At 36.6% G+C, this 72,089-nt stretch overlaps 2 protein-coding genes and 1 non-coding gene across 3 annotated transcripts; 1 reads left to right on the top strand and 2 right to left on the bottom strand.

The window, feature by feature from the left end:
• Window positions 1-4,275: 4,275 nt before the first annotated feature.
• Window positions 4,276-8,487, bottom strand: LOC116140149 (pentatricopeptide repeat-containing protein At3g22470, mitochondrial-like). Its single transcript, XM_031425769.1, has 4 exons — window positions 8,308-8,487; window positions 6,904-6,956; window positions 4,732-5,164; window positions 4,276-4,626 (listed from the first exon to the last, which is right to left on the bottom strand). The coding sequence occupies exons 1-4, from the start codon at window positions 8,485-8,487 to the stop codon at window positions 4,276-4,278; spliced, it is 1,017 nt and encodes a 338-aa protein (XP_031281629.1).
• A 21,205-nt stretch (window positions 8,488-29,692) lies between these two features.
• LOC116140150 lies at window positions 29,693-30,256 on the bottom strand. Its single transcript, XM_031425770.1, has one exon. The coding sequence runs from the start codon at window positions 30,254-30,256 to the stop codon at window positions 29,693-29,695; it is 564 nt and encodes a 187-aa protein (XP_031281630.1).
• An 11,465-nt stretch (window positions 30,257-41,721) lies between these two features.
• LOC116140180 lies at window positions 41,722-41,829 on the top strand. The gene has a single exon (XR_004129570.1). It is a non-coding gene; the product is annotated as a small nucleolar RNA R71 (small nucleolar RNA).
• Window positions 41,830-72,089: the final 30,260 nt, after the last annotated feature.

The following is a 72,089-nucleotide window of genomic DNA, read 5'->3' on the forward strand; positions in this document are numbered from 1 at the left end:
GAGGGGGGAGGCGGGGTGTGTGGGTTTGGAAGTTTTTTATATGTTGATGCCATCATGGTGCAATATGATGATGTTACCAGTCCAACCAACCAATTAGACCGGTTTAACAGCCCAGCCGAGACCCGGTCACCGGAACGAATCATTGGCCAGGTCAGGTTTGAGAACCTTGTTCTGTACATACTCCAAAACTCAAGCGTCAACAGAAAGAACAGGATGTTGCAGCAACTCTTCGGCAGTCCATCTGTCTTCAAAATCTTTGATCAAACACTTGCTCAATAAATCCCTGACATTCTCTGACACATTCCTCAAAAGCGAAGGCAATTCCGAAGTGTAACCGATATGCTCAAAAAGTTCCTCCTTAGTCACATAATCCCACCCTGGTTTACCACTCAACATGTCAATAACAACACACCCAAATGACCAGATATCAGCAGGACATGCCAAGATCTTTCCTTCACCTAAATCATCAGGCAGATATGCATTAGATTACATATTTTTTCAGGTTTAGTAGCCTGCTTCTCCCCTCCATCCAAGCTCCTCACACATAGCTGCAAACAGCATAATTCATATTTCCTGAGTTTAACATCTAGGTTGAATAAAGATATGCCAAACACAAGTAACTGTCAATGTGATTAATTTTGCATAATTGAGTCAATATATATAACCCACATATAAATTTTAATAAAATTGCTTTCATCAAACAGTCATCATATTAGACATATTCCAGTATTCACAAAGAGAAAAAATATTAATAAATTATTTGACAATGATAAAGAACAAAAGATTCCAGCTCATAAATCTAACATGACTTGTGGTCTAATAGCGAGATTTTAACCTTCTGTTGGTGATTGATTAGCTTGTTTTTAACCTGTGCATACATTAACATTATATTTTCAAATGGTTAAATCAGAAAATCTAATATAGACTTGAACATTTGCTCTCAAAATTAGGCCTAAGTTAAGGAAAAAAACCTTAGCAAACTTGATATCATAGATAAGAATTGAAGAGTCATCCATGCCAATAGCAATAATGTTAATTGTCCTTTGGATATAAGGCAAGAAAACTTGTTGTAGGATGTAGGGGGCAGCACTTGACCATTAGCTGCACAAAGAAAAACATTAACTCCCTACACAGACAGCAGGAAAATAAGATATACTTTCACAGAAATTATTTAGCAAATTACTATATAATCTACAATTCAGTGAAACCTACAAAAGGAAACAGCCAATTAGTATAGGCAACATGATTACCTTAAATGACTGCATCATGAATAAGGAAACCTGCACACAGTCTGCCGCAGCACCTCCAACAAACCTGCACAAACTGCACAAAATTACACAAGCTAATGGTCAAAGGAGTTGCACATAATTTCATAGTATAACATACATCAATGGAGCTATTGCCCTTCAACTGATGAACATGAGCATGCAACTTCCTGAAATCCATGTTCTTTTGATCCCTGTTGGAGATTATGTGCTGGAGATCACTAAGAAAAGAAAGAGAGCAAAAACGATTGAAGAAAAGTGCCTGAATTTTCTTAAGTTCAAAAGAGTTTACACTTCAACTAATAAAGCAGATTTTTTACACTATTACACCAAACATGCAGACATATAAAAACTTAATTTAATCTGAAGCTACTGACTTAATACCAACTAAACAACAACTCTGTAACACATCCCACATAATCTGGGATACATATCAAGCATTACAAAAAGAGTAAAACTTTGCAGTATTACAAATGGACCCCTGGCAGATTGCCTTTCAGTTTTACCGCCAAAAACATGTTTGAACATCAGTTGAACTGCTGCATTTCCAGCCAAGTATCAACCTTCAACAATCCCCCTACAAGAAAAATTTTCAAGTGTGAGCTCCATACCTTTATGCAATTCACGTGTAAAAATCAACTTAAACAAAGATTGAAAATAAATTACTTACCTGAGTTGCTTCATTAAATCCAAGTGTGAGATTACGATTCGAACTCATACCAATTTCCAACTTTCGCAATTTCTTCTCTTTTACATTATAAGCAATTTGTTCAACCTTTGATTGCTTTCTTTTGAATGGAGGATGACCTTTGCTGCGAACAGCCCGTAGAGTAAGATTACTAATGCTCCCCTCTTTGGAAGTACCATGAACACCTTCACCATTTGTCGTACTATTAGATAACATGTTTAGTCTTTTATCAATCCCCCCAACACTTTGATGCAACATCAATTTGTTCTTCATATCATTTATCATTTGTATCATCATATTACAATCATCGTCATTATTTGATGCCAAATCTACTACTGTAGAGAATGAATTAGACCACTAAATCCTGCTTCTATAAGCGACCGGATTGGACAGCACATATGAAATAACAGGTCATGAGCAAATTCACAAAATAGCCATATATCAATGGTGCAATTGGCAGCCCTACTCTACCGTCAAAAGTTGTTTTTTCAGAAGTAATAAATAATACAGCCCCAGTTATATAAAAAAACAAGTGATAACAATACATGCAATCCAACTTGCGCCCCTCCTTAATATAAAAAATAACACTAAGTCACTAACAATCCAAATATCATATACTGCAGTTTCAGCGTTAACATAAATCATCAGCATTTTTCATCATTGCATACCATTCAAGAGACATACATATAAATAACCAAATAGAATCCAACTGCTTCAAATCAATAACTTAATCACAATTCTGCAGCAAAATTTCTTAACTTTTTGGATGAAAGATCAAACCTGTAAGGCCAGTGGCTACTAATCCAAGGTACTTGGTAACGGGGAATAGATGGATGACAGATTTCTGATCCAAAAGCTTGTCCTGCTATTTATTTAAAAAGAAAAAAAATCAACAATAACCCAAATATAAAAAAAACATCCAAATTCCCAATATAAATAGAGTGAAAAAAAATACAAACTACTGAATGGGACTTTCATCTGTGTGACAACACAGATGGAGTCTTTACAACAGACACCAATGGAAGTGATGGAAGCAGACTTTATAGTCTTGAAAGCATATTCTGCTCAATTGAATGATATAAAGGTCAAAAACTAAAATTAAAATTAAATGAGTAAAATACAAAAATGGAATGGAAGTAAATGTGACAACAAAGACTTACCCACTTGGAAGTAAATGTGGCAGTCGAACCCGCTATACTCTTCACAAGGAACTCAACCGCGCCACTTGCGGACTCAAATGACAACAGAGAGGCGATAGCGAGAAAGGTCGGCTTAGCTACATCGCCGAAATTGGAGTGCGGTGGTGAAACGTGCTTGGAGTGCGATTGAAACCGTTTTCTGTGGTGACTAGGATTTCTGAAATTGGAATTGATTTGGGGCAAATTCTAGGGTTTGCAAATTTGGGGGAAATGAATTTTGTGAGGCTGATTTGAATTTGGGATTCTTCCAATTTTTCTAATCACAATTATTGAAATAATTTTTTTTTTTTTTTTTTTTTTTTTGTTTTCTGGGTGCTGTGATGTGGCAACAAGCTGACATGGCAGATGAGGTGGCATATGCCACGTTGACAGCCATGTCAATCGGGATATGTCAACCTAGATTGGAGTCGGTAAGTGTAGCATTGTTGTTCCAGAATTTCTCATATACAACTTTTGCTTACTGAAATTTGCATCAGAAATAATCCTCAAACCCTTAAAACCTACTTCATGTGCAAATGCTAACATGGCTTGCAATGCTGCCACTACACTATATGCACTTAAAACATAGACAAATCACATATCGTATGTCTAATCAGGGAAGCCATCATTCTCAATCATCCCCATCATCATCCTTATCAAATTCAAACATACGAAAGTGTTTACTGAGCCTTCTTCTTACCGTAACCAAAATAGAGCATTTAGGCAGTTGGATGAACTTTTGCATGATTCTGCTCCGAAAAAAGTTTAATACACACTAAAGTTTTATCGTGTAAACTTCAATTTTGCTTTTCATCCAGAAATTGAGGAAGTTGGTTCAAACATTCACGATAATTGAGGAAGCCTTTATGAGTAACTACATGACTAAGGACATTGTACATTCAGTCGACTTCACATTTCTCTTCGCCATCTTATGAAGGAGTTCAACAACTTTTGTTATCTCATTATTCTTAAGGAAATCAAAGATAAGTGTATTAAATGTGACTACATTTGGAGCACAACCTTTGTCCTCCATATATGACAACAACTCATTTGCCTTTTCTAGTTGTCCATTTTTACACCGCCCATGGATCAAAATGTTATATGTTACAACATTTGGCACTAGGTTTTCATGAAGATAAAATTTCTAAAATAAGTCCCAATCAGTTTCGAATCTCCCTGTTTTACATAATCCATCAATGAGGGAACTCAAACCTTCAATATTAACTGCAAACTTATTATTTATTAGAGTATTAAACATTTCTACCGCTTCCAAAACACATCCATTCTTGCAAAGTCCATCAATGAAAACGCTATATGTCCAAGAATAAAGTAAAACACCATTAAGTCGCATCTCACCAACTAAATTTCGTGCATCTTTTACATTACCTTTAAGAAAAAGGCCAGTTAACAAAGTGTTATACATAATCACATTAGGCCTAATTCCTTCAGAAATCATCTTTCGATAAAGATAAAGAGCTTTATTGACTTCTTTATTCTTGCAATATCAATTGATTAAAGTATTGTAGCAAACAACATTAGGTCTATACGTTTTTCTAGTTATAGAATCAAACAACTCCCTTGCATCACCAATTCTATCTACCAAGCAATAACCATTCATTAAAAGGCTATAAGTATAAATGTTAGGAACCACACCTCTCTGAATCATAAGTTCCAAAAATAATTGTCTAGCCTTCTCAACCAATCCAGCCTTACAAAGACCATCAATTATAGAACTATAAGTAACAATATTTGGCCTACAAATAACACTAGATTTTTCATTCCCCTTAGCAATTTCTTCATGTAACTTAATGGCAACATTTATCTTCCATATTTTACACAATCCATCAATCAAAGTTCCATAAGTAATCACAGTAGGCCTACAACCAACAGCAACAATTTTTTTAAACAATTCAATCGACTCTATAATCTTTCCCTCTACACACAGACCTTTGATCAAAAAATTAAAAGTCACAACATATGGAGTGAAACCATTCTTCAAAATCTCCCCAAAAACGGAAAAACCATTAGAAACCCTTTCAATATTACACAAGCAATTGATCAAAATGGTCAAACATATTAAATCTGGAGACAAACCAGCTGAATTCAACCACTTATAAAGCGAAATCACTTCATAATAATGCTTCTTCTTTGCAAGTGGACTAAACAAAGTAGTGAATGATGAAATTGGAGAAATGGGTTGCGAATTAATCATGTAATAAAAAAAGTTCAATGCTTCATTCAGAGTAATGTTACCTAATCGACAATTTTCATTGAGGAATTTAGCAAGTGAGGATCCTTCGAGGGGTTTTTTGAAAGAATACAAAACTTCATTTTTGGAGCTGTTAACAGATACAGGCCAAGTTTTGTAATCAGTTTTTACTTTTTCGTTGTTGTATATACTTTTTGTTATTCTTTCATTCATTTTTAGCACATGTCTACCAACTGACACAGTATGATAGGTTGGGTTTTTTAATTTGTTACAAGTTTGTTATAGAGTCTCTGTATATATTCTCATTCTTCTCCCCTGTATAGTAGGAAATATACACTGAAATGGAATATTCAACTTTCCTCCATTGTTAAGCTCTCTGAGTTTTTGGTTGCTCTCCTAACATGGTATCAGAGCCTTCGAGAGCATCTTCAATGGAAACCTCTGATTTCGATTCTTCCGATTCTCACTCTAGCCTAGAATCAAAAACCCCATCTCCATACCTTAATCTCCTTGATCCGGCAAACCCCTATCGGCTTGACCATGGTGACAGTCCAACCCTTACCCTTGTTGCCAATCTCCTCACCACCGACAACTATGCCACCTGGTCTCGCTCAATGTGTCGTACACTCCGCGTGAAAAATAAACTGGGTTTTATCACTAGATCCATCACCAAACCATCTAAACCCAACGATCCATTGCTTGAGCTTTGGGAGAGCTGTAACGACATGGTTGTTTCTTGGCTCCAAAACTCTATCAGCTATTCTTTCCAATCCAGCGTTCTCTTTGTTGATAATGCTTGAGAAATCTTGTCAGATCTTCAGGAACAATTTTCGCATCAAAATGGTCTCATATTTACCAACTCAAGAAGGCGTTGGCTACTCTGCTTCAAGAACACAATCCGATAAGCATTTACTATGGTAAGTTAAATGCTATATGGGATGAACCCTTACTGGATTGATATCAAAGAGATTGTGTGCTGCAATTTTTGATGGTTCTCAATGACTTTTACTCCTCCATCCGAGACCAGACTATGATTTTAGATCCTATCCCACCTGTCTCCAAAGTGTTTTCCCTCGTCCAACAGCAAGAAAGACACCATCAAATGACCTCCTCCACTCCATCCCCCGAAACTATGGTCATCTTAATCTAGCAACCCTACACCCCTTCCGAACCCTCACCTAAACCAAACCACCCTCCCAAAAAGGACCGTCCTTATTGCAGCCACTGTAAAATAACTGGTCACACTTTCGATACCTGTTTCAAAGCTGGCAATGCTAAGCCCCGTCTTTCCTCACATTGCAACATGACTGGCCATACTATTGAGAAATGCTACAAACTCAATGGATATCCACCTGGTCACAAATATCATTCCAACCAGCAGCCGTAGCAATCTGGTTTCCTTGCAAATCAAACATCCTTTTCATTTACCAATGACTCTGAAGACAACAATGATGCCAAGTTTGGTTTCACCAAGCAACAATATCAACAACTGATGGCCTTGCTCAGACCTTAGGATTTACCTATTGCGGCTTCCACTGTCCACTCCAGCAACCCACCTCAAACCTCTCTTCACCTAGTATCATCTTCCCAAATGTCTGGTACTTCCACCTCTTTATCTACTCACACAAACTATTCACCACATACATCATCTATTGCTTGGATCCTTGACACAAGCGTTACAGACCATATGGTCTGTAGCACCACATTTTTCACCACTATTACATCTACTGTTTCTTATTTTGTGAAACTACCTAATGGTCATTCTGCCCCTGTCACACACATTGGAACAATTCACTTAACTAATTTCATCATTTTCCATGATGTCCTCTACATGCCATCATTTTCTTTCAACCTATTTCAGCAAACAAACTAACCTTTACTCTTAATTGTTGTTTGCTCTTCTTTTCCACTCACTGTTTTATTCAGGACTTGCATTCATGGATAACGATTGGGAAGGGTGAGCTCAAGCATGGCTTGTACCATTTCAATTGCAAGGAAGTTCTTCCCTCAGCTTTGTCTACTTTTCTCTCGACACACTCATACAACAGCCATACCAAGTTTTCTTGTTTTTCTTCCTTTACAAACTCTATCTCAAATACTGACCTATGGCATTGTCGCCTAGGCCATTTATCATTTCCTAGGTTACAGTTAATTTCAAATCCTCTTGTACACAAGGGAGTTTCATCTATTAATGAAAAGTCTTGCAAAATTTGCCCATTAGCAAAGTTTCATCGTTTATCTTTTCCTAACAGTTCACATTCTTCATCAAGAATCTTTGAGCTCATTCATTGTGACCTATGGGGTCCTTGCTCCACAATTGCACATGATGGCTCAAAGTACTTCTTGACCATTATTGATGACTTTTCTAGAACTACTTGGATTTACTTGCTTGCTGCCAAATCTGAAACCAGACAATGCATTACAACCTTTTACAATCTTGTTAAGACACAATTCCAAATGAAAATTAAAATTCTAAGAAGTGATAATGGTGATGAATTTAACATGCATGAATTTTTTAATCAAAAAGGCATTATCCATCACAAAAGTTGCGTTGCAACCCCTCAACAAAATGGCATTATTGACAGGAAGCACCAACACTTACTAAATGTGGCTCGTGCCCTTCTTTTTCAAGCGGGTCTTCCCTTAACTTACTAGAATGAATCCATCCTTACGGCCATATATATCATCAATAGGCTTCCATCACCACTTCTCAACAACAAAACACCTTATGAACTCCTTTTTAATAAAAAAACCCAAGTATGCTCATATGAGAATATTTGGTTCCCTTTGTTTTGCCGCCACACTTGCTCATAATAGAACAAAATTTGACCCTAGAGGTCATGCATGTGCATTTCTTGGCTACCCTTTTGGAACTAAAGGCTACAAGCTTTTGGATCTCAAAACTAGTACCATTTTCATTTCAAGGGATGTTATTTTTCATGAATTTTTTTTTTCCTTTTCAAACACCTCTCTCTCTCCTTCTTCCACAGCCCCATCTCTCTCTATTTTCTCTCTTCCGTTTGCACCTCCTTCTACTTTTCTAAATCCCATATCTCCTTTTCCTTTATCCCTTGACCCTCCTACTATTTTTGCTAATTGCCCTAATACATCCTCCCCTTCTCCCATTTCTCCACCATCTAATTCCATCATTCCTCTTCCTGCCGCCCCTACACTTCACAGGTCTACTCGAAACAAGACTGCTCCTTAATATCTGAAGGACTTCTATTGTAAACAAGTCAAGCTTGCCTCACCTCACCAATCAGCTTCCACTGCCGCTCCTCAATTAAATGGTAAATATTTTTCTCTCTCTGACTACTTATCTTACAAGCATTTTAATTCCTCCTTTCAAGCATTTTCATCATCCATTTCCATTCAAACCGAGCCCACCTCATATAAACAAGCAATTAAAGATCCTGAGTGGTGCAAAGCTATGGATGCTGAAATTGAAGCTTTGGAAAACAACCATACTTGGACCATCACTGATTTGCCTAAAGGAAAAGAAGCAATCGATTGTAAGTATGTCTATCGCATTAAATTTAAGTCTGATGGTTCTATTGAAAGACTTAAGGCTAGAAGTGTAGCTAAAGGCTGCACCCAACAAGAAGGCATAGATTATACTGAAACTTTCTCACTCGTTGCTAAACTTGTCACTGTTAGATGCCTTCTTAGTGTTGCTGCCATCAAAGAATGGTATTTACATCAATTTGATGTAAATAATGCATTTCTTAATGGTGATTTACATGAAGAAACCCCCAGGTTACACCAAAGGTAAACCAACTCAAGTTTGCAAATTACTTAAAAGCCTTTATGGCCTAAAGCAAGCTTCAAGACAATGGACCTTTAAACTCACCTCTTCTCTTATTACTTTTGGTTTCATCCAATCAAAGTCTGATTATAACTTATTCACTAAGCATGAAGGGGACAATTTTACTGCTTTGCTCATTTATGTTGATGATTTTCTGGTTGCTAGCAGTTCCAATGACTCCATTGCTTCTCAATGGAATTTTTTGAATAGCAAATTCAAGATTAAAGATCTTGATTGTCTCCGTTATTTCTTGGGCTTGGAAATTGCTAGATCTTCCAAAGGTATTAATATATGTCAAAGGAAATATGCCTTAGACATTTTGGCAGATTCGGGTATGCTTGGATGCAAACCCCTTAGACTTCCTATCGATCAACACTTCAAAATTAGCAAATCTGAAGGGACTTCACTTTCTGATCCAAGTATCTTTCGAAGGTTAATTGGTAGGTTATTGTACCTCACAATAACCAGCCCAGATATTTGCTTTGCTATCCAATTATTAAGCCAATTTATGGATCAACCTTCTTCCCCCCATGTAATATCCAAGATGTCAAAGGTATGTTCCTAACTCAAAATAGTCCTTTAGATGTTAATTTTATGTTAAAAAGCATAAAATCTAACTAAGGTAAAATAGTCGATTCTTTTGGAATGGTATAAATCAATTATCCATAGAAAGGCATTAGGGGCGAAGTGGTCATTTTGCCTATGGATAAGCATTGAAAAAGTCAAGGATGAGTAGGCTTCATTGCATTTAATGGCATTAATTAAGTAATAATTATGTCTAGTGTGGAAAACCTCTGATTTCGATTCTTCCGATTCTCACTCTAGCCTAGAATCAAAAACCCCATCTCCATACCTTAATCTCCTTGATCCGCAAACCCCTATCGGCTTGACCATGGTGACAGTCCAACCCTTACCCTTGTTGCCAATTCCTCACCACCGACAACTATGCCACCTGGTCTCATCAATGTGTCGTACACTCCGCGTGAAAAATAAACTGGGTTTATCACTGATCCATCACCAAACCATCTAAACCCAACGATCCATTGCTGAGCTTTGGGAGAGCTGTAACGACATGGTGTTTCTTGGCTCCAAAACTCTCAGCTATTCTTCAACACAGCGTTCTTTGTTGATAATGCTGAGAAATCTTGTCAGATCTTCAGGAACAATTTTCGCATCAAAATGGTCTCATATTACCAACTCAAGAAGGCGTTGGCTACTGCTTCAAGAACACAATCCGATAAGCATTTACTATGGAAGTTAAATGCTATATGGGATGAACCTACTGGATTGATATCAAAGATTGTGTGCTGCAATTTTTTGAGGTCTCAATGACTTTTACTCCTCATCCGAGACGACTATGATTTTAGATCCTATCCCACCTGTCTCCAAAGTGTTTCCCTCGTCCAACAGCAAGAAAGACACCATCAATGACCTCCTCACCCATCCCCGAAACTATGGTCATCTAATCTAGCAACCTACACCCCTTCCGAACCCTCACCTAAACCAAACCCCCCCCCAAAAAGGACCGTCCTATTGCAGCCAGTAAAATAAATGGTCACACTTTCGATACCTGTTTCAAAGCTGGCAATGCTAAGCCGTCTTTTCTCACATTGCAACATGACTGGCCATACATTGAGAAATGCTACAAAATCAATGGATATCCACCTGGTCACAAATATCATTCCAACCAGCAGCCGTAGCAATCTGGTTTCCTTGCAAATCAAACATCCTTTCATTTACCAATGACTCTGAAGACAACAATGATGCCAAGTTTGGTTCACAAGCAACAATATCAACAACTGATGGCCTTGCTCAGACCTTAGGATTTACCTATTGCGGCTTCCACGTCCACTCAGCAACCACTCAAACTCCTTCACCTAGTATATCTTCCCAAATGTCTGGTACTCCACCTCTTTATCTACTCACCCAACTATTCACCACATACATCATCTATTGCTTGGATCCTGACACAAGCGTTACAGACCAATGGTCTGTAGCACCACATTTTCACCACTATTACATCTACTGTTTCTTATTTTGTGAAACTACCTAATGGTCATTCTGCCCTGTCCACACATTGGAACAATTCACTAACTAATTTCATCATTTTCCATGATGTCCTCTACGTGCCATCATTTTCTTTCAACCTATTCAGCAAACAAACTAACCTTTTACTCTTAATGTTGTTTGCTCTCTTTTCCACTCATGTTTATGGACTTGCATTCATGGATAACGATTGAAGGGTGAGCTCAAGCATGGCTTGTACCATTTCAATTGCAAGGAAGTTTCCTCAGCTTTGTTACTTTTCTCTCGACACACTCATACAACAGCCATACCAAGTTTTCTGTTTTCTTCTTTACAAACTCTATTTTTGGAGTGCGATTGAAACCGTTTTCTGTGGTGACTAGGATTTCTAAAATTGGAATTGATTTGGGGCAAATTCAAGGGTTTGCAAATTTGGGGGAAAGGAATTTTGTAAGGTTGATTTGAATTTGGGATTCTTCCAATTTTTCTAATCACAATTATTGAAATAAATTTTTTTTTTTTTTGTTTTCTGGGTGCTGTGATGTGGCAACAAGCTGACAGATGAGGTGGCATCTGCCACGTTGACAACCATGTCAATCGGGATATGTCAGCCTAGATTGGAGTCGGTAAGTGTAGCATTGTTGTTCCAGGATTTCTCATATACAACTTTTGCTTACTGAAATTTGCACCAGAAATAATCCTCAAACCCTTAAGACCTATTTCATGTGCAAATGCTAACGTGGCCTGCAATGCTGCCACTACACTATGTGCACTTAAAACATAGACAAATCACGTATCGTATGTCAAATCAGGGAAGCCATCATTCTCAATCATCCCTATCATCATCCTTATCAAATTCGAACATATGAAAGTGTTTATTGAGCCTTCTTCTTATTGTAACCAAAATAGAGCATTTAGGCAGTTGGATGAACTTTTGCATGATTCTGCTCCGAAAAAAGTTTAATACACCCTAAAGTTTTATCATGTAAACTTCAATTTTGCTTTTCATCCAGAAATTGAGGAAGCTGGTTCAAACATTCACGATAATTTTCAGCCTTCATGAGTAACTACATGACTAAGGACATTGTACATTCAGTCGGCTTCACATTTCTCTTCGCCATCTTATGAAGGAGTTCAACAACTTTTGTTACCTCATTATTCTTAAGGAAATCAAAGATAAGTGTATTAAATGTGATTACATTTGGAGCACAACCTTTGTCCTCCATATATGACAACAACTCATTTGCCTTTTCTAGTTGTCCATTTTTACACAGTCCATGGATCAAAATGTTATATGTTACAACCTTTGGCACTAGGTTTTCATGAAGATAAAATTTCTGAAATAAGTCCCAAGCAGCTTCGAATCTCCCTGTTTTATATAATCCATCAATGAGGGAACTCAAACCTTCAATATTAACTGCAAACTTATTATTTACCTAGAGTATTAAACATTTCTACCGCTTCCAAAACACATCCATTCTTGCAAAGTCCATCAATGAAAACGCTATATGTCCAAGAATCAAGTAAAACACCATTAAGTCGCATCTCACCAACTAAATTTCGTGCATCTTTTACATTAGCTTTAAGAAAAGGGTCAGTTAACAAGGTGTTATACATAATCACGTTAGGCCTAATTCCTTCAGAAATCATCTTTCGATAAAGATAAAGAGTTTTATTGACTTCTTTATTCTTGCAATATCAATTGATTAAAGTATTGTAGCAAACAACATTAGGTCTATACCCTTTTCTAGTTATAGAATCAAACAACTCCCTTGCATCACCAATTCTGTCTACCAAGCAATAACCATTCATTAAAAGGCTATAAGTATAAATGTTAGGAACCACACCTCTCTGAATCATAAGTTCCAAAAATAATTGTCTAGCCTTCTCAACCAATCCAGCCTTACAAAGACCATCAATTATAGAACTATAAGTAACAATATTTGGCCTTCAAATAACACTAGATTTTTCATTCCCCTCAGCAATTTCTTCATGTAACTTAATGGCAACATTTATCTTCCATATTTTACACAATCCATCAATCAAAGTTCCATAAGTAATCACAGTAGGCCTACAACCAACAGCAACAATTTTTTTAAACAATTCAATCGACTCAATAATCTTTCCCTCTACACACAGACCTTTGATCAAAAAATTAAAAGTCACAACATATGGAGTGAAACCATTCTTCAAAATCTCCCCAAAAACGGAAAAACCATTAGAAACCCTTTCAATATTACACAAGCAATTGATCAAAATGGTCAAACATATTAAATCTGGAGACAAACCAGCTGAATTCAACCACTTATAAAGCGAAATCACTTCATAATAATGCTTCTTCTTTGCAAGTGGACTAAACAAAGTAGTGAATGATGAAATTGGAGAAATGGGTTGCGAATTAATCATGTAATAAAAAGGGTTCAATGCTTCATTCAGAGTAATGTTACCTAATCGACAATTTTCTTTGAGGAATTTAGCAACTGAGGATCCTTCGAGGGTTTTTTGAAAGAATACAAAACTTCATTTTTGGAGCTGTTAATAGATACAGGCCAAGTTTTGTAATCAGTTTTTACTTTTTCATTGTTGTATATACTTTTTGTTATTCTTTCATTCATTTTAGCACATGTCTACCAACTGGCACAATATGATAGGTTGGGTTTTTTAATTTGTTACAAGTTTGTTATAGAGTCTGTATATATTCTCATTCTTCTCCCCTATATAGTAGGAAATATACACTAAAATGGAATATTCAACTTTCCTCTATTGTTAAGCTCTCTGAGTTTTTGGTTGCTCTCCTAACATGGTATCAAAGCCTTCGATAGCATCTTCAATGGCAACCTCTGATTTCGATTCTTCTGATTCTCACTCTAGCCTAGAATCAAAAACCCAATCTCCATACCTTAATCTCCTTGATCCGGTGAACCTCTATCGGCTTGACCATGTGACAGTCCAGCCCTTACCCTTGTTGCCAATCTCCTCACCACCGACAACTACGCCACCTGGTCTCACTCAATGTGTCGTGCACCCCGCGCGAAAAATAAACTGGGGTTTATCACTGGATCCATCACAAAACCATCTAAACCCAATGATCCATTGCTTGAGCTTTGGGAGCGCTGTAACGACATGGTCGTTTCTTGGCTCCAAAACTCTATCAGCTATTCTCTCCAATCCAGCGTTCTCTTTGTTGATGATGCTCGAGAAATCTTGTCGGATCTTCAGGAACAATTTTCGCATCAAAATGGTCTCATATTTACCAACTCAAGAAGACGTTGGCTGCTCTGCTTCAAGAACACGATCCGATAAGCATTTACTATGGCAAGTTAAATGCTATATGGGATGAACCCTTACTGGATCTATATCAAAGAGATTGTGTGCTGCAATTTTTTATGGGTCTCAATGACTTTTACTCCTCCACCCGAGACTAGACTATGATTTTAGATCCCATCCCACCTGTCTCCAAAGTGTTTTCCCTCATCCAACAGCAAGAAAAACACCATCAAATGACCTCCTCCACTCCATCCCCCGAAACTATGGTCATGGCAATCTAGCAACCCTACACCCTTTCCGAACCCTCACCTAAACCAAACCATCCTCCCAAAAAGGATCGTCCCTATTGCAGCCAATGTAAAATAATTGGTCACACTTTCGATACCTGTTTCAATGCTGGCAATGCTAAGCCCCCTCTTTGCTCACATTGCAACATGACTGGCCATACCATTGAGAAATGCTACAAACTCAATGGATATCCACCTGGTCACAAATATCATACCAAGCAGCAGCCGTAGCAATCTGGTTTCCTTGCAAATCAGACATCCTTTTCATTTACCAATGACTCTGAAGACAACAATGATGCCAAGTTTGGTTTCACCAAGCAACAATATCAGCAACTGATGGCCTTGCTCAGACCTCAGGATTTACCCATTGCGGCTTCCACTATCCACTCCAGCAACCCACCTCAAACCTCTCTTCACCTAGTATCATCTTCCCAAATGTCTAGTACTTCCACCTCTTTATCTACTTACACACACTATTCACCACATACATCATCTATTGCTTGGATCCTTAACACAGGCGTTACAGATCATATGGTCTGTAGCACCACATTTTTCACCACTATTACATCTACTGTTTCTTATTTTGTGAAACTACCTAATGGTCATTATACCCCTGTCACACACATTGGAACAATTCACTTAACTAATTTCATCATTTTGCATGATGCCCTCTACGTGCCATCATTTTCTTTCAACCTTATTCCAGCAAACAAACTAACCTTTGCTCTTAATTGTTGTTTGCTCTTCTTTGCCACTCACTATTTTATTCAGGACTTGCATTCATGGATAACGATTGGAAAGGGTGAGCTCAAGCATGGCTTGTACCATTTCATTTGCAAGGAAGTTCTTCCCTCAGCTTTGTCTACTTTTCTCTCGACACACTCATACAATAGCCATACCAAGTTTTCTTGTTTTTCTTCCTTTACAAACTCTGTCTCAAATACTGACCTATGGCATTGTCGTCTAGGCCATTTATCATTTCCTAGGTTACAGTTAATTTCAAATCCTCTTGTACACAAGGGAGTTTCATCTATTAATGAAAAATCTTACAAAATTTCCCCATTAGCAAAGTTTCATCGTTTATCTTTTCCTAACAGTTCACATTCTTCATCAAGAATCTTTGAGCTCATTCATTGTGACCTATGGGGTCCTTGCTCCACAATTGCACATGATGGCTCAAAGTACTTCTTGACCATTGTTGATGACTTTTCTAGAACTACCTGGATTTACTTGTTTATTGCCAAATCTGAAACCAGACAATGCATTACAGCCTTTTACAATCTTGTTGAGACACAATTCCAAATGAAAATTAAAATTCTGAGAAGTGATAATGGTGATGAATTTAACATGCATGAATTTTTTTAATCAAAAAGGCATTATCCATCACAAAATTTGCATTGCAACCTCTCAACAAAATGGCATTATTGACAGGAAGTACCAACACTTACTAAATGTGGCTCGTGGCCTTCTTTTTCAAGTGGGTCTTCCCTTAACTTACTGGAATGAATCCATCCTTATGGCCACATATATCATCAATAGGCTTCCATCACCACTTCTCAACAACAAAACACCTTATGAACTCCTTTTTAATAAAAAAAAACCCGAGTATGCTCACATGAGAATATTTGGTTCCCTTTGCTTTGCCGCCACACTTGCTCATAATAGAACAAAATTTGACCCTAGAGGTCGTGCATGTGCATTTCTTGGCTACCCTTTTGGAACTAAAGGCTACAAGCTTTTGGATCTCAAAACTAGTACCATTTTCATTTCAAGGGTGTTATTTTTCATGAATTTTTTTTCCTTTTCAAACACCTCTCTCTCTCCTTCTTCCATAGCCCCATCTCTCCCTATTTTCTCTCTTCCGTTTGCACCTCCTTCTACTTTTCTAAATCCCATATCTCCTTCTCCTTCATCCCTTGACCTTCTTGCTATTTTCGCTGATTGCCCTAATACATCCTCCCGTTCTCCCACTTCTCCACCATCTAATTCCATCATTCCTCTTCCTGCTGCCCCTACACTTCACAAGTCTACTCGGAACAGGACTGTTCCTCAATATCTGAAGGACTTCCATCGTAAACAAGTCAAGCTTGCCTTACCTCACCAATCAGCTTCCACTGCCGCTCCTCAATTAAATGGTAAATATTTTTCTCTCTCTGACTACTTATCTTACAAGCATTTTAATTCCTCCTTTCAAGCATTTTCATCATCCATTTCCATTCAAACTGAGCCCACCTTATATAAACAAGCAATTAAAGATCCTGAGTGGTGCAAAGCTATGGATGCTGAAATTGAAGCTTTGGAAAACAACCATACTTAGACCATCACTGATTTCCCTAAAGGAAAAGAAGCAATCGATTGTAAGTATGTCTATCGCATTAAATTTAAGTCTAATGGTTCTGTTGAAAGACTTAAGGCTAGACTTGTAGCTAAAGGCTATACATAACAAGAAGGCATAGATTATACTGAAACTTTCTCACTCGTTGCTAAACTTGTCACTATTAGATGTCTTCTTAGTGTTGCTGCTATCAAAGGATGGTATTTACATCAATTTGATGTAAATAATGCATTTCTTAATGGTGATTTACATAAAGAAACCCCCAAGTTATACCAAAGGTAAACCAACTCAAGTTTGCAAATTACTTAAAAGCCTTTATGGCCTAAAGCAAGCTTCAAGACAATGGAACTTTAAACTCACCTCTTCTCTTATTACTTTTGGCTTCATCCAATCAAAGTCTGATTATAGCTTATTCACCAAGCATGAAGGGGACAATTTTACTGCTTTGCTCATTTATGTTGATGATTTTCTGGTTGCTAGCAATTCCAATGACTCCATTGCTTCTCAACGGAATTTTTTGAATAGCAAATTCAAGATTAAAGATCTTGATTGTCTTCATTATTTCTTGGGCTTGGAAATTGCTAGGTCTTCCAAAGGTATTCATATATGTCAAAGGAAATATGCCTTAGACATTTTGGCAGATTCGGGTATGCTTGGATGCAAACCCCATAGACTTCCTATGGATCAACACTTCAAAATTAGCAAATCTGAAGGGACTGCACTTTCTGATCCAAGTATCTTTCGAAGGTTAATTGGTAGGTTATTGTACCTCACAATAACCTACCCAGATATTTGCTTTGCTGTCCAATTATTAAGCCAATTTATGGATCAACCTTCTTCCCCCCACCTAGCAGCAACCTACCGTATCTTGCAGTATATTAAAATTGCACTTGCTCAAGGTCTTTTGCTACCATCCTCATCTCAGCTTCAATTTATAGCTTTTTGTGATTCGAATTGGGCCTCTTACCTGGATTCCCGCCGGTCTACAACAAGATATTGTGTTTTCTTGGGTTAATCGCTTATTTCTTGGAAGTCTAAGAAGCACACAGTTGTTTCCAGATCATCTGCTGAAGTCGAGTATCGCTCTATGGCCACTACTTGTTCAGAACTTACTTGGCTTCGATACCTTCTCCATGATCTTGACATTTCTCATCCACAGGCCGCCATTCTCTACTGTGACAACCAGACAACCCTTCACATAGCTGCCAATCCGGTATTTCATGAGCGAACCAAGCACATAGAGCTTGATTGTCACTTGATCTGCGACAAAATTCAGGAAGGAAGTCTCACATGCAGCTCATGTTTCTTCTCAAGCACAGCTAGCTGATATATTCACCAAAGCTCTTCCATCCTACATTCTTCATGCACACTTATCCAAGATTGTTCACTTAGCACCCTGAAGGTTAAAAATGTAAATCCACTTTCACGTGCTTTTCAGTTTGAGGTGGTTTTCAACTAAATCCAAAATTATCCAGTTGATCATACAAAATGTAACCTAAACCAACCAATTTATATAAGTATACAATTGGAAGTTTTTTTACTTTTCTTTTTTATAAAATTGTAAGAGTTAAATAAATCTTGCTACTGAAGTTTGGATTTAATTTACAATGATATTAAATCAAATTAACAAAAACATATTTATGCAAATAACTACCTACAAATACATCATAAACGATCCGACTGGTTACAAACAAGAAGCATTTGCAAATAAACATGAACCAATACTAAGAAACAAATGCAAGAGAAAACATCAAGTTCACCTTGCACAAGTTTGTAAGATCTTATGTAACAAATTAAATCAAAGGAANTTTATATAGCACATTTAGAATGAAACGGATCATTCCTTACTGAGCAATTAGCGCTAACCCTTTCATTGTTGATTGCTTTGCAGGTAGATCAGCAGCGAAGGATGCTAGAGACAGTGGGGCTACACGTGAGGGGAGATGATTTATTGTCATCTTCATGTTTCTATCTTGGTGTCAATAATGTAAATGATAAATGTTTATGAAACACCTTTGGAAGCTTCCACCCTGTAAATATGTTTTGATAGTGTAATTTCTGGATAAATTCTTAAAGTTTCTAAACTATAAGTTTGGATCCTGCGTGACATCTTATATGCATGTTTTGGATATTACTATTATTATTCTTACACAGATATATTTTTTTTCTAAATACAACTCATTCTTCAGACATGTGTCCTCAGGATTCTCATTGAAGGATATTCAGAGGATACCTGACTAGAGGGGGGTTTTACACCCCACCTAGTAGCAGCCTACCGTATCTTGCGGTATATTAAAATTGCACCTGCTCAAGGTCTTTTGCTACCATCCTCATCTCAGCTTCAATTTATAGCTTTTTGTGATTCGGATTGGGCCTCTTGCCTAGATTCTCGTCGGTCTACAACAAGATATTGTGTTTTCTTGGGTCAATCGCTTATTTCTTGGAAGTCTAAGAAGTAAACGGTTGTTTCCAGATCATCTGCTGAAGCCAAGTATTGCTCTATGGCCACTACTTGTTCAGAACTTACTTGGCTTCGATACCTTCTCCATGATCTTGACATTTCTCATCCGTAGGCCGCCATTCTCTACTGTGACAACCAGGCAGCCCTTCATATAGCTACCAATCTAGTATTTCATTAGCGAACCAAACACATAGAGCTTGATTGTCACTTGATCTGCGACAAAATTCAGGAAGGAAGTCTCACATGCAGCTCATGTTTCCTCTCAAGCACAGCTAGCTGATATATTCACCAAAGCTCTTCCATCCTACCTTCTTCAAACACACTTATCCAAGATGGGAATAGTAAATTTCTATTCTCCATCTTGCGGGGGGATGTTAACAGATGCAAGCCAAGTTTTGTAATCAGTTTTTACTTTTTCGTTGTTGTATATACTTTTTGTTATTCTTTCGTTCATTTTAGCACACTATCAGCTGACACAATATGATAGGTTGGGTTTGTTAATTTTTACAAGTTTGTTACAGAGTCTCTGTATATATTCTCGTTTCTCCCCTGTATAGTAGGAAATATACACTGAAATGGAATATTCAACTTTCCTCCATTGTTAAGCTCTCTGAGTTTTTGGTTGATGTCCTAACGGGAGCTCGAAGTTCTGAGGTTGTGTAAGTGAGCTAACAAAGATGAAATATTACCTTTCAGAGATGGGTTTTGAAAGATTGAAGACGAACGAAATGGGGATCTCAAAGCCATGTATGAAGAGTGTTTTTGCGGTTCTTTTTTCGAAGTTAGGTCACAGCAAAATGCAAATGCATTAAAGAGGAATGTTTTGATAAATTTCACAAGCAACCTTTAAGGTTTTCAAAATTGCAAACTTGTGTCGAGTGTTGATCTTTCCATTACAAACCACCTTCATGATTTCGAAAATTGTTTACTTAGCACCCTTAAGGTTAAAAATGTAAATCCACTTTCAGGTGTTTTTCGGTTTGAGGTGGTTTTCAACTAAATCCAAAATTATCCAGTTGATCATACAAAATGTAACCTAAACCAACCAAGTTATATAAGTATACAATTGGAATTTTTTTTTACTTTTTTTTTTTTTTTATAAAATTGTAAGAGTTAAATAAATCTTGCTATTGAAGTTTGGATTTAATTTACAAAGATATTAAATCAAATTAACAAAAACATATTTATGCAAATAACTACCTACAAATACATCAGAAAGGATCCGACTGGTTACAAACAAGAAGCATATGCAAATAAACATGAACCAATACTAAGAAACAAATGCAAGAGAAAACATCAAGTTCACCTTGCACAAGTTTGTAAGATCTTATGTAACAAATTAAATCAAAGGAAAAAAATAGTCGCCCGAGGTACATGCAAAGCGCAACCATCAGAAAGCAAGCTGAAAAGAGAAGGCAAGATCTTAGTCACAAGAAATGATAGGAATGTCACAAGGTAAAACTTAGATGTGTCTTTGATCAGAGCAGAACTGAATATTATGAGGTAAAATTGAACATGCCAAAAACAACAAGATACCAAAATACACACACACACACACACACACACACACACACACACACAAAAAAGGGATTACCTAAGCAGGCGGCGACGACGGAGATGAGAATGAAGAATCGATGGGCGGCAGATAGACAGAAGACTGAGAAGAGTCAAAGAGAGACGATAGATGGAGAAGGATTTTAGGAATTAAGGATTTAGGGTAACTTTTTTATTTTTTATTTTTTTAATTTTCATGGGTACCGTACATATACCGAGACCACCCAAAAAAAAAAAGCTAGGTCGGGTACGAGTCAAGAAACTGATCGAAAATCAGACGTACCCTATATTATTTTGACAGGTACGGCTCTAAATTGCCAGGTTTACATGACATACATGTTTTCAGTACTGAAGGTTGGCATGAATCTCAAAAATCAGTATAAATTGGACTTAAATCAAACAACACCTAATTAATTAATTGATACGTTACATTAGTATTATACCTTTTTTTTAAGTCTTCCAAGTTGGTGTACAAATGTCAAACTTGACCAATAACAAACATGATGTTGTGTTCATCCATTACATATTAAATGACAAAATACATAATAATTAATAACAAAACATTTGGTGCAAGTATTTTTTTCTTTGATCTGTCTCCATGTTGATTGAGCTTCACACAATAGCATTAAAATTCATCATCATCATCATAACCATCACCATCATCTACATAAATTTCAATAAAAAATAGAAATCATAAGTTAAAACTTGTAATTTAATTAAAAATAGATATGAAGTTGCTTAAATATTTGAAACCAACCTTCTGAATCATTGGTTGAATCATAAAAAAAAGGGTGATCAGCAACTCGAGCAGGAATAGATCCTTCTCCATATAACATTTGTTCCAACTCCTCATAATTAAGTTCACTGACCTCCTCTTCAACGTCAACTATCCAACCTTCAGTTTTGTTGATACTTTCATAATCAATAGGATCGAAACTTATTTTCTTGTAACACCTCCTAAAATACCATAATGAAATATTGAAAGCATGACAAGTAAAATATCAAGGAAAATAATAGATAATAACAATAAAGTGATGCATAATTGAGTAATTGACAATGTTTTATACCTGTTTTGCAAACACAAGTTATAATGAACAAAAACAAGATCATTCAACCTTTGATGCTCCAATCTATTCCTCTTTTTAGTATGTATGCGCTAAAAAAAAACTCCAATTTCGTTCACATCTAGAAAACCTTGAAGTTTGGCTAAGAATTTTTATTGCAAACTTTTGCAAATTTGGAGTACTATACTCAAATGATCTCCACCATTCATCTAATTGAAAATTAAACATAATAAATAAATTAGACTTAAAAAACAAAAGAACTCATAAATTTTATAACTATTACATACCAGGACGCGAGGTTTTGGCGGTTTCAGGACCAAACCCACGAGAAAAGCTTTCCTCCTAATTTGAATATAATCTACTCTCTTCCATTAACTTGTCTTGTTCAAATTGAACGCACTTGCTCTACTGTCAATAGTATCAAGGAAACCACTCATGACTTCTGGCTTGGTGCAAAAAATGATTCGTCATATTTAAAGGCAGGATTCAAATAATAAGCCACAGCATGGATATCACGGCGCAACGTCCTATCCCAACGTAGCTTAATGATTTATGTATAAGGCTTGTACAATCTCTTTTTATTCTTAAACAACTTCTTAATTGCATTTTTCGCTCTGTACATGCCATCATACACATATCTTATTGCAGGCATTTCATTTGAGTCAACAATCCTCAACAAGCACATCAATGGACTCACAACTTTGGATAACTTACCCATATCAGCCCAAAAATTGTTATCTAGAATTATGTCAATAACATGTTTGCCTTTATTACTTTTTTCATATCGAGAATCAACAAATGACTTATCTGTCACCATGGCTTACAAGTCATGTTTGTGCTCATGAAGGCTTATCATTGCAATGAAAGTTGTAGCAAAACGGGTTGCGCCCGGACGGACAATTTCTTTCCAACCCTGTTCAATTGATAAATAATAGATGTTAGTCAATTATAAAAAATGCATATTATGTTATGACTTGACAAGAACATGAACTAAAGGTATATTACATGTCTTTTCCTCAACCAAGCTATCGAGAATGTATGATTATATACAAACTTTGTCACCTTAGAAGCACGTCTCACAAGATAAACTATGTGATCCATCTCAGCTATGTCTTTTAACACCAAATTCATGCTATGTGATGCACAGGGTGACCAAGTAATACTCGGATATTTCTCAGACAACATTCTTCCAGCAGCTTTATAATTGGATCCATTGTCTGAGACAAAATGGACAATACTATTTGGTCCAATCCATAAAGCTACCTCTTTAAACATCTTCAACAATGTCCCAGCATCCTTCACAACATCTGAAGCATCAAATGATTTCACAAAACAAACTCCCATAGGACAATACACCATAAAATTGATCAATGACCTATGTGAATTATCAGTCCAACCATCAGCCATTAAGGTACATCCAACATTTTCCCAAATCTTTCTGTAACTATCAACAAGAAGCTGCAGTTCCTTCTTTGCATCTCTTAACAAATTGACACACAAACCATGATAATTTGGATGTTTTTACCCAAGCCCAATTGCAGCTATAGCATCCACCAAAGGCTGAAGATAACTTGAATTTACAGCATTAATTGGGATGCAAGCATCGTAAAAAAATCTTGCAAAAGTCATGTCTGCTCTGTTAGTGAACAACCCAGCTACGCAGTGGAAAAACAAAAACATAAACTACATGGATCATTCCTTAGAACCAAGATCCGGGTAAAAAAATCACAGTTTATACAAAATAATCAAATCTGCAGAAAAATCAGTTCAAGGTTTAAGAAACATACGCATGTTGTGAGGCTTCTCCAACTTTGTCAATGAACGTTTTTGCTACCAACCCAAGTGCAGGATCGAACCCACGTAGTCCACAGAAAGACAATCACAAAGAACTAAGGAGGGATTTTCTAGATCCTCCTTAGCCTTAAGATTAAAGAAGAAAATCAAATAGATTTGATTTTAGGCTAAACCAAAATTGGCATGGGAGAGTATTTGTGGCTGCTGTGTTTGTGCCTTTTCAAAGAAAAATGAACTAATGAATAATCTCTTGCATTTTACAAAGAAACATTTTCTTTTATAGTGTTATTTTAATGCCCTATTCCCATATGGAATAGGCTTGGGCTCCAACCCAAACACTCCATGTTGCCAAACACTCCAAATTAGATATTTATATTTATTTCATCATTATTTCAATTAAAATCAATTAATATATATTTAATCTATATATTAACATTTAACAATAATGATGATTTAATTAAATATATGTGAACACATATTTAAACGTAATTTCACTTATTTATTTTTTCTAATAAATTAAATAAAGCCTATGACCTCAGCAAATTTAATTACACTGTGAAATTATCAAAATACCCTTTCGCCTAAAAAGACGAAAACACCCTTCTTTCTTCCTGAGTCTTAAATTATCTTCTTTGTGTGTGACTCATAGGCTCCTCATCATACCGGCAGTGTATAGTATCTCGATTAACACCAATTAATCGTCTCACTAATACATAGACCAAGATTGGCCCCTAGCAAGGCATCATGGCTACCAGATGGATTCGGATTCAGCAAAGTAGCTACCTGTCAACGATATGGTTACCGTACAATTCGATCCTTTCATCATCCGTTATCTCAACGAGACGAAGGCATATAAATAGTGTCAACCTTCTGTTACTCTCGATATTATGTATTCAGTTTCTAGACCAATGACCTGTATTATAATCTGGATAGAGCAACAACTCAATCCCACTGTGGCCACAGTTTTAGTGTCATTGCCATATACTGAATTGTGCCATGAGATAACTTCTCCTGTACCCGGGAGTGATGAATCCTTTGTCAATCCACCATAGTCTTGATACACTCCTTGATGCGGCCAATCACTACCATATTGACAGCTCTAAATAGAACTGCATTAAGCTAGTGTCAAACTACACCAATCGGTGCACAAGGTGCTCTGGTGATCTCAAGTCTAAGGATCACATGCACCACCATTCGTTAGAGGATTTGTTCCATAAACACTGGGGTTACCATCCATATGGAATCCTCTAGTGGGTCTGTCCAGTAAACTTGCTGCGGTGTATTCACCTACAGCAAGCACCCATGTGTTGCACTAAGTTGTCACCAAACAACCTTGACAAGTGAGATCATTCACTACCTTTCGACAGGGTCGTTCAACACTATGATAGCCTTACCGTATTATCTGTGCCCTTACTTCATAATAATACTGGGGCTACGGACGTTTCTAGAATGGCCATCATACGTGCTCATAGGGTTCTCACTATCAAGATTTGAAACACTTGATACCTTTGTCACAGTTCTACCATTCTAAGGACATATATCAATACATATTGCAATAATAATGATTTACGAGATATAGAATAAAATGATTTTTATTGATTAATGATCATTATTACAAAGAGTCAATTCTGCAATAATTGATTGGCTCTAGGGCATCTACTCTAACAATCTCCCACTTGCACTATAGCCAATCATTCATGTATTTAATACCAAATGATCTCAAGTGCCTTTCATGCCTTTGCTGCGACAGAGGCTTTGTCAGTGGATCTGCGAGATTGTCGTCAGTATGCACTTTACTAATCTGCACGTCTTTCCTCTCAACTATCTCTCTGAGGAGATGGAATTATCTGAGTATGTGTCTGGACTTCTGATGAGACCGTGGTTCCCTGGTTTGAGCAATTGCTCCATTGTTGTCACAATAGATGTCTATAGGATCAACAATCGTGGGAACCACACCAAGTTCAGTATTGAACTTCTTAATCAAAACTACCTCTTTGGCCGCATCTGAAAATGCAATATACTTAGCCTCTATTGTAGAATTCATTACAGTGCTTTGCTTGGAGCTCTTCTAGCTCACTGCACCACCATTGAGACAAAATACAAACCCTGATTGTGATCGATAATCATCTTTGTTTGTTTGGAAACTAGCATTACTGTATCCTCTTACAGTGAGCTCATCTTCCACTCCATAAACCAAGAACATATCTTTAGTCCTCTTCAGGTACTTAAGAATTTTCTTGACAGCCATCCAGTGACGCTTACCTGGATCTGATTGATATCTACTTCAAGTGCTCAAAGCACATGAGACGTCAATCTGAGTACATAACATGGCATACTGATGCATGCAAATGCAATACCTAATTTTACCACACTAAATTCTAATGCAAAGTCGTGTAGTAGCAAATAGCAAGTAAGGGTCTTTCCCGCAGAGGATTTGTGAACTCAATTAATTATCTACTTCAAACAGGGTTTGTCACGAATTATAAAAACTCAACAAAAACTATCAAGCTAAAATTAAACAAAGTAAAACAAGGAAACAATCACAAAAGAGATAAATAAGAGAAACTAGACTGAAGGTTTATTCGCCACCACTAGACGTGAATTACATATAATAAAAGCACTCTTTAACTTTCTACCCTCTTAATCACATCAGCTCAGAAAATACCAAACGTTGATAAGTTCTATCTCTCCTTACTGAGTCGTTGGATTAGACACGATCATAACCCGATTCCCTATTTATTAGATAACCTAGGATACGATCTCTAGATTGAAAGTAATAAAAGCATTAAGTTGTGAGAGACCTACTGAATCAAGGCTAAACTCATATGGTCGGTTTAGTTATCTTGAGTGATTACCCCCCATGTATGCAGGCATACACTTTACCACTAGTTATTTAGGTTAATAAAGCGATTCCGTACTAAACAACCTAAATTGGCATTAATAAATTAATCCTAACTATTTAATTGCGCACTTAAACAATTAAGACAATCTATCTAAACCCTATTCACAGAGAAATAATCACATAACCAAGAGGGATCAAAAGATAAATAGATGCAAATTTTATTAATCACAAGACATGTCTAGGGTTTTGAAATCACCCTCAATCACAAAAGAATTAGTTCTTCATGAATAAATATGAGAACATCATTGTATTATTCATAACAAATAATAATAACAAAGAAGAAGAAAAACTTAGTGAAACTTGGTTGGATTAATGAAGTTGATGATGATCTCCTCCAATTCTTCTTCTCCAAGCCTTCTTTAATCTCCCTTTTTCTTCAGTTCTTGAATATTTTTGTTCTCTCTTTTTTTATCTCTAAAAGAATTCCCCTAAAATAATGCTAAAAGACTTCTATTTATATCCCACAAGGGTTAGGGTTTTGTTTTCCTTAATTCTAGTTAGTTTAGGACTCTTAAAACCCTATTTTCCTAGTCAAAAATGGAGGAAAAGTTCCCAGCTGTCGTGACTGTGCCGTGGCACTGTGCTGCAGCACAGTAACTACTGCAAAAAGTGTGCCGCGGCACAGTAGCTACTGGTCTTCTTCCCGCATCATTCCACTATTCTTCAGAGATGGTGATTTTTGAACTCGATAACGATGAAATTTGGAAAAGTGGTAAACATATGAAATGTAGCCCTTTGAATCAGCTTTCCAACAGTCCAAGAATTGTCTTAATCCAAGTTCTACAGCTCAAGATATTCTTAAAATACCAAGGTATGCTCAAGCTGGAGCATAATCTAGGATCTTCTCTTTACTTCAACTTCCATAACTTCTTCAATTCAACTCCAATTCTCGATCCGTTTGTTTCCAGTCATCACAAATTCTCTCACCAACATCATCTCTCATCCGAATATTATTTTTGAGCCTTATTTCCTGAAAACACAACAAAAATACCCGTGATCCCGAAAAGTGCGTTTATGAAACAATTAAGTTAATTCATGCGAATTAATCCTAATTTCCCACAAATGATACCTATAAACCACTAAGTATAAGTGTATTTTCAAGCACTTATCACAACCCCCAACCAGCTTCTTGCTAGTCCCTAGCAAGCTAAGCGATAAAAATATGTCTTCTAGCTTGAAAATTAAAATAAAATAAACATAAATCTAATCTACCCCAAATCACTTCCGTAGATTGTCACGGTTGCATTTAGCGTATGCAACAAGCCTTTAAACCCCTAGGTGGCCCTAGTTGGACGAGTTGTAGTCTCGTGAGGGTTTCCAGCGATGATACCCACAAACATCCATACTAAACCTAACCTAGACTCGAAAATTAAAAACAAACAAACAAAACATTAGTCTCCGGATATACATTCGTCTCAAAAATTGCATACAACACATAACATAAAGAATAGTTAAACATCACCCAAGCCCAAAGGTAACTCAAAAATCAATTTCATTTTCATTATCAACTCTCACACATCAATCATTCCACAAACCCGTTAATCTCAAAACCCGGATGATCACATGCACAAACTTCACAAACAAAGAATTGATCTCAAAATTTTAAAAATATAATATAATGTATAGAATCAAATTCCATAGGCTCACTTTTCAAACTACTCTCCACTAATGTAGAATGATCACACTACCTCGGATCAATAGGTCTTTATTAAGCTTGTTACGTTAGGCTAGGTTATGAGGTTATGAAAGAACGGAAAAGATAAGCAAAAATAAGAGACTCAATCCTATTTCTTTCAAACACTTTCATTCAAGCACCACCATTCTTCTTTACACCCCACTTTTTCCACCCTTTATCAAAAATAATTTCATTGCATCATTTATACTTTGCAATGTTTCTCAATAAATTTCCTTTTTTCTTTCTTTCTTTCTTCTCCATTTTTCTTTTCTTCTTTTTTTCTCTTTTTTCTTTCAAATTTTTTTTTCATTCGGAAGAAAGAAAAGAAAGCTAAAAATGCTACCCCAACTCTTGATTAAAAAACACTCCACAACCCCCAACCTATTCTTTTGAGCACATTTGGAATAAATTGACAATTTTCACAAACCTTCACCCTCACTTATTTAATTGCTCTCACCAATCTTGTACTTAGATTAAGTCTCTTAAAAATTAAAGGGTAGGAATGTGTTTTTGGCTCAAAATAATGGTAGGTTAATGTAGGTTACATGAAAGAAAATCAAGGCTAAATGTGTTTAATAATGGCTCAAAGGGGTAACTAGCGATAATTTAAATAAAGGGTTGGCTTGAAAGGCTCAAACGATCCAAAGATAGCCTAAATCATATCCTAAGTAATGTGCATTCTAGGATTTCGCCTCAAGTAGTTATCAAGTGAGTTCTAGAATTTGTTGAGATCGCAAAAATGTCTATGAAAATTCATACATAACAAACATCACTAAGCCTTAAGACTAACCAACCAAATCATACCACATAGCATGAGAGTCTCAAACTAGATGAAACTAATTATTCAAAATTACCCCTAAACCTAAGCAACATTTAACATCTTCTAAACATCACATGTTATCACAATTATAATCATATCATTGACACATAAATTAATCCGAAAAACTAAAAAAATATTAACCCTAAAAACATGCAAACACACAAATGTAAACACATACTTAGACATACCAAAGAATTAATATTTCTATGTCCCACCCCCAACCTAAACTGGGCAATGTCCTCATCGCTCTATTAATCGGTATTAAACAAAAATCATTAGGAAAAACGAAAACTAACACAACTCAATCGGTTGCCTCCCATGTAGCGCTTTGTTTAACGTCGTTAGCTTGACATTGTTCTTTGCTTAACCATCCATGTTCGTTGGTTCATGGAGAGGTACTTCATCCAAGTGTTCCATGAATGGCTCGTAGTATGGCTTTAGATGATGGCCATTGACCTTGAAGTCTTTCCCTGTATTCGTGCTCTTAATTTCCACTGCACCATTGGGAAAAACATTAGTAATCACAAAAGGATCAACCCAACGGGAACGTAACTTACCAGGAAAAAGTTTAAGACGTGAATAGAATAGAAGAACTTTTTGTCCAGCTTCAAAATGCTTTCGCTGGATCATTCTATCATGGAAGGCCTTTGTTTTGTCTTTGTAAATGAGTGAACTTTCATAAGCTTCATTCTGTATCTCCTCAAGTTCATTCAATTGCAATTTTCGTTGTTCTCCCGCTGCGTCTAGTTTCATATTGCATTGCTTAATTGCCCAATAGGCTCTATGCTCTAATTCAACGGGAAGGTGACATGGTTTACCATAAACCATTCGGAATGGGGACATTCCAATTGGTGTCTTATATGCTGTCCTATACGCCCATAATGCATCGCCAAGCCGCAAGCTCCAATCTTTCCTATTTGGATTCATGATCTTCTCTAAGATGGACTTGATTTCCCAATTAAAGACTTCGGCTTATCCACTCGTTTGTGGGTGGTATGGCATAGAGATCTTGTGGGTGACGTATTTCTTCAAGGTAGCCCAAAATGTACGGTTGCAAAAATGAGTGCCCTGTCACTAATGATGGCTCTAGGTGTTCCAAACCTTGCAAAAATGTTAGATTTTACAAAATCTACAACAACTTTAGAATCATTTGTCCGGTTGGCCTACCCATTTAGACAAATAATCAACAACAAGTAAGATATAAAAGTAACCATAAGAAGACGGAAAGGGTCCCATGAAATCATTACCCCATACATCAAAAATCTCAACAAATAAAATTGGATTTTGGGGCATTTGATTTCTTGGGCCTAAATTACCTGAGCGTTGACATCTATCACATGTTTTGCAAAACCAATATGCGTCTTTAAAGAGTGTAAGCCAATAGAATCCACTCTCAAGAATCTTAAGAGCTGTCTTCTTTGCTCCGAAGTGTCCTCCACATGCATAAGAATGGCAAAAAGTTAAAATTGAATTAAATTCACTTTAGGAAATGCACCTTCTTATGATTTGGTCAAGGCAATATTCCCAAAGATATGGATCATCCCACATGTATTGCTTGGCGATCTTCTTCAGTTTGTCCTTGCTAGCGCACGACATGTTGTGTGGGATTCTCTTAGTCACTATGTAATTTACTATATCTGCATACCATGGTCCCGAGGATGTCATCGCAAGTAATTGTTCATCCAAAAAATCATCTTTCAATGGAAGAGCATCTTCTTGATTTATCAACCTACTTAAATGGTCTGCTATAACATTCTCACTCCCTCTTTTGTCTTTGATTGTTAGGTTAAACTCTTGTAGCAATAGAATCCACCTTATAAGCCTTGGTTTAACCTCCTTCTTCATAAGCAAATACCTAAGAGCTGCATGGTCAGAAAAAACAGTAACTTTAGTGCCAATTAGATAGGAACGAAACTTTTCTAATGCAAAAATAGCCGTAAAAAGTTCTTTCTCTGTTGTGGAGTAGTTAAGTTGAGCATCATTCAATGTTCTTGAAGCATAATAAATGCCATGTGGTAATTTTCCAACTCGTTGTCCTAACACGGCTCCAATGGCATAATCGCTTGCGTCGCACATCAACTCGAATGGAAGACTCCAATTGGGTGGCTGAATAATTGGGGCTGTGGTTAGGAGTTCTTTTAGTTTCTCAAACGCCTTTATACACTTTTCATTAAACTCAAACGCTGCCTCTTTTTGTAACAAACAGCATAAGGGCCTTGCGATCTTGGAGAAATCCTCGATAAATCTCCTATAAAATCCTACATGTCCAAGAAAAGAACATACCTCTCTCACACAAGTGAGAGGTGGTAAGGAACGTACAAGATCTATTTTAGCTTTATCAACATCAATCCCCCTAGATGAGATAATATGCCCTAAAACTATCCCTTGATTTGCCATGAAATGGCATTTTTCCCCATTTAAAACGAGATTAGTTTCTATGCATCTTTTAAGAACTAATGTCAAATTACCCAAACAATTATCAAATGAGTTCCCATAGACACTAAAATCATCCATAAATACCTCTATAATGTTCTCTATGTAATCGGAGAAAATACTTACTATGCACCTTTGAAAGGTGGTGGGTGCATTACAAAGGCCAAATGGCATGCGTCGATAAGCAAAAGTGCCAAAGGGGCATGTAAATGTCGTCTTCTCTTGATCTTCCGGTGCAATCACAATTTGATTATAACCTAAAAATCCATCAAGAAAACAATAGTGAGAATGGCCTACTAAACATTCAAGCATTTGATCGATAAATGGAAGAGGAAAATGATCTTTGCGCTTTGTGGCATTAAGCTTGCGGTAGTCTATGCACACTCGATATCCTGTTTGAATGCGAGTGGGAACTAAGTCATTATCTTCATTCTTTACCATGGTTATTCCGGATTTCTTAGGAACTACTTGGACTAGACTAACCCATTTACTGTTCGAAATTGGGTAGATCACACCAACATCTAACAACTTGATTATTTCCTTCTTCACTACTTCCATCATTGGTGGATTCAACCGTCTTTGTACTTCTCTTGTAGGCTTCGATCCTTCATCTAGTAATATGCGGTGCATGCACATGGAAGGACTTATTCCTTTAATGTCAGCAATCATCCAACCAATTGCCGTTTTGTACTCTCTTAACACACGAACAAGTTTCTCTTCTTGCACCTTTGAAAGGTTGGCCGCTACAATCACGGGCAATGTGTCTCCTTCTCCCACGTATAAATACTTGAGATGACTTGTTAAAGGCTTAAGCTCCAAGGTAGGGGCCTACACAATTGAAGGTAAAAGTTTCTCATTAGATATGGGAAGAGAAATATAGGAGATTTCAGACCTTGGATTTTTCTTTGGAAGCTCATCCAACATTGCTATAGTTTCATTTAGCTCTTCTCGCAACTCTACATCTTCATTGAAACTTTGAGGTTCCTCGGTTGACAACCCATTCCATATTGCCACTTCCAATGGATCTTTACTATAATGCCCGCTTGAGGTACGTAACTCATATTTGCTCATTTTGCCCTTAAAGTTGTTTATGTGCCTTAGTTAAGCGTGTAAGTGTTGAAATTGCTTGACTGCCCTGAAATTGGTGAAGTCTTGTTGAAATTTGTGAAAGCAAGACTTTGCCGCGGCGAATAAGACTCGTCGCCGCGGTGACGTAGGCCCTGGAATTTTTCACCGCGGCGAAGATTCGGTTGAAAATTCTTATGAGTTTCTAGAGAATTCTTCCTTTGGGGCACAACAACCATTCTACCCCTAATTATGAGGAAAAGTGGGGAGTGAAATGCAAGGAAATTATGGAATTAGATCAGAATGCCGATCGATCTCAAATTGTTCGCGAGCTCATTCATTAAAAACACCTAGAACTCAAAACAAGAACAATAAGAATTCAAAATAAACAAAAGTAAACATAATTAAGTAATGAAAATCCCCGGCGACACGGCGCCAAAAATTGATGCTGCAAATGCAACACCTAATTTTACCTCCTAAATTCTAATGCAAAGTCGGTAGTAGCAAAGAGCAAGTAAAGGTCTTTCCCGCAGAGGATTTTGAACTTAATTATTATCTACTTCTAACGGGTTTTCACGAATTATAAAATCTCAACAAATACTAAAATGAACTCAAGCAAACAATGTAAATCAAGCAATTAATGATGATAAGAAATAATAAGAAAAATTGGATTGAAGGTTTATTCGCCACCACTAGACATGAATTACATAAAATAAGCTCTCTTTACTTTCTAGCCTCTTAATCACATCAGCTCAGAAATACCAAATGTTGATAAGTTCTATCTCTCCTTACTGAGTCATTGGATTGGACACGGTCATAACCAATTCCCTATTTATTATAAACCTAGGATCGATCTCTAGATTCAAAGTAATAAAAGCATTAAGTTGCGAGAGACTACTGAATCAAGGCTAAACTCGTATGGTCGTTTAGTTATCTTGAGTGATTACCCCCCATGTATCAGGCATACACTTTACCACTAGTTATTTAGGTTAATAAAGCGATTATACTAAACAACCTAAATTGGCATTAATAGATTAATCGTAATGATTTACTTGGCCACTTAAACATAAGACAATCTATCTAACCTTATTCACGAGAAATAATCACATAACCAAGAGGGATCAAAAGTAAAAGATGCAGATTTTATTGAATTGAAATCACCCTCAATCACAAAAGAATTGTTCTTCATGAATAAATATGAGAACATCATTGTATTATTCATAACAAATATAATAACAAAGAAGAAGAAAAACTTAGTGAAACATGGTTGGATTAATGAAGTTGATGATGATCTCCTCCTAATTCTCTCTCCAAGCCTTCTTTAATCTCCCTTTTTCTTTAGTTCTTCAATAATCTTTGTTCTCTCTTTCTTTCTCTAAAAGAATTCCCCCTTAAATAATGCTAAAAGACTTCTATTATATCCCACAAGGGTGTGGTTTGTTTTCCTTATCTTAGTTAGTTTAGGACTCTTAAAACCCTATTTTCCTAGTCAAAAATGGAGGAAGTTCCCAGCTATCGTGCTATGTTGTGGCACTGTGCTATAGCACAGTAGCTACTAGAAAGTGTTGCCGTGGCACAGTAGCTACAGTCTTCTTCCCACATCATTCCACTGTTCTTCAGAGATGGTGATTTTGGACTCGACACGATAGAATTGGAAAAGTGGTAAACAATGAAATGTAGCCCTTTGATCAGCTTTCCAACGATTTAAGAATAGTCTAATCCAAGCTCCAAATCTCAAGATATTCTCAAAATACCGAGGCTACTCAAGCTGGAACGTAATCTAGAATCTTCTCTTTACTTCAACTTCCATAACTTCTTCAATTCACTCTGATTCTCAATCCGTTTGTTTCCAGTCATCACAATTTCTCTCGTGAACATCATCTCTCATCCGAATATTATTTTGAGCCTTATTCCCTGAAAACCCAAACAAAATACCCGTGATCCTGAAAAGTGCGTTTAGAACAATTAAGTTAATTCATGCAATTAATCCTATTTCCAACAAATGATACCTATAAACCACTAAGAAAAGTGTATTTTCAAGCACTTACATCTCGAATTACAAAATACAATGTGTGATAGTTGAATTCACTCTGATCATGTCTTGTAAAGGATAAGTGGACTAAAGAGATACTGCTTCAAGGAACCTTACAAGATGGCTTATACCAGCTGCAAGTTTCCTTGCCAACTGTTGCCTCCACTCTAACTCTATGCATCCTGCCATGTTTTGCTATCTCCAGCTCTATTCCTAGTAGCAATAGTTTTAATAAAACTTTTGTTTCTCAAGACAAACAATCTGATGTAACTCTTAGTTTGACAAAATTGTGGCATGCTAGATAGGGCATCCACAAGTGAAAACTCTTAAGACTGTGATAATAAAGTTCATGTAACTAGTTCATTTGATATAGCATCTTTGTGATTGTTGCCAATTTGGGAAATTATCTCATACTCTTTTCCAAATTTTGATTCTTGTTGGTGGTGAAAATGCGGATTTATTTGTGAGTTGGGGTGTGAAATTGTAAGGAATTCAAGGTTTAACGTAGTATTTATGATGAGTTTCTTTACTTGTTTGCTATCTTCCAAAAGCATAGGTTTTGTTGTGTTTTCAGGTATTCATGTGCAAAAAGATGGATTATTCATGCAGTGTTGGTGTTCAAACTCCTGGAACCGTCGAGTGCGATAAATCAGGCAAGCAAAAAGAGGGAATTCTGCAACTAAGCTGTAGCACACTTTTCTGAGCCGCGGCATGAAGACACACACAACTCGTATTGCGCCCTAACAAAGAATAATCGCGCCGTAGCACAAAGTCGACGAAATCCAAATTGCGCCGCGATCAATTCATCCACACCGCGACATGATAGGGTTTTTGTCGAAGGAAAAATTGTCTGAGCCGCAGCGTAGTGCAATTAAAATGCACCACAGTGCAAATCGCGATATTTGGAAAAAACCTCGCATTTTCAACCTTGATTCTGGCGACCAATATTTACAATTTTGCCATTTTGCCTAAAAACTATAAATGCAACTTTAGTCTGATTTTCAAGATTATTAGGTTCTCTAAAATACTTTTGCAACTTTGAGGCTTGGGAGAGAGTGATTGATTGTGTAAGCTAAACCCTGATCATCATGAGTGGATCTTACATCCAAATGTGTAAGGTGAGATCAGGTTTGTTTTCTTGTATTTATGAGTAGCTAAACTCTTCTAGTGTATCCAATGTAATCTAATTAGACTACTTTATGTTTATTGTTTAACCGAATGTTTAGTTGATCCATGGTATCTTAGTTTCATTCATTTATGTTTATTGAGTTGATTAATCACTATTATTGCGTGACTGCCTTTGATTTACAGTTGAATGGTTGTTTGAGTCAAGGTTATGCTAGACACCACTAGCTAATCTTGAATATCTCTTGATCTTTGATCATTGTTGATGTCTTATCGTGTGTAGTAGTTGATTGATTGACTATATGAGTTGGGTTAGGCTATACGCCACTAGCTAATCGCATATTGCTCTTATGAACAATTGATTTAGTCTGTACGATGCCCTTGACAGGTGTAAGTTGGTTTGTGTTAGTTTTTGGTACTTTTATGCATAATGGTTTTTGTTATTTAGACTAGGCTATGCGCCACTAGCTAGTTTGGATGATGAAAACACTAGGTGAAGGAACCATTCATGCAAGTGTGGAATTATTAAAATATATATATATTTCCATGGCAGGACCTTTTCCCAAGATCATGATTTCGACATGATAATCAACATAAAATTAAACCAAAACCATACAAGTTTAATATAATACCTTCGTTGGCGGCTCCTTTTTATGGATATCTCCGATTAATCGCTATCAAGCATGTAGGATTGAGTCCGTCAGTATCCACACGAAGGCAGGCTCCGGATCTATTGTGATTCATGCATTTTGGACATGGGAAGTTGTAAAAATGATGAACAAGATGATGGATGCAAGGTAGAAACAAACATGACACATAAGCCCAAAAATTTCAAGGTACGGTTGAGATATTACCTACTCCTTTGCTATTTAACACATGAATATTCTTTCTTGGAGTTTTAGTTCTTCAAATGAACTTGAAGAACCTTAAAATGTGATCCACACAGTCAAGGAAGAGAGAGCCAAGAGAGTGAGAGAGTGATTTTGTTTCAATTGTTCCAATTCAATGAAAATGGTATGACACTTGGTTTATATTCCACAGCATAAAGTGTAATTTTAATTGCCTTGGGAGTCCTCAAACAATTTAAAATTAATCTTCGAAAAGAGCTTTATGTCAAGTCCTTGGTTTTATGGTTATTCATAATTAGCCCAAATTTAATCTCATTAAATTTTCTAACTCTTTAGAATAAAACCAATGCACTTTTGTCCCCATTATTGAATCTGATTCAATAATATTTAATAAATCCTTATTACCTTGGTTAGTGTTAGCCATCCAGGATAATCATTTCTCACTAATACATTAATTTGAATGCAACTGTTTACATCCGAACATCATTAATCGATTAATGATATGTATTACTCTCTCTCCTTAGCTTGGTTTTATGTGTGACCATTTTGGTTCATTGTGATCTAGCCATGGTCCTAATATCGGATTCTAATATGTTTCGTTTATAACTCTTTATAATTGAAACTCCCACTTATTATGGTAGACTTCTAGCAATGTTCTATAACCTCTAACCCACAATGAAGTGTAAATTCCAATGAACTATTCTGATCGTACGTACCGTGTAGTAAAATCCCTCCATTATCTAATCTGATTAAGAATGGTTCATGGTAGTCAAAACCCTTACTTAATCTGTAATCAAATTGTCATCAATAAAATGGAACCATCAACATGAAACTATTTTTCATCTGACATTCACTATACTCTCCAGAGATTTTTCTTTTCCAATGTTATTGACATTCGTCTGGGAACTCAAGATTGGACTATTTTGAGTTAACGGATCCCATCTGACATCACTTGTCCTCATGCATGAATAACGTATGACCAAACCGGCTTATTAACAAGACAGACTAATCTCGTGCTTATACACCATATGAACCATATGCATCCTATGTTGATTCCAACTGTGATGTCTCGGTCTAAGGATCAATGGTACACTAGCACGATCCTATGATGCATCATTGACCACGTCCATGTGATTCATCGTAATCAATCGTATTCGATAAACAGTTCAGTAACCATTTATCCATGCTAATGCATTAGTACATACCTCTATAATCACCCACACTAATACCATCAATGATATTCAATGGAGACATTCAGCATGTCTACTATGCAATGTTATTGCCCAATCAACATTCTTGCGTAGGGAATTCTTCGATGATTTAATCTTCTGAAGATCGTGTCATCTAGACATTTCACATGTAATATTAAATATAATATAAATGAAGCAGTAAATCAACATGTGAAATGAGAACACTTTTTTTTTATTCATAATACATTTACAAAATATAATGTCCTAAAATCGATAACAGATTAGTTCCTAGGGCATACAATAATAGGATCACCCTAAGATTAATTGCTAGACCATTCTTAGAGCTTAAGGAAGGGAGGCAAAATTAAGAGAAAATCCTCTTGGTGGCTAGGGTTTGGGCGTGAGCTATTTGGGAGGGGGAGAAATATTATTTTGATTTTCTCAAAAGAGTTCTCTCTAAAATCTGTTATTAATTAAAATCCATTGTCCTTTATATAGGCAACCCCAAACTAGAATCCTTCAAGGATTTGAATCCTTGTTTTCCATTTGGTTTGGATTGCAATCTCCTTAATTCTAATTTGAATTGGATTGCAATCCTTTATATTAGGGATAAGAATATCTCTAAGATATTCTCCTAAATATGAATTTTAAATAAATATCATTTATTTAATTCCTAATATATATATCATGTTTAATTTTGGATTTTATATATAATTTAAATTAAATAAATTCCTTCATATTAATTAATCTAATTTTGCCAAAATTCCTCCAATATAAATATTGGACATGGCGTCAACCTTAGCAAAATACTAAAGTGCCCTTCTTGCCCAAAATGACGAAAATGTCCTTGGACTCCCAAATTATCGAAATACCCTTTTCGGCCCAAGGACAAGATTGTCCCTCTATTTCCATTCTTCACTTAACTACCTTCTATGTGTATGACCCAAAGCTCTTACTTTGCTGGCAGTGTCCCGATAACTAATTAGGTATCAGCCAATTAGTGTTTTCGTACACCAGTCATGATTCCCTCGTAAGTAAAGATTCAGCGATCAAGCTTTCCTTGTCTAGGGTATGGTTACCATGCAATTCGATATGTTTCATCATCTTATATCTCATCAAGGTTTGAGGTACAGAATAGTTTCTACCCCAAAACTATTTCCTTGACATGTTGTATATTGGTTCTTGAATCTGATGACTATATGAGATTAGATTCGAGCACCAACTCGATTCCACTGTGGCCACGACTTTGCAATCATAGTTCTTTAACCAATATCTCGCCGAGATAAGGTCTCCTGTAACTAGGAGTTATGAATCCTTTGTTGATCCACCATAGCTTATTGTACTTCCCATGTAACCAATCACCGCCGTTCTGTAATCACCAATAGAGACGACATTAGGTTGGTGTCAAATCACATTGATCTTTACCACGGGTGCTCTAGCGATCTCAGTTGAAAGTCACATGTACTACCATCTGTAAGAGGATATGATGCGTTATTACTACAACTTGTAACGCCCCGCTTGAGGTACGTACTTAAATTGCTGTATTACTTAAAAGTTCATTGATTCAGTTTCAATTGAGTTGGTATGTTGTATTAGTTAATGTTTTCTTGGTTTTGGTTGAGATTTGGTGAATTTTTGGAAATCCAATCTTCGCTGGGGCGAAGGAGAATCTTCGCCGCGGCGATGAGTGTTACACCCACGGGTAGGTTCTGCCGTGTTTCGCCGGGGCGACAGAATGTTCTTCGCAGTGGCGAAAAGCCTAACAAAAAGTTTCTTGAGTTTTTGCAAACCTTCGCCGGGGCGAAGCAACTTGAAAGGTTCTGAAATTACCGAACTGCCACTCTGCTTGCTTCTTTGCTTTCTTCTTCGATTCTCGGTGCTCTCCCTTTCAAACAAGCCTCATCGTGCTTTATCCTGCTTCCGAACTCTCTTAACTTCTAAGATCCGCTAACTTCTGAGTCGAAAACTTCCAATTTTGTCCTTATTTGATCAACATGTCCATTTTAACCGGAAACACAAAATGTAAAGAATTAAACAACAATTCAGGTCAAAATGCACCACAAAGTACCTGAAATCCGAATAAAAAGACTTATGAAAACTGTATAATCCACGGATTATCACTTCCCCATCAAACTCCATTGTCAATGTCCCATTATGCACATCTATTTTCGTGTGGGCTGTTTCATGAATGGTCTCCCCAAAAGCAATGGTGTGGTTTTCACAGTTGTTTCATCTTTCATGTCAAGCACGTAGAAATCCACTGGAAAAACAAGCTGGTTTACCTACACCAAAACATCTTCTACAACTCCCTTTGGATAGGCATTAGATCGATCAGCGAGTGTAATAACTACGCCGATCTCTTTAAGAGTACCAAGATTTAAATCAAGATAAATTGAGTAAGGCATGACATTAATAGAAGTACCTAAGTCTAACATTGCTTTCTCAAACCTTGTGTTGCCTATGACGCATGGTATGGTGAAACTACCCGAATCTTTGCACTTTGTTGGAAGTTTCCTTTGCAAAACTGCTGAGACATTTTCTCCCATGCTCACCACCTCGTTTCCCTTAAGCTTTCTCTTGTTGGTGCACAGTTCTTTTAGAAATTTCACATAACGCGACACTTGCTTTATTGCATCCAACAAAGGAATATTGACATGTACTTTTCTAAAAGTGTCCAAAATTTCCTGTTCATGTTCCTCCTTCTTTGATGTGGCAAACCTGCTAGGAAAAGGCAAAGGAGGTTCGTAAGTATTAATAAGAACTTTAGATTGTACGTTAGGTGGATGTTTTGCATTGGAAGAATCGGTTGGCAAATTTTCTGCACTTTTGGGCTGTTTTGTTCCACCTTGAATCAACTCATCTCCAACTTCTTTCTTATCATTTGGCTTCTTGTGAGTCTTCTCAAGTTATCTACCACTTCTCAAAGTAATGCACTAGCATTTTCCCTAGGGTAAACCAAAGGTTAGGACGGAAGCTTTCTGGATCCATGCGCCTCTAATCTTCCAAGAGTAGTAGCCAATTGACTAACTTGGCTTTCCAAATTCTTAATTGACATTTTTGTTTCTTGTTGGAACTTGAGATTCTCTTGCTGAAATTAAAGAGAGCTAGTTGCTAATGAGTTTACCAAGTCTTCCAAAGACTTACCTTGAGGTTGGGAAACATTTTAGGATCTTGCTTGGTACGGTTGTGGAGCTCGTCGGTAAGGGAAACCAAGTGGATTATTAGTGACAGCAGCTTGTTGATTTCCTCCATAGCTAAGATTAGGGTGATCCCTCCATCCTAGATTATAGGTATTGGAAATGGATCATACCTTTGCCTTTGTTGTCCTTGGCATCCTCCCATGGCATTTACTTGTTCTGCATTTGTCTCTTGAAAGGTAGGACACATATCGGTAGGATGTCCCACATTGGAGCAAATTCACATGTCTTCACTTGTCCAATTGCAATTTGTTGCACAAGTGCAATCAAATTATTCAATTGTTGCTCAAGATTATTGGATATCCCAACTTCATTTACCTTCCTTGGTGGTGGATCGGATCGAGTACCAAATTGTTGAGTGTTTGCTGCCATGGTTGCAATTAAGTTCCTTGCTTCTGTAGGAGTTTTATCAACTAACGCTCCTCTACTTGCTGCATCTATCATGCTCCTCTCCATTGGCATCAATCCCTCATAAAAATATTGGAGAAGTAGTTGCTCACTTATTTGATGATGCGGACAGCTAGCACACGATTTCTTAAACCTTTCCCAATATTCATATAAGTTTTCCCCATTGTATTGCCGAATCCCACAAATTTCTTTCCTGATGAGTATGGCTCGAGATGTTGGAAAATACTTCTCTAGGAACAACCTCTTCATCTCATTCCAAGTAGTTATGGTTCCGGATGGTAGGTAATAAAGCCATTCCTTAGCGCTATCTGCTAAAGAAAATGGGAACACCCTTAACTTCACTTGTTCCTCCATTGTTCCATTTGGTTTCATACTCGAGCACACCACATGGAACTCCTTAAGGTGCTTGTTTGGATCCTCTCCCGCTAAACCTTTGAAAATGGGTAGAAGATGAATCATCCCAGATTTAAGCTCAAAAGCTCCCCCTTCCGTATCATTGTATCGAATGCATAAAGGTTGTTGGTCAACGGTTGGTGCAGCTATCTCTTTGAGAGTTAGATTAGCCATCTACTCTTGATCAGAAAAATCAGAAGAATCACTTGTGAGTGGAAGATCGATATGGATTGCTTGATCGAGAGTTTATCTATGCAAAGGTTGTTTCGAATGAGTAATAGGTGGAATTAGATCAGAATGCCGATTCGATCTCAAATTGTATCGCGAGCTCATTCATTAAAAACACCTAGAACTCAAAAACAAAGAACAAATAAGAATTCAAAATAAACAAAAGTAAACAAATAATTAAGTTAATGAAAATCCCCGGCGACACGGCGCCAAAAATTGATGCGTGCAAATGCAACACCTAATTTTACCTCACTAAATTCTAATGCAAAGTCGTGTAGTAGCAAAGAGCAAGTAAAGGTCTTTCCCGCAGAGGATTTTTGAACTTAATTAATTATCTACTTCTAACGGGGTTTGTCACGAATTATAAAATCTCAACAAATACTAAAATGAACTCAAAGCAAACAATGTAAATCAAGCAATTAATGATGATAGAGAAATAAATAAGAGAAATTGGATTGAAGGTTTATTCGCCACCACTAGACATGAATTACATAAAATAAAAGCTCTCTTTAACTTTCTAGCCTCTTAATCACATCAGCTCAGAAAATACCAAATGTTGATAAGTTCTATCTCTCCTTACTGAGTCATTGGATTGGACACGGTCATAACCCAATTCCCTATTTATTAGATAACCTAGGATACGATCTCTAGATTCAAAGTAATAAAAGCATTAAGTTGCGAGAGACCTACTGAATCAAGGCTAAACTCGTATGGTCGGTTTAGTTATCTTGAGTGATTACCCCCCATGTATGCAGGCATACACTTTACCACTAGTTATTTAGGTTAATAAAGCGATTCAATACTAAACAACCTAAATTGGCATTAATAGATTAATCGTAATGATTTACTTGGCCACTTAAACAATTAAGACAATCTATCTAAACCTTATTCACAGAGAAATAATCACATAACCAAGAGGGATCAAAAGATAAAAAGATGCAGATTTTATTAAACACAAGACATGTCTAGGGTTTTGAAATCACCCTCAATCACAAAAGAATTAGATCTTCATGAATAAATATGAGAACATCATTGTATTATTCATAACAAAGAAGAAAAACTTAGTGAAACTTGGTTGGATTAATGAAGTTGATGATGATCTCCTCCAATTCTTCTTCTCCAAGCCTTCTTTAATCTCCCTTTTTCTTTAGTTCTTCAATAATCTTTGTTCTCTCTTTTCTTTATCTCTAAAAGAATTCCCCCTTAAATAATGCTAAAAGACTTCTATTTATATCCCACAAGGGTTAGGGTTTTGTTTTCCTTAATTCTAGTTAGTTTAGGACTCTTAAAACCCTATTTTCCTAGTCAAAAATGGAGGAGAAGTTCCCAGCTATCGTGACTATGTTGTGGCACTGTGCTATAGCACAGTAGCTACTAGAAAAAGTGTTGCCGTGGCACAGTAGCTACAGGTCTTCTTCCCACATCATTCCACTGTTCTTCAGAGATGGTGATTTTTGGACTCGACAACGATAGAATTGGAAAAGTGGTAAACATATGAAATGTAGCCCTTTGAATCAGCTTTCCAACGATTTAAGAATAGTCTTAATCCAAGCTCCAAATCTCAAGATATTCTCAAAATACCGAGGCATACTCAAGCTGGAACGTAATCTAGAATCTTCTCTTTACTTCAACTTCCATAACTTCTTCAATTCAACTCTGATTCTCAATCCGTTTGTTTCCAGTCATCACAAATTCTCTCGTGAACATCATCTCTCATCCGAATATTATTTTTGAGCCTTATTCCCTGAAAACACAACAAAAATACCCGTGATCCTGAAAAGTGCGTTTATGAAACAATTAAGTTAATTCATGCAAATTAATCCTAATTTCCAACAAATGATACCTATAAACCACTAAGAATAAGTGTATTTTCAAGCACTTATCAATCTCGAATTACAAAATACAATGGTGTGATAGTTGAATTTCACTCTGATCATTGTCTTGTAAAGGATAAGTGGACTAAAGAGATACTGCTTCAAGGAACCTTACAAGATGGCTTATACCAGCTGCAAGTTTCCTTGCCAACTGTTGCCTCCAACTCTAACTCTTATGCATCCTGCCATGTTATTGCTATCTCCAGCTCTATTCCTAGTAGCAATAGTTTTAATAAAACTTTTGTTTCTCAAGACAAACAATCTGATGTAACTCTTAGTTTGACAAAATTGTGGCATGCTAGATTAGGGCATCCACAAGTGAAAACTCTTAAGACTGTGATGAATAAAGTTCATGTAACTAGTTCATTTGATAATAGCATCTTTTGTGAGTGTTGCCAATTTGGGAAATTATCTCATATCTCTTTTCCAAAGTTTGATTCTTGTTGAGTGGTGAAAATGCGGATTTATTTTGTGAGTTGGGGGTGAAATTGTAAGGAATTCAAGGTTTAACGTAGTATTTATGATGAGTTTCTTTACTTGTTTTGCTATCTTCCAAAAGCATAGGTTTTGTTGTGTTTTCAGGTATTCATGTGCAAAAAGATGGATTATTCATGCAAGTGTTGGTGTTCAAACATCCTGGAACCGTCGAGTGCGGATAAATCAAGGCAAGCAGAAAAAGAGTGGAATTCTGCAACTAAGCTGTAGCACACTTTTCTGAGCCGCGGCATGAAGACAACACAACTCGTATTGCGCCCTAACAAAGAATAATCGCGCCGTAGCACAAAGTCGACGAAATCCAAATTGCGCCGCGATGCAATTCATCCACACCGCGACATGATAGGGTTTTTGTCGAAGGAAAAATTGTCTGGAGCCGCAGCGTAGTGCAATTAAAATGCACCACAGTGCAAATCGCGATATTTGGAAAAACTCCGCATTTTCAACCTTGATTCTGGCGACCAATATTTACAATTTTGCCATTTTGCCTAAAAACTATATAAATGCAACTTTAGTCTGATTTTCAAGATTATTAGGTTCTCTAAAATACTTTTGCAACTTTTGAGGCTTGGGAGAGAGTGATTGATTGTGTAAAGCTAAACCCTGATCATCATGAGTGGATCTTACATCCAAATGTGTAAGGGTGAGATCAAGGTTTGTTTTCTTGTATTTATGAGTAGCTAAACTCTTTCTAGTGTATCCAATGTAATCTAATTAGACTACTTTATGTTTATTGTTTAACCGAATGTTTAGTTGATCCAATGGTATCTTAGTTTCATTCATTTATGTTTATTGAGTTGATTAATCACTATTATTGCGTGACTGCCTTTGATTTACAGTTGAATGGTTGTATGAGTCAAGGTTATGCTAGACACCACTAGCTAATCTTGAATATCTCTTGATCTTTGATCATTGTTGATGTCTTATCGTGTGTAGTAGTTGATTGATTGACTATATGAGTTGGGGTTAGGCTATACGCCACTAGCTAATCGCATATTGCTCTTATGAACAATTGATTTATGTCTGTACGATGCCCTTGACAGGTGTAAGTTGGTTTGTGTTAGTTTTTGGTACTTTTATGCATAATGGGTTTTTGTTATTTAGACTAGGCTATGCGCCACTAGCTAGTTTGGATGATGAAAACACTAGGTGAAGGAACCATGTCATGGCAAGTGTGGAATTATTAAAAAATATATATATATTTCCATGGCAGGATCCCTTTTACCCAAGATCATGATTTCGACATGATAATCAACATAAAATTAAACCAAAACCATACAAGGTTTAATATAATACCTTCGTTGGCGGCTCCTTTTTATGGATATCTCCGATTAATCGCTATCAAGCAATGTAGGATTGAGTCCGTCAGTATCCACACGAAGGCAGGCTCCGGATCTATTGTGATTCATGCATTTTGGACATGGGAAAGTTGTAAAAATGATGAACAAGATGATGGATGCAAGGTAGAACACAAACATGACACATAAGCCCAAAAAATTTCAAGGTACGGTTGAGATATTACCTACTCCTTTGCTATTTAACACATGAATATTCTTTCTTGGAGTTTTAGTTCTTCAAATGAACTTGAAGAACCTTAAAATGTGATCCACACAAGTCAAGGAAGAGAGAGCCAAGAGAGTGAGAGAGTGATTTTGTTTCAATTGTTCCAATTCAATGAAAATGGTATGACACTTGGTTTATATTCCACAGGCATAAAGTGTAATTTTAAATTGCCTTGGGAAGTCCTCAAACAATTTAAAATTAATCTTCGAAAAGAGCATTTATGTCAAGTCCTTGGTTTTATGGTTAATTCATAATTAGCCCAAATTTTAATCTCATTAAATTTTCTAACTCTTTAGAATAAAACCAATGCACTTTTGTCCCCATTATTGAATCTGATTCAATAATAATATTTAATAAATCCTTATTACCCTTGGTTAGTGTTAGCCATCCATGGATAATCATTTCTCACTAATACATTAATTTGAATGCAACTGTTTACATCCGAACATCATTAATCTGATTAATGATATGTATTACTCTCTCTCCTTGAGCTTGGTTTTATGTGTGACCATTTTGGTTCATTGTGATCTAGCCATGGTCCTAATATCGGATTCTAATATGTTTCGTTATAACTCTTTATAATTGAAACTCCCACTTATTATGGTAGACTTCTAGCAATGTTCTATAACCTCTAAACCACAATGAAGTGTAAATTCCAATGAACCTATTCTGATCGTACGTACCGTGTAGTAAAATCCCTCCATTATCTAATCCTGATTAAGAATGGTTCATGGTATGTCAAAACCCTTAACTTAATCTGTAATCAAATTGTCAATCAATAAAATGGAACTCATCAACATGAAACTATTTTTCATCTGACATTCACTATACTCTGGCCAGAGATTTTTCTTTTCCAATGTTTATTGACATTCGTCTGGGAACTCAAGATTGGACTATTTTGAGTTAACGGATCCCATCTTGACATCACTTGTCCTCATGCATGAATAACGTATGACCAAACCGGCTTATTACACAAGACATGACTAATCTCGTGCTTATACACCATATGAACCATATGCATCCTATGTTGATTCCAACTGTGATGTCTCGGTCTAAGGATCAATGGTACACTAGCACGATCCTATGATGCATCATTGACCACGTCCATGTGATTCATCGTAATCAATCGTATTCGATAAACAGTTCAGTAACCATTTATCCATGCTAATGCATTAGTGACATACCTCTTATAATCACCCACACTAATACCATCACATGATATTCAATGGAGACATTCAGCATGTCTACTATGCAATGTTATTGCCCAATCAACATTACTTGCGTAGGGAATTCTTCGATGATTTAATCTTCTGAAGATCCGTGTCATCTAGACATTTCACATGTAATATTAAATATAATATAAATGAAGCAGTAAATCAACATGTGAAATGAGAACACTTTTTTTTTTATTCATAATACATTTACAAAATATAATGTCCTAAAATCGATAACAAGATTAGTTCCTAGGGCATACAATAATAGGATCACCCTAAGATTAATTGCTAGACCATTCTTAGAGCTTAAGGAAGGGAGGCAAAAATTAAGAGAATAAAATCCTCTTGGTGGCTAGGGTTTGGGCGTGAGCTATTTGGGAGGGGGAGAAATATTAATTTTGATTTTTCTCAAAAGAGTTCTCTCTAAAATCTGTTATTAATTAAAATCCATTGTCCCTTTATATAGGCAACCCCAAACTAGAATCCTTCAAGGATTATGAATCCTTGTTTTCCAATTTGGTTTGGATTGCAATCTCCTTAATTCTAATTTGAATTGGATTGCAATCCTTTATATTAGGGATAAGAATATCTCTTAAGATATTCTCCTAAATATGAATTTTAAATAAATATCATTTATTTAATTCCTATATATATATATCATGTTTAATTTTGGATTTTAATATATTTAATTTAAATTAAATAAATTCCTTCATATTAATTAATCTAATTTTGCCAAAATTCCTCCAATATAAATATTGGACAATGGCGTCAACCTTAGCAAAATTACTAAAGTGCCCTTCTTGCCCAAAATGACGAAAATGTCCTTGGACTCCCAAATTATCGAAATACCCTTTTCGGCCCAAGGACAAGATTGTCCCTCTATTTCCATTCTTCACTTAACTACCTTCTATGTGTATGACCCAAAAGCTCTTTACTTTGCTGGCAGTGTCCCGATAACTAATTAGGTATCAGCCAATTAGTGTTTTCGTACACCAGTCATGATTCCCTCGTAAGTAAAGATTCAGCGATCAAGCTTTCCTTGTCTAGGGTATGGTTACCATGCAATTCGATATGTTTCATCATCTTATATCTCATCAAGGTTTGAGGTACAGAAATAGTTTCTACCCCAAAACTATTTCCTTGACATGTTGTATATTTGGTTCTTGAATCTGATGACTATATGAGATTAGATTCGAGCACCAACTCGATTCCACTGTGGCCACGACTTTGCAATCATAGTTCTTTAACCAAATATCTCGCCGAGATAAGGTCTCCTGTAACTAGGAGTTATGAATCCTTTGTTGATCCACCATAGCTATATTGTACTTCCCAATGTAACCAATCACCGCCGTTCTAGTAATCCCAAATAGAGACGACATTAGGTTGGTGTCAAATCACATTGATCTTTACACGCGGTGCTCTAGCGATCTCAAGTTGAAAGATCACATGTACTACCATCTGTAAGAGGATATGATGCGTTATTACTACAACATTGTAACGCCCCGCTTGAGGTACGTACTTAAGATTTGCTGTATTACTTAAAAGTTCATTGATTCAGTTTCAATTGAGTTGGTATGTTGTATTAGTTAAGTGTTTGTCTTGGTTTTGGTTGAGATTTGGTGAATTTTTGGAAATCCAATCTTCGCTGGGGCGAAGGAGAATCTTCGCCGCGGCGATGAGGTGTTACACCCACGGGTAGGTTCTGCCGTGTTTCGCCGGGGCGACAGAATGTTCTTCGCAGTGGCGAAAAGCCTAACAAAAAGTTTCTTGAGTTTTGTAGAGAATTCTTCCTTTGGGGCATAATGACCATTCTACCCCTAATTAGTAGGAATAGTGGGCAGTAAAATGTAAGGAAATTAAGTAGAGAATGTGTTGGTAATAAGGGTGTATTTGCAAAGAATCAAAGGATATGGATGAAATTTCCAAGGAAGAGCAAGGGCAAAATGGGAAATGATGGATATTATATGAGCTAAAAAGGATTAAGTGTAGAGAAAACCTTCATTTCATCCATTCCACCGCCTCTTCCATTCTCTATTTTCCTCTCAAATTTCCTCCAATCTTCCAAGGATTTCTATGGACTTTTTGAGTAGTTTTTAGTAGATTTTTAATCTCAAGCATCCTAAGGTAAGGATTCTTGCTTTAGATGAGAGTTTTAGTATGTTTTGGTTAAAGTCTTATGTTGTTGTTGTTTAAAGTTGTAGAGAGAAATCAAGCTACCAAAGGAAAGGAAAAGTGTTAGAGAAGTTATTTCCTCACAAGGTAAGTAAATCCAAACTAAATTGAGATTTAAGAATTTATTTGAGTAGAGATTGTGTATGTATATGTATGTATTATGCTTGCTGAGAAATTGAGATGTTATGAATATTTATCTATGTTGATATGAATTTAATTGAGTTATGAGAAGTGTTGTGATTGCATGATGATGAGTTGAGTTTGATTGAAGTTGGAGGGAGTTTGGAGCAAACCCTATGGGAGTGTTTTGCCTTGACAGGAAATTAGAGTATATGAGGTAGTTTTCCTCCCATTTTGGATGATTAAAGAGAAGAGTAGAGTTATAGATAAGTAGAGTTTTGGTATGCACATGAGTTGTTTGAGGAAATGCCTAAGTGAAATCTGCCCTGTCACAGCCGTGACTTTCTAAGTGAATTTTTGACATCTTAGGAATTGAACTGGGTTAAGACCAAAACATCAAAGTTGTATCCCTGTTTTTAAGCTTTAAAACAAGACTAAAATCGTAGAAATACGATGTGTATAATGCAAGTTATGCCCTTTTTAGTGCGACCTATGCAGAATAACTATTTTGATGCAATATTGCATTTGGCATTTCATAAGTACATTAGTGAGCATGAGCTGTCCATACGCATTTTTCTTATGCACTTAAGAAGTAGCTTGAGACATAGTAGAGAATTTGAGTATAAGCTATCTTAAGAGTAAAGAGAAAGAGAGAATGAGCACTAGAGAACGAAGAGAAAAGATAATAGAGTAGGTTGTGCGATGGGGAACCCGTGAGTAAGGGGTAGAGTTTCCCGCATGTACGCCGCATTGAGAGAGCGGCATGAGTATGAGAGAGAGAGAAGTGGTGTAGCCCGTGAGAGTGCATGCAGATGAGGGCTATACCCGAGAGCACCCGAGAGAGAGAGAATATACACTCACATGGACAAGGGTTCCGAATCCATGCATAACCGAGTCCGATCGGCTAGTATGAGTAGAAGTCACGTAGAGTGGGAGCGAGTCCCAGCCGTGCCTCTGGTAAGATGAGGCCGTGACTACTAAAGAGAGTTAGTAGAAAAGAGTTATGAGAAAGAGAAAATAGAGAGGGAAGTATAAATAGAGAGTAAATTAGAATTGTAAGGAAAGAATTAGAGAGAGAGAGTTACGGGGATAGATGAGTAGAGGATTTACTTACTGAGCATTAGTTATGCTCACCCCACTGTTTTCTATGTTTTGCAGGACCTAGGTGAGGATGCAGTCAGAAGGACGTCGGCAAGCGAAGAGATATGGCTACACTGTCCACCTTGTTTTGATGTTTTGTACATGATACAACTTTTTGTATAAAGAATGTATATATTTAATAAAAGAAAAATTTGGGCCCAACTTTTTATACTACTTTATATGTATTTTATTATGTACATGTTTTATGAGTATTTGAGTAGAAAGCGGCTATTACAAACATGCATAAATAGCAAGTGCACTAGTCGCACAAAGTAATAAAGTGATGAGTGAGTATCGTTCCCACGAGGATTGGTTGCTAAGCACTAAGTTTTCTGCTGTTTTCAAGTTGGAGCAATCGAATTTGTTTGGATCAATGGGAGAAAATTAAACTTAAAACTAAAACAAAAATTGCTAAATGCTCAAAGCTAAATTATGAAAGCAAGTTTAAAAACAAGGTTATATCAATTTAAACAAACGGGTAGGGTTTTGACTTCATTCGGACTCTATGGATTAAACCTACAAATTATGCTATTTCCATATTCACATGCATTGATTGTAAATCGAATTCTTTAAATTGTAAAACATACCTTCTCAGGCTATGTTTTCCTACTTTTCCCTATTAAACTTCCACACCCAACAATTTGAAGGTTAATAGTTCTAAGCTCATTAAGCACATGGAATCTTAGATTGATTTCACTTATTCTTAAATCTATCTCTAGCATTCAATACTACAATGGTGATTACCCAAGAAGCTTAACATGACTCATTTCTCGATCTCATCATGTTCATCAAATAAAAACAATAAAATCAGAATAACCACACAAACCATGCAATAGCATATGAAAATAACAAAAATCAATTACTCAATCCATGGAAATCCGAATTACATCAAAACGCTAACCCAAAATGGGTTAGTTCATAGCTAAATCAACATAACAAGCAAGAAAAACAATAAACTCAAGGTTCAACATATTGAAATGAGAGAAAAGACAAGAGATCTCCCCTAATTGAAGAATCCACCAGATTCTATCCCAAATCTTCTCACTTTTCAACCCAAAATTCGTCAAATCTAAACTAAGGAAGATGAAAATAAACTACTCTCTACTAAGAAAAATGACTCTTTCTCAAAATGGCAAAGTTTTGCTTTTATACTTCGCCCAAAAACCTAAGACTTTGCCTAAAAATGAAACTGTGCGTTTTAAAGAAACTGAAATTTGCAAACTTCGCCGCGGCGAAGAAGAAATCTCGCCTCGGCGACGAAGTAAAATTAACTCTTGTGCGTGACTCATTTTGCCACGGTGAAGAACAAATTTCGTCGCGGCAAATCTTCATGAAGAATTCTGAAATTATAGAATTACCCTCCGCTCGCTTCTTTGCTTGAATCTTCGATCTTCGATGCTCTCCCATGGAAACAAGCTTCATAGTGCTTTAATCTGCTTCAGAACTCTCCCAACTTCTGAGATCTGCTTACTTCTGAGTCCAAAAACTCCAATTTGCTCATTATTTGCTCAAAATATCCATTTTGGCCTAAAACATAAAATGTAAAGAATTAAGTAGCAATTCAGGCATAATGAACTAAGAAGTATCTAAAATCCGGCCTAAAAGCCTAAATAAAACAGTATAATCCTCGGATTATCAGGATATATTCCATAGACACTAAGTTACCATCTTGTATGGATTCCTCTGATAGGTCAGTCCAGTGGACTTGCACAAGCAAGCACCCATGCGTTGCACCAGGTTGATGCTCACAACCTCGACATATGAGACCTATCATTATCTTTCGATAGGGTCGTTCAATGTGATGATAGTCTCTCCATATAATCTATGACCTAGGTCAGATTTATACTATGACTACGAACAGTTTAAAAGGGGCTACCATTTGTGTTCATAGGGTTCTCACAATTAAGATTTATGACACTTAATACTCTCGTCACTGGTTTCAACCTTTCTAAAGACATATACTATTTTCTTTACATGCAGTAAATAGATACTATAGTATATTGCTTATAAAGAAGCGTTTGCCTTTTATTCATATAAAATACGAGTTTACAAGAGCTACAATGTTGGCTCTAGTGCACCTACTCGAACACTAGGTTGATCCGGTTGGCCATGGCACGACCTTACCTTGGTAAGTATTGACCCTAAGATTTGGATCGAGAAACATCGATTAGATTAATAACAAAAAGTAGGATAATTATGGTGAAATCGAATACATTAGACCATTATTTGATCATTTGTTTAGATCTCATTTTTATCTTAGTTGTTATTTTAATATTTTTGTTATTCTTACTTGAATTTTAGTTAATTTGGATTTTCTTTATTTGTTGGGTGATTTGATTATCTCACTTGATTTCATTATTTTAGTTGTTTTTGCACATTATTAGGTTAATTAATGGCTTGACTCTTTGTGGGATTGACCCTTACTTGTGCTCTTTACTGCAATAGCGACCTATGCACTTGTAGAGGAATTAAAGTTGTTTTTAACCAAACATTTTTTTGGCATCATTGCTAGGGAGGGGAGTTATTTGATTTCTTTAATATTTTTGTTTTTAGTTTTGTAGTTAAATTTTATTTTATTTTATTGTAGTTGTTTTTATTATTTTCTAGTTGTTTTGTGTATTTTTGCGTTACGATTTTTCTTTGTTTTGAGTTTTTTTTTTTTTTTTTTTTTTTTTTTTTGAATGCACAGTCGCCGATCGTTGGGCAAAGAAGTGCTTCAGATTTATGTCTCATAAGATAGACATAACCATACCTATTAAAACCATCAATAAATGTGATGAAGTACGAATATCCACCTCAGGCTTCAACTATTAGTGGACCGCATACATCACTATAGATGATGCCTAACAGTTCAATAGCCCTTTCACTTTGTCCTATGAAATGAGACTTGGTCATCTTGCCTAAAAGGCATGACTCACATACCTCAAATAACTGAAAGTCAAAGGGGTCTAAAACTCCATCCCTTTGAAGTTTTGCAATGCGAGTCTAATTAACATGACCCAGTCTACAATGCCAGAGGTATGTTTGGTTTCGATTGTTATGTCTAGCTCTCTTGGTTTCAACATTGAGAATATCTTTATTGTTTAAATCAAGAACATATAGCCTGTTATAAAACCTTGCCATTCCAAATAGAATATCATTCAAACTAGAGGACAATAATCCATTAGAAATCTCAAAATGATACCCCATATTATCCAAAGTAGATACTGAAATAATATTTCTAAAAATAGAAGATACGTAACAACAGTTATGTAGTTCCAACAAGCTCGTAGGCAAAGACAAACAGTAAGTTCCTACAGCCAATGCTGCCACATGTGCTCCATTTCCAACTCATAGGTCCACTTCTCCCTTGGCGAGCGCTCTACTCTGCCTTAGTCCCTGCACATCCGTATAAATGTGAGTACCACATCCTGTGTCAATGACCCAAGATGTTAAAAGAGAGAAGTTAATCTCAATCATGAACATACCTAAAGTTGAAGCCTCTGACTTTTTCTTGCTAGCAAGGAAAGCCTTGTAGTGCTTCCTCTAGTGGCCAGGCTTGCCACAATAGAAGCATATTACTTTCCTGCCCTTCCTAACGCCACTCTCAAGCCTAAGAGCACTCTGTCCTTTGGGTTTGGACTTGGCCTTTCCCTTGCCCTTACCCTTACACTTCCTTTTACCAACACCCACCAGTAAAACAAGTTTGGACCTTTTCATGTCTTGCTCTGCAGTCTTCAGCATGTTTAGAAGCTCTGACAGGGATTTCACCATCATGTTCATATTGAATTTCATTATGAATGGCGAAAAAGAATCAGGTAAAGATTGCAGAATTAAATCCACTTGTAATTTTGCATCCAACCCAAACCCCAAAGTCTCAAGCCTCTCCATGTGCTCAATCATTTTGAGCACATGAGGGCCAACTTCGACTCCCTTAGTCATACGACTGCCAAACAGTGCTTTTGACACCTTATACCTCTCATGTCGACTCCTTGAGATGCAGAATAATGGCAGTAGCATCCATATTCTCATGCTGCTTTTGCATCTCAAGTGTCATCGATGCTAACATCAGGCATTAAACGCCATCAGCATCATCAAGGAACTTTTGATAAGTATCATTTACATCCTGAATGGCAGCAGGACCAGGCTCAGCCATATATGGCTTATCAAGGATATACAATTTCTTTTCGGACTTCAATATAATTCGAAGATTACAATACCAGTCCGAGAAATTGGATCCATCCAACCTGTACTCTTTCTCGATTATCGGACGCAGGTTCATAATGCTTATTTTGGTGAATCTACAATTGTAGAAAAGTAAAAGTCATTATAATGTTCATTATTATTTTAATATGGTCTTTTATTAAAACACTCCCACTATTTTCCTCAAGTCAACAGCCCTCACTATTAACTCGAGAAAGCCCGTTGGCTTTCCTAGTGGACTGAAATCCCATCTAGCTCATTTCAAACCTTCACTTTGGCGAACAAGCTAAAATAGGTTGATTAGGTAGGCCAACAAACTTAATCCACACCAGTTGATAGCTCCCACTACCAACCTCAAATGTGAAGCAAGCCAACAAGCCAATCACACAATCCAATGGCCTAGCCAACATCCTCGAGTGTGATTCCCAGTATCAATAGAGTGGACACTATATGTCGTCACGTACACACAACAAGTGTACTTCTCTACTATGCCTATGACATTTTTATCAACCTTCGCTTTGGCGAACAAGCAAAACTGTCCTTTTAAGTCGACCCATCACCATTAAGGAAAACTCCAATGAAATTTAACCTCCGACTAGTAGAAGTGTACCATTCATTTTGACGAACAAGGCTCTGACGAACAGTGGTTTGATTAAACCCATGGTGATGGAAGGCTTACATATGACTTAATATACTTTAATTGAGGGGTTTCATTTTATGTCTCACTGATGCGTGCTTCGACAAACATGCATATATAGCAAGTGCACTAGTCGTAAAAAGTAATATAATGATGAAGTCGAGTATCGTTCCCACGAGGATTGCATGCTAATTACCGGGTTTCCTAATTCTATTACTAATTGAAGAATACAAAAATATTGGAATTGTGGGGGAAAGTAAAGCTAAAATTAAAACACAAAATCAAACAACTAAAATTTAAACTAAACTAATCAACACAAGTTTAAATCAAGGCAAACAAGGTTAGGGTTCAACTTCACTAGGACACTCTAATTTAGCCTACAATTTCTATTACTTCCAAATTCACATGCAAGGATTATAAATCGAATTCCTTAAGTTGTAGAATATACCTTCTCATGCTATATTCTCCTACCTATCCCTATTAAGCTTCCGCACCCAACAAAATGAAGATTAATAGTTCAAAGTCTATTAAGCTAAGTGGAATCCTATAAAAATTTCATAGATCACTAAACCTATCACTAGCGTTTGCTTAATCTACGGTGTTTACCCTAAGAAGCTAACACATGAATCACTTCTTAGTCTCATCATGCTCAACATTCAATTGAACCAAAAACACCCAACATCCAATTGCATTAAGTACAAGAATAAACACATAATCCAAGCAATAGAACTCAAAAACAACACAAATTTACAGACTAAACCATTGTTATCCAAGTGACATCAAAACCCTAACCCAAAAGTGAGTTAGTTCATGCTCAAAATAAAGAAAAACATCACATAGACTGTAAATGTGGAGTTCAACATATTAGAAATTGAAAGAGGAACGAATTCTTCCCTAATTCGGAGACCCAAATTCGTTAAATCTCCTTCTCCTCTTCCCTTTACCTAGAAATGTCGATCTCCCTTTCAAAAATGGGCTAAGCTTTCTTTTTATAGTGCCCACAAACCCTAGGACTTAAGACTAAAACGGGTAAATGCACCGTTTTTGCAAGACAATTTTTTCCAGAATTCACCGCGGCAAACTTGATTTTCGACGCGGCATTGCGACGAAACACAAAAGCACACATTTAACTTGAGATTTTCATGTCGGGACGAAAATTCTTTTCACCATGGCAAAACTCTTTCTTCATTTGGTTGAATTTATAAAACTGCCCTTGCATGCTCCAACACTTCAATCTTCGATTTTCTCTTTCTTTCTCGTTTCGCTGAGCTTCAAGGGTGCTTCCAATCAACCTTCGAACATCTCTAAACTCTGAAAACTCTCGAATTTGAATCGATTGACCTCATTTTTGCTTCGTTTTGATCCAGAAATGTGTTTTAGACCTGAAATATGAAATAAACAAATTAAGTAGCAATTCAAGCCTAAATTCAAAGGGAAGTATCCAAAAATCCTACCAAATAAACAAGAAAAATAGTATAATCCGTGGATTATCAATACCCCCAAACTTAAGGTATGCTCGTCCTCGAGCATCAAAAACAAAAACAACAAAACAAACGTAAGGAAAAACAAACTTAAACCAAAATGACAAAAGAGGAAAACTATGAAATAAAGACAAGTTACCTAGAATTATTTGACAATGCAAGTCTCAAAAATTGTTGAAACAATATTATAGGAAAATACTCAACACTCCAAGAAGTCACAATTGAATTGACTATCTTTCTCTATCAGTCCCTTAGGTTGGTAATCCCCACTTCAATCCACCTTCTGACTTCCTGGATTATTTTATGCAGAAATGTGAAGTTTATCAAATGGTGGTAGACTACATAAGCCTAAGTATCGAACTACTCTCCACTAATGTGGACTAGACATCACTAAGGATCAAAAGGTCTTTATTGGCTTGTAACGTTAGGCTTGGGTGAGTGGCTTGAAAGAAGGGATAGGAAAGAAAAACAAAGCAAGAAAACTCAGTTTTCCTTGTGCAAACACAAAGAGCAACATCAACAAAACCCATTCTTTCTCATTTTCCAACCAACTTCTACAATCTTTTTCACAACCCCTAAACTTATACATTTCTTATTTTTGTGCTCGAAATACATAAGGAAATCAGAAATTTTAATTACAACTATATATAGAGTTTTTTATTTTTATTTTTTTTATTTTTTTTTTTTTTTGGAACTCAACACAATTGGGGTTGCTTGCCCCTTTCTATTTCCCTTTCTTACAACCCCCAAACTTGAAATTTTAATCCATCACTTCTTCACACGCCGCTCAAAATAGTGACTAGGGACAATTCAATCATGGGTTGGCCAGAAAGGCTTAAACATTCCGAAAAATAGCCTAAATCATTTCCTCAACAATGTCTAATCCTAGAATTTCACCTCAAGCACCTCTCAACTGGTTCAAGAGTCTACCAACATTATTTGATCACCCATCCATGTTTGTTGCAGCTTCACTGTCTTCATCTCGGCTTGGAGTTGTTGCAGTTGATCAATCACTATAGGTTTGGATGTGGTTGCAGTTGCTCTCAGTCTTCTAACACTTATACCTATACTTGATGCTCTACCACTCTATCTTCCTTCTAGCTTATAGTAGAATGCCGTGTCAAGCATCGGTGCTGGATGAATAGTCATCTCATCATTAAAAGATGGCACCCCTTTCCTTTTACAGATATCCATGATAAGGTTTGGGAAGGCATAGTTCAATCAATCGGACTTTGTTGCATGCTTGATGTAGTCGAAAATGATCTCCCCTACATTCATCTTCTTTTTTGTAGCAATGCAGTAGAGTAGAACTGCCCTCTCAGAGTTTAGTGAACTGAAATGTGTCTTAGGAATTAACCGTGTAAGTAATTGATCTACCATATGTAGCGAAAAACAAAAACTCAATCGGTAAATCAATTACCTTTCTTTGCCTAGATCCGAGTATAGATTATAACATTTACATGTTTATAAACAAAAATATGTATAAAGTAAATCCCTTCAAGGATTAGAATACTTAAGTACATTTGGAGGCTCCTTAGAATATCTCTGATTTCTAACAGGAACACTGTTCACGATTACTGTTCACGATTACTGTTCACCGTTTACTGTTCACGTGATTTTTCGCCAATCGATCCAAAGTAGGATCGCACTCACGGAAGTCCACACAAAGATAATCTGCAAAACCCTTAATTATTTTTGCAAGAACAATCAAGGGCTTCAAAAATCAAGAAAGAAAAACAAAAAAAGTTTTCTCCTTGAGAGAGAGAGAGAGAGAGAGATAGGGTGGCTAGGGTTTTAATTGAATGAATAATTCTCATATGTTTTAATTTTAAGTTGCACTTATATAGTACAACAATTAAAGCCCTATTCCACTTAGGAATAGCCATGGGCTCCAACCCTAGTTTACCCTTGCAACCAAACACACCCTTTAAGGTATTTTAATTAATTAATTATTATTATAATTAAAATCAATTAATATATAATAATACATTAATATTTAATTAATAATAATAATTCATTTAAATATATACAAAGATATATTTAAATATAATCTCACTAATTTAATTTTAATATTAAAATTAAATATAGGCAACAACCTCAGCAAATTTAATTGCACTGTGAGATTACCAAAATACCCTTTCGTCCTAAAAGATGAAAATACCCTTTTTTCACAAATTGATTCTTAAATTATCTTCTAAGTGTGTGACCTGTAGGCTCCTCATCAAATCGATAGTGTGTAGTATAGCGATTAACACCAATTAATCGTCTCACTACACACAAACCAAGATTGGCCCCTAGCAAGGCATCATGGTCACTCGATAGATTTGGATTCAGCGAAACCGCAGGCTGTCAACGGTATGGTTACCATGCAATCAAATCCTTTCATCAACTATTATCTCATTGAGACTGAGGTACAGAAATAGTGCCAACCTCAGATATCCTCGACATGTTTGTATTCAGTTACTGGACCAATGACAGGAATATTAAGCATCAACTCAATCCCACTATAGCCACAGATTTAGTGTCATTGCCATTTACTGAATTACCCAGTGAGATAACTTCTCCCGTACCCAGGAGTGATGAATCCTTTGTCGATCCACCATAGTTTTGATACACTTCTCAATGTAGCCAATCACTGCCGTATTGATAGCTCTGAATAGAACTACGTTGGGGTAGTGTCAAACTACACCAATTGGTGCATAAGGCACTCTAGTGATCTCAAGTCTAAGGATCACATGCACCACCATCCGTTAGAGGACTTATTCCATAGACACTAGGGTTACCATCCATATGGAATCCTCTAGTGGGTCTGTCCAATGAACTTGCCTCTAGCAAGCACCCATGCGTTGTACCAGGTTGTCGACAAACAACCTTGACAAGTGAGATCAGTCATTGCCTTTCAACAAGGTCATTCAACACTATGATAACCTTACCGTATTATCTGTGTCCTTGGTCAGAATAATACTGGGGCTACAGACGTTTCTAGAATGGCCACCATATGTGATCATAGGGTTCTCACTATCAAGATTTGAAACACTTGATACCCTTGTCACGGTTCTACCATCCTAAGGACATATATCATTACATACACGACATAGAAGAATATGCCTTTTATTGATAAAGAAACATTTATTATAGAGTCAATTTTACAATAATTGATTGGCTCTAGGGCACCTACTCTAACAAACCATGCATAGATGAAGTATTGCCAAATCTGTGCCACAACTGTCAAATTGCTCCCATTAAATTTCCATGTTCCTTTCTAACTAACGTTCTATGAAGCTTCTGGTTTGGCTATTACCTTGAGTATCTCATCCCAATCTAGATTGTTCTTGTAGATTTTGTACTCATCACGCTTAATAAGGCTCATCCCATAAAAATCATTGATAATCTGAGCATCAAATGGCACTTGCAAACCCCTAACATACACACAACCATGTTGACTCTTCGGGAGGTTTGCATAAAATACCCTAACAATTGGTTCTAAGGCTCGTTGTGGTGGTTCCTTCACAAATGTGAGCCAATCTAAATCTTCAGCCCAATCGGAAGCATAAAGAGCTTTTAATTCCCTCTCCAGGATGATTTTCCCATCCTTCATCTTGGCCTCGGCCTCATACTGCTCCTTGGCCCTATCACTCACAAACTGATTGTCCACTTGCTTCCCTTTTGTTGTTCTCTTAAAAGGCATTGTCTTTTTCATCCTAATTGAACAATTCACCAATGCCCAAATTGAAACAGTGCTTCAACAATTCCCACAAACAAATTCAACCCACAATATCAAAATTACACCACCACAACACTTCACAATATTTACCACAAACAACTCCAAATTTCACACTTCTCCGCGACAATCAACTCAAAATTTCACAGATCTAATCTTCTCTCAGTCAACCCAACACAAATCAACAATCAAAACTCTCCACAACAAACAATTCCACACAAAAAAGAAAATCTCACTACAATACCAAGAATTTGCAACTCTAAAAAACCCCAAAATTCAAATTTCAATCAACTTTTCAAATCCATAGATTAACATTCAAAATCAATCAATCAAAAGCTTAGGATAAGAATTCTTACCAAATCCACCAAGATTCAGCTTTCAATCACACCACTTTGCCCCAAAATCATAAAAGCCCCAAAATTTTTGAAAGACTTTGGGGGTTTTTTTTTCAATGATTTGCAAATCTCCTTATGAATCTTGCAAAAATAGTGGTAAATGGTGTTTAGGGGATTGAGAGATGTGTGATTTGTAGCGAAAATGCTTGGGAAGGGTAGAAGATTTGAGAAGAAAGAGGTGTGCTATAGAGGCCAGGGTTTGATGTAGTGGAGAAAAGTGTAAAAAAAATGCGTGTTTATGTAAAGTTTCGTCTTTGCCGTGGCGCAAACTAGGCTTTCAAAACATTTCTCAAGTAGCAGTTCTCGATGTTGTGGCAAAACTTGCAAAGTTTTCTTGCCTAAGATTCTGGTGAGTTTTATGCCGCGACGAAAATGAATTTTGTCGGGGCGAAAACTAGACAACTTTTCTCCCAAAAATCTAGTAGATTTCATGCCGTGGCAAAAATTAATTTCACTGAGGCGAAAACTGGAAAAATACTTATTCTTCAAATCTGCAGATTTTCACCTAAAACAACGAAACAACATCAATTAACTATCTTCTAACTTAAGAAAAACACATTCAACATAAAAAATAAAAAATCACAAAAATAGTCGAAATGAACAACACCTGGGTTGCCTCCCAAGAAGCGCTTGTTTATAGTCGAAAGCTCGACTTTCTCTTGGGGTCTCATTTTGGGATGTCAAGTTTGATGGGCAATACTTGAAACTCAGCACTCCATCAATGTAAGGCTTCAATCGCTGCCCATTCACTTTAAAGGTACCCTTTTCCTCATAAGAGATCTCAACAGCTCCATACGAGTAGACTTGTGTTACTATGAAGGGTTCGGACCATCTAGACTTAAGTTTTCTGGGAAAGAGCCTAAGTCTAGAGTTGTACAACAGCACTTTCTTACCCACTTCCAAGTTTTTCTTTGCTATGTGCTTGTCATGCCACATCTTGGTTTTTCCTTGTATATCTGGGCATTTTCATACGCATCATGACGAAACTCGTATAGTTCATTCAATTGAAGCATCCTTTCTTCCCCAGCAGCTTGTAAATCCATGTTTAGCATCTTGACTGCCCAATATGCCCTATGCTCTAGCTCCACTGGCAAGTGATATGTTTTGCCATACACAAGACGGAACAGGGACATGCCAATTGGAGTCTTAAATGTAGTCTGGTATGCCCACAATGCATCGTCTAACTTTCGTGACCAATCCTTCCTAGATGCATTAACTGTCTTTTCCAGAATCCTTTTCAGTTCCCTATTTGAAAGTTCCACTTGAGGATGGTATGGTGTAGCAACTTTGTGTGTCACTCCATATTTTCGCAAGAGAGCTTCAAACTGCCTAATGCAAAAATGGGTTCCTCCATCACTCATGATTGCCCATGGTACTCCAAATCTCGAGAAAATGTTTTTCCTCACAAAGTTCACCACCACTTTGGCATTATTAAAGGGTAATGCAACTGCTTTAACCCATTTTGAAACATAGTCAATAGCCATCAAGATATACAAATTCCCATATGAATTCAGGAAAAGACCCATGAAGTCAATCCCCCATACATCAAAAAGTTCCACGACCAAGATGTTACTCAATGGCATCTCATCCATCTTTGAAATATTTCCACTCCGTTGACATTGGTCACATTCCTGAACAAACCGGAAAGCGTCCTTGAACTGAGTTGGCCAATAAAATCTAGATTGAAGGACTTTAGTTGTTGTTCCAGCTCCTCCAAAGTGACCACCGATTTCCTTCTCATGGCAATGCCTTAAGATACTCTCCATTTCTTCTTCTAGGACACACATTCGTATCATCTAATGTGCACAATGTTTATACAAAAAGGGTTCTTCCCAAAAGTAGAATTTCAAGTCAAACAAAAATTTCTTCTCTTGCTAGAAAGTCATGCCATTTGGAAGCATTCTGTAAAACCCTCCCTAGTCAGGTATTTCGTAAGTATCTCTTGGCCATTGAGAACCTAGAAAATGCACACCTAAGAAAGAAGTTTATTTTAAAACCCTATTTAAAGAATAACCTGTTGTTTAAAAACTTTTTTTTTTTTTTAATTTCTAAACTATAATAAGTTAATTGTACAAGTCAAATAATATAGTTTCCTTTCTTAGAGTAAATTATGAAATCCATAGTAATAATTACTAGAACATACACACTTTTACAAACTTTACTAGCAATTTGATTTCCTTTAATAACACAAACATATTTACTCCATTATAGAACATGGACATATTTACCACATTATGAAATATGAACATAATTACTACACTAAATACTAGCAAAACCATTCAATAGTCATCATTAAAACATCCCTTCATGCTCATAGCGTCCCTTGGAATCCTCTCCCAGCTTCATGCCTTAATCCTTACCTATAAAACATATAAACATCTTGGGGTGAGTGCTATTCGCTCAGTAAGGGGATATGGCTATTCTAACTTTCATGGATTTCTTACACATACAAAACGTTCATAAATTCACAACATATTATTCATTGTCAATGCCATAAATCATAGTAATGATATTCACATTGACTTTCTTATACACATAAGTCATAGTATATTTAAAACATCCTAAAACACTAAACGTGTATGGCTCATGCAACATTCACAAACATGACATGCCTATTTCTTTTATCTAGGTATTTGAGATTTCGTTTATCTTTATGAACCGATCGAATTCATTTAAACCATTACCTTGTTCTTAATTACCACCTCAAAGGACTCATGGTTTTCATAAAATTTCCATTACTCTGATCTTGGTTTCACATCTCAAGAGACTCGTGGAATTCATATACCATTACTCTGGTCTTGGCCTTACGCCTCAAGAGACTCATGGAACTCATATACCATTACTTTGATCTTGGCCTTACGCCTCAAGAGACTCATGGAAACCTTTCTTTAACATTTCATAAATCCTCCATAAGTCAACTAAACTAGACTATATATGTTATCATTTAGAATGCATTCATAAGGGATAAGATCTCCCTTTAACATACATAAACATTACATATGCATTCATCATGCATGTCATTTATAGCTAACTTATGGACACACTCATTCATAACGTTCATTCATCTAGCATATACCCATGACCACTTTCATAAATCTTTAGTCAATTGAGCGAAATTCCTTGTCATGAATATTTTCTTAATATTTCTCATTTTCTTAATTCGTTTAACATTTCATGATACATAAGGAATTTCACTATGTGTCTTTTACCATTCTTGTTCATGTTAGGCTATAGGATTTATTTAGTGCCTTAACCGAATTTCCAAAGAAATTCGGAATTTTTGTATTTGGAAGGTGGATGCCAAATTCTTTTGCATGCCCATTATTCAATTATCATTCAAGCATTTCCCAAACACAAACCAAGTCATAAGAGTCACATAAAACCCTCCCTTTCACATTCAAACAAGTGCCAATGATCGTCCAACTACAAATCTCTTAAGTGGCAATATCCTCCTCCTTTTCCAACACAAACCTCAACCAACACCAATTCACACAATACATAAACAAACCATAACTTTATACATCAAATTAACATAACAAAGATTAAGGTTTACAAACCCTAGGCGTTGATAACATAGTTTAAAGGGAGGTTTTCCCTTTACCTTGGTAATCAAAACTCAAAAGAAACACTCCTCCTTGGCTCCAAATAAACACCTTCACCTATAACAAGCATTAACACTCATGAAATTGCTTTAATACATTCAAACTCATCAAGCTAGGGTTTTAGGAATTACCTTAACCCTTCAAATTGAATCTCCTTAAGGTGTATCTTGATCTCCTTCAAGAAATTGCTTGGAACCCTAAGAAAATTTTAGAAGAAAATGCATGGATTAGTGGCTTTTATGGTCGATTTGAGAGATGAAGAAGGAGATGATGCATTTGGGGTGTACAACGTCGACTCCTCTCTCTTAAAACCTTATAGATATTTATTTTATTACTACTCTATTGTGATTGGTCATTAAAAGTTAGATATAAGGGCCATTTGGCATAATTTTTTTATATAAGGGCGTTTTGGTCATTTCCAAAACAACATAATGATTAGAACTCATTTAATGCCATTTGATTTCTTTTAAACACTTGGTAATTAAGAAATCCCATTAGTTAAATGACTAATTTACCCTTGGTGTACTTTTATGGATACTTAATTCATATGGATTTGTGTGAAAAGACCATTATACCCTTGGTTACCGTTTAAACCATTTAACCCTATCAATCTACTTTATGACCATTCTACCCTCATTTCTCTTCAATGACATCACCCCTTACACTTTATAATGGCCACATGTCGAAATGCATGCAAATTGACCATTTTACCCTTCCATTCAAAAAAGAAAAAGAAAATTACCTGAAAGGGTAGAATTTCATACCTTAGGGCATCGGAATAATAACGTGGGGTTTACACACTCTCGATGATAAGTAATTTGCAATATCCGTATACCAAGGTGCTTCTTCAACTCTCATCAATTTCTCATCTGGGAATGTCTCATTGATTTGAGTTTCCTATTCACTTCCCTGTGCCGGTTGCTCAATTCTTGATAAATGATCTGCTACCCCATTTTTTTACCCTTTCTTGTCTCGGATTTCCCTATCAAACTCTTGGAGGAGTAGGATCCATCTGATTAGCCTTGGTTTTGCTTCTTGCTTTGCCAACAGATGCTTGAACGCTAAATAGTCTGTGTACACAATCACCTTAGCACCTAGCAAATAAGAGCGAAATTTGTCAAATGCATAAACAATGGCTAAAAGCTCTTTTTCAGTAATGGTGTAATTCAACTGTGCATCGGTCAGTGTCTTGCTAGCATATTGAATTACATGCAAAACCTTGTTCTTTCTTTGTCCTAAAACCACTCTTAATGCAAAATCACTAGCATCACACATCAATTCAAATGGGAGTTCCCAATTGGGAACTGCAATGATGGGTGTAGACACTAATAAATTCTTAAGAGTTTGAAAAGCATGTATGCATTCATCATCGAAATCAAAAGATGCATCTTTAATCAAAAAATTGCAAAGGGGATTAGAGATTTTGGAGAAATCCATTATGAATCTTCTATAAAACCCTGCATGCCCCAAGAAACTCCAGACAGCCTTGACATTTGTAGGTGGTGGCAGCTTCTCGACACTTCTGTTTTGGCTCAATCCACTTCAATGCCTTTCCGTGAACCGAGCACTATGCCTTCTTAAACCATGAAATGACACTTCTCCCAGTTAAGCACTAGATTCATATCTTGACATCACTAAAAAATAAGAGAAAGGTTAGAAAGGTAATTATCAAAAAAAGAACCAAAGCAGAGAAGTCATCCATGAAGACTTCTATGAACTGCTTCATCATGTCACTGAATATTGACATCATGCATCACTGAAATGTAGCTAGTGTATTACACAACCCAAAAGGCATCATTTTGTAAGCAAAGGTACCATAAATACAGGTGAATGTTGTCTTCTCTTGATCTTTAGGAGCAACAGGGATTTGATTATATCCTGAATAACCATCCAAGAAAAAATAATACGCATGCCTCGCTAGCTTTTCTAACATTTGGTCAACGAATGGAAGCGAAAAATGATCATTTCTTGTTACTTCATTCAGCTTCCTGTAGTCGATGCACACCCTCCAACCCGTGACTGTCCTAATCAGTATCAATTCATTGCTTTCATTCTACATTACTGTGATACCTCCTTTCTTTGGAACCACTTGCACCGGGCTCACCCAAGAGCTATCTGAAATAGGGTAGATGATACCTGCATCTAAGAGTTTTACCACTTCCTTTCTCACCACTTCCTTCATAAAAGGATTTAATATCCGTTGTGTTACACTCTAAGCTAGACATTATCTTCCATGAGTATCTTATGCATACAAAGAGATGGAGAAATGCCTTTAATGTCAGAAATGGTCTATCCAATGGCCGATTTATGCTCTCTTAACACTCGAATCAATCTCTCCTCCTCCACTTTACTCAACTTTGCATTGATGATTACCAAATAGGATTCTGATTCACCAAGATACACATATTTAGGGTGAGATGGTAAAGGCTTCAGTTCAAGCTTTGGAGGTTCTTCCGTTCTTGCCTTTTCCTTCTCTTTTTCTTGTCAAAATCTTCAAATTCTGGATCTTGGCTTGTGTTTATCGGTTGGAGTGCTTCCAAATACCTAGCATAGTCATTCTTCTTTGGCTTGTCTACCTCGGTTGTTTTGGATTAGGCATTGCAAGCTTCTAGAGGTAGTTGAGGGGTGATCTCTTCGATGGTATCAACTACAAGTTTATCCACCAAATCCACACTAAAACATGAATCAACCTCTGATGGAAATTTCATAGCTTCGAAGACATTAAAAGTCACCATTTCATCTTGGACCCTTAGAATCAACTTTCCTTGCTAAAGATCAATCAAAGTCCTCCCTATAGCAAGGAATGGTCTTCCTAAAATGAGCTGTATTTCCTTGTCTTCTTCCATATCCAACACAACAAAGTCCGTAGGGAAGATAAATTTATCCACCTTAATTAGCACATCTTCAATAATGCCCCGTGGATGCTTGATGGATCGATCTGCGAGCTACAAGGATACGGTTATGGGCTTCACCTCACCAATCCCTAGTTTCTTGAAAACAGAAAAAGGCATTAGGTTAATGCTAACACCCAAATCACATAAAACTCTATCAAATGTAATATCTCCAATAACACAAGGGATAGTGAAACTCCCTGGATCTTTGAGTTTTGGTGGGAGCTTCTTCTACAGAATGGCATTGCACTCTTCTGTAAGCATCACTGTTTCATCCTCTTCCAACTTCCTTTTGTTTGAAAGGATCTCTTTCAAGAATTTAGCATAACTCGGCATCTGCTGCAAGGCATCTACAAAAGGTATGTTAATATGTAATTTTTTCAATACATCAAGGAATTTCATAAACTGCTTATCTTTATTTTGCTTTCTGAGCCTCTAAAGAAAAAGAATAAGCGGGGTATGATGTGCCAACTCTAGTGGTATCTCTGGGAAATGTAGCTTCTCTTTTCTTCTCTTGTGCATGCTTTCTTGATGAAGTTCTTTTTCTTGGCTCTGCAGTTTCTCTTTCACTATGATTTCTTCATCACATTTTTTTTTAGATCTTCCCTTCTTCTCTGAAGGGTTCTCATCCTTCTTCCTTGATTCAACTTCTTCTACGACTTTCCCACTTCGTAAGGTGATGGCATTTGCTTGTTCACATGGGTTAGTCACTGTATTGCTTGGCAAAGAACCTTGAACTCTCTCATTCAACTTTTCTGAAATCTGCCCCAAATGTACTTCCAAATTTCTGATGGATGCTCCTTGGTTTCTAAAATTGGACTGTGTCTCATTCATAAAGCTTGTGGTCTCTTGCATAAACTTCCCAAACATATTTTCCAACTTTGATAACCTCTGATCTATTGGTTGAAGATTTACCGCTTGCTAATGATTTGGTACTGTCCTTTGGTTCGATTGATTGCCTTGATTGCTCTAGGAAAAATTTGGGTGATTTCTCCATCCAGGATTGTAGGTGTTAGAAAAAGGATTATTCTAGGGTCGTTGATTTCTCCATCCAGGATTGTAGGCTGCTTCAGTTGTCTTGTTTTTCAATGCTCCTTCAGATGTTGCATCCACCATTGTTTGCACATTTGGAAGCAACCCATTATAGAAGGTTTGGACTTGCATCCAAACAGGCAAACCATGGTATGGACACTTCCTCATTAGTTCCTTATATCTTTCCCATGCTTCATATAGTGACTTGTTCTCATCCTGCAAAAATGATGTGATGTTGTTTCTCACCTCTACTGATTTCACTGGTGGGAAATATTTAGTTAGGAACCTTTCTGCCAATTCATTCCAGGTGGTGATTGTTCCTGCTGGTAATGCTAATAACCATCCCTTTGCTTTATCTCTTAGTGAAAATGGAAATAATCTCAACCTGATGGCATCACCTGGCACTCCATTTGTTTTAAATGTGTCGTATATCTCCAAGAAGTTAGCACTATGTGAGTTTGGATCTTCATTTGCATCTCCCCCAAACTATACCAACTGTTGGATCATTTGGATGATTGCCAGCTTTATCTCAAAATTGTTGGCTTGTACTGGTGGCCTAATGATACTTGGACCACTACCATCAACTGTGGGCATTGAGAATTCCCTCAAAGCTCTATCGTTTGCCATTTCTGTATATAGTGTCTCTTCTCTCCCTCTCTTTGTTCTCTAATAAGTCTTCATGTTGTTTACTCGATCTCTAGATCAATGGGAACTAAAGGGAGACTTCTTACTCTTCGCATAAACTACAAAAAGAAGAAAAAGAAAGATCGTGAGATTGCATAAACTAAATAAAATGAAAGTAAAACTAAAGGTAAAACTGAAATTTAAAACTTCAACTTAGCAAAAATTGGAAGACTTCAATATTAGCACAAAATCAATCCCCGGCAACGGCGCCAAAAACTTGATACGTGCTTCAACAAATATTCATATGTGGCAAGTGCACTAGTCACAAAAAGTAATACAATGATGAAGTAGAGTATTGTTCCCATGAGGATTGCATGCTAATTACCGAGTTTCTTAATTCTATTACTAATTGAAGAATACAAAAATATTGGAATTGTGGGGGAAAGTAAAGCTAAAATTAAAACACAAAATCAAACAACTAAAATTTAAACTAAACTAATCAACACAAGTTTAAATCAAAGCAAAGGAGGTTAGGGTTCGACTTCACTAGGATACTCTAATTTAGCCTACAATTTCTATTACTTCCAAATTCACACGCAAGGATTATAAATCTAATTCCTTAAGTTGTAGATTATACCTTCTCATGCTATATTCTCCTACCTATCCCTATTAAGCTTCCACACCCAACAAAATGAACATTAATAGTTCAAAGTCTATTAAGTTAAGTGGAATCCTATAAAAATTTCATAGATCACTAAACCCATCTCTAGCGTTTGCTTAATCTATGGTGTTTACGCTAAGAAGCTAACACATGAATCACTTCTCAGTCTCATCATGCTCAACATTCAATTGAACCAAAAACACCTAACATCCAATTGCATTAAGTACAAGAATAAACACATAATCCAAGCAATAGAACTCAAAAACAACACAAATTTATAGATTAAACCATTGTAATCCAAGTTACATCAAAACCCTAACCCAAAAGTGAGTTAGTTCATGCTCAAAATAAAGAAAAACATCACATAAACTATAAATGTGGAGTTCAACATATTAGAAATTGAAAGAGGAATGAATTCTTCCCTAATTTGGAGACCTAAATTCTTCAAATAAATGGGCTAAGCTTTCTTTTTATAGTGCCCACAAACCCTAGGACTCAAGACTAAAACGGTTAAACACACCGTTTTTATAAAACAATTTTTTTCAGAATTTGCCGCGACAAACTTGATTTTCGCCGCGGCATTATGACGAAACGCAAAAGCACACATTTAACCCCAGAGTTTCATGCCGCAGCAAAAATGCTTTTCGTCGGGCCGGAACTCTGTCTTCATTTGGTTGAATTTATGAAACTGCCCTTACATGCTCCAACACTTGAATCTTCAATTTTCTCTTTCTTTCTCATTTCGCTGAGCTTCAATGGTGCTTCCAATTAACCTCCGAACATCTCTGAACTCTGAAAACTCTTGAATTTGAATCGATTAACCTCGTTTTTGCTTCATTTCGATCCAAAAATGCGTTTTAGACCTGAAAAATGAAATGAACGAATTAAGTAGCAATTCAGGCCTAAATTCAAAGTGAAGTATCCGAAAATCCTACCAAATAAACAAGAAAAATAGTATAATCCACGGATTATCACTCACCAGATTATTATCTTTGTTAGAATGACATTGTTTGGCATGTTATTGAACATTCAACCTTAGCATGCATTCTAAGCAAAATATAAACATGTCGGTACATGGCCCAACTAAAACCGATTTCCTCTAGCCTAGAGGAATCGATGGGTCACCTAGCGGTCCTGTAAAAAATATCTTGAATCTTCAAGTATAATTGCCTCATCCTCGCTCTGTCTTCAAGTACATTACGAAAGACATCACACTAAACTTACAATGAAATTAATTACACAATAATTTTATATCAATAAATTTAGAAACCTCAATTTACATTCGAGGGGAATGGGATGAGAAGAGAATGTACATCGAGAAGGTAGGAGAAAGGCAGGGCGCGCAGGCCCTATTTAAAATTACAATTATACATACCCAAAAATACTTTAAAACATTCACCATAGGTCCAAGGCTCATGTATCAGGCACCATGCAATTTTTTCAACAAGAATTATTGCATACATTCAAAAGAATCAATTTTGAATTGGGTAGGTTGATTTGTAAAAATTACCCTCTTGGATTTACAGAATCACACATCGATCCAGCGTTAAAAACGCTACAACACGTTTCACTTTGCGGCATGGTTTTATCACGCCGCGGCGCACAGCAGGAATAGAATTACGCCGCGGCAAAGTTTTATTTCACCGCGGTGTAAAACCAGCAACTCATGCTATGACGACACATTTGCGCTGCAGCGTTTTCCACTTACGCCACAGCTCAATCATGCAATCTGATGATACAGTGCGCTACTTCGTCGTAACCACGCCACGGCGTAGTTTTATTATGCCACAGCGCAAATGTGTGTTTTCGCATTTGACGACGCTTTCACGTTGCGGCGAAGTTTTATTTCACCACGACTCAACTCATCCGATTGCGCAAACACGTTACGTAATCATGCCGCAGTGTAGTTTTATTACGCCGCGGCCAAAATGCATGATTTTAGTCACTCAATGTTTTTCCCGCACTTGTGCCGTGGCGAAGTTTTATTTCGTCGTAGCGCATTTACGTAATTCTAGATCACGAAACTCTACATCGCGC

The sequence above is a fragment of the Pistacia vera genome, unplaced genomic scaffold (genome assembly GCF_008641045.1).
Source record: "Pistacia vera cultivar Batoury unplaced genomic scaffold, PisVer_v2 Contig364, whole genome shotgun sequence".
NCBI classification, from domain to species: Eukaryota; Viridiplantae; Streptophyta; class Magnoliopsida; order Sapindales; family Anacardiaceae; genus Pistacia; species Pistacia vera.

Excerpts from the sequence above, each read along its gene's own strand:
- LOC116140150 (XM_031425770.1), bottom strand. The coding sequence starts at position 30,256 with ATGAATCCAAATAGGAAAGATTGGAGCTTGCGGCTTGGCGATGCATTA.
- LOC116140149 (XM_031425769.1), bottom strand. The coding sequence starts at position 8,487 with ATGGAATTAGATGGTGGAGAAATGGGAGAAGGGGAGGATGTATTAGGG. Across the intron at positions 6,957-8,307 it reads TGGAAGAAGGAGAGAGAGAG|ATAAAGAGGTGGAAGTACCA; the intron begins GTGTTTGAAAAG and ends TTGTGTGAGTAG. Across the intron at positions 4,627-4,731 it reads TAATGAATGGTTATTGCTTG|AATAAAGAAGTCAATAAAGC; the intron begins GTAGATAGAATT and ends TGATATTGCAAG.